The following is a 54109-nucleotide window of genomic DNA, read 5'->3' as shown; positions in this document are numbered from 1 at the left end:
ATTAAAAATATATTTACTAAATCAAATAAACAATTGTTAAAAAAATAAAAATATACAAAATAAATATTAAATGATGAAAATTTAACATATAAATATACAATAAATTTTGTTCAAACATACAATATATAAAAATATAAGTAATATTTTAAAAAAAAGTTTTCGGGTCAACCCGCGACTCAACCCGAACCCGTCTAACCCAACACTAACCCGAACCCACCCAACCCGAACCTGATTTTTTCGTGTTGGGTCGTGTCGAGTTAACAGGTCGTGTTGCATTTTGACACCCCTAATTTGTATAATAAAAAAGTTAATAATAAATAATAAGAAATAATTTTTTGATAAATAATAACAATGACGAGTCGTAAGAAGAATAATTAGTAAAATAAGAATGTATTAGTAACAAAATAATAAGAAATAATCAATGTATAATAAACAAAGTCATTGTAAGTAATAAGAAATTAATTATATAATAAATATTAACAAGAAAAAAAGATAATAACTAATGATATGAAATGAATTGGTAATAAAATAATAAGAAATAATAATAAAAAATAATAAGAATTAATTGAATATTTTTTAAATTTATTTATATTATTTTTATTATTATTTATTTATTTTTGTTTATTATATTTAGGTTAGGTAATTTTATACGCATAGTGAGGATATTTTGGTCATTTCAAGATAATACACAAAATTAACCCTCAATTTTAAAATCATACCAAACAATACATATTTTATCTCACATGTTATTTATCACTATCTCTCATTTTTTAATCACTCTAATTACTAATCTTTTAGTTATTCTATCAGTACCCAAAACTTCACATATTGTACCCAATTTGAGGCATATGTGAGGTTGAATCAACAATACCTCGATGCCCCTCCAAGTTTGTACTTAAAAATCCATAATTTGTACCCAATTTAAGACATATGATACCAAAAATGGATATATTATACCATAATATATTTTGTGCCAATAATCCTATTATTAGTGACATTTACTTGGAAGATACAAATGATAGTAAAAACTTGTTTTTCTCATTAAATATATGTGGTGTTGGATCAATACCACCACATTGTCCTAAGTTTTGTATTTAGATATCCATAACTTTTTATCTAGCTTAATCCATATCGTAAATAAAATTTGACACGGTATACCAAAATTTTCATATATTTTAAGAATCATATTGTTAATGACACTTGGTTAATATAAATAAATAGTAAGAACGTGTTTTCCTAAATCTTTTCTCATTTGTACCCCTCTAACTTCATACTTAAATGTTGAAACTTTTCAACAATTTCGCAATCTTAATTTTGATGTTAACAAAACTTGTTATTATGTTACTAATGATTTATCTTAGTGTGCCGAAGTTAGGATCAGTTACGAGTTGTCTAAATCACAAACTGAAGACCCAAATGATCGTATAAACTAAATCAGACAAGCTGATATGTCAAATGAGCAGTTTAGCTGATTGTCCAGCTGATAGGTAGTTTAGCAGGAGAAACTCAGAAGCCTGGCTAGTAGAAGGAGTGTCCAAATGATGAAGAGCCCAGCTGATCAGTTCAACTGAACAAGAGCGAAATCCGTTCAACTGACGAGTCGACTGATTTCGCTAGCCCAACTGAAGATCAGTTCAGCTGACTAGTTCGGAGCATCAGTTAGAATCTTTCAGTTGAAGAACAAGACAAACTCATTCAAGTTGATTCCAGCTATGCATAAAGGTACAAAGCAATTGTCCAGTCAAAGGACAATAATGAATGTTGCATCAGAGCATTAAAGACAAACGTTCCAGAAGGGCAGTCAAAAAGTCGAGACACAAAGTCCAAGGAACAAATTCAAGAAGCAACGGATAAAATTATTGAGTCTCACTGTACGATCAGTTTCCCGCCTATATAAAGAAAAGATCAGTGGAGACAAGGAAAAAAGAGAGAACCAGAGAGACTATGGTAAAAATAAAAGGGCACGCTTATTTGCCTATCTGCTTTCAAGAAGCATTCACCCTAGAGGGACACTTCATCACATTATCAGCTTAGATTAGAATCTCATTTCCCTCAGTATGTGAGAACACTTTTTTGGTGTATTCATTGTTCAGTTCTCACACACGAACACCACCACCACTCAAAATACAGTCTTGCACAAAGACATTAAACTTGTATATGCAGTCTTTGACACATAGACGTTAAAGAAGTGTTGGCTGGAAGGTGCTGCCTTCAGTCTAGACTAGGAGTTCAGTTAGGCAGTAGTGTAAGTCCCAAGCTGAGTGGGTTTGTACAAGTAGTTGTATAAATCAAAGTCTTCCAATGGATCCTACCAGAGGTGGTAGAAGGGGTGACATAGGAGCAGTTGAAGTCTCCGAACATCCATAAACATAACTTGTGTACTTAACTGATTAACTACTGTTTTCAAATTGGCTTGATCATTTAGAGCATCCGTCAGTTCAGTTCTTACTATAACTGAACTGATATATGTGACAATTAATCACTTACTTTTCAGTTATACAGTTTACATAAGTTAAAATGTTTTCAAATATAGACAACTTTCTTCACGAAGGATTACTTCGAGTTTCTTCCGGTTTGTTTTAAACCAAACTTGATTTAATTTATCGGTGTTAACATTATTAGAACACGAGCTATTGCAGCTCATTGGAGAATATTATGTTTGAAGTATCTTCGAAGGTGCTAGCACAAACGATCTTTCATTAAATATCCCTAATCTATACTCAATTTAAGGCAAATAGTATCTCAATTTCGATACATTATATTGCAATTTTCATGCTTTGGTGCACGTGGATCTATGGTTAATGACATTTGTCAAGTAGACACAAATAAATAATAGGAACGTTGTTAGAACATTTCATGTTTGCAATTTTGAATGTTCGCAATTTTTATTTTGATGTTAACAAAACTTGTTACTTTGTTTCTAATGAATTTACCCAAGTGCGCAGCCAAAACTGAAGCTATCGAGATGCAAAATGAAAGTGTCAACTGATTGCTTAAACTGAATCAGTCCAACTGAAATATCAAAAACCAGTTCAGTTGATAGGTATTTCAGCAGAAGACCTTCATAAGCCCGGTCAGCTGATGAAGAGTTCAACTGATGAAGAACCCAACTGATCAGTTCAACTGAATCAGTGAAATCAGTTCAGCTGACGAATCAACTGAATTTCACCACATCAGTTCGAGACCAGTTCAACTGACCAGTTAGGAGCCAATCAGCTTGCAGAACACGACAAGTTTATCTAAGTGGAATCCAGCTATGCACAAGGGGACAAAATCAAATGTCCGGTCAAAGGACAATAATGAACGTTGCAGCAGAGCGTAAAGTCGAGACGTTCCAGAATGGCTATCAGAAAGGACAAGACACAAATATCGAGGAATGGATTCAAACTACAACGGACTTATTTGATGAGTCTTGATGAACGATCACACGGTCTCTATAAATACAAGATCAAGACCATCAACAAAAGAGGGTGTGAAGATCAAAAAAAGGAGAGAAAAATAGGGCATGCCATCAGCTTAATAGCAAAACTCTCAGTGTGTGAGAATACTTTCATGTTATAATCAAAGATCAGTTCACACACACACACACCATCAATCACATACACACAGAGAATAGAGCGTACATTTGACTCACATACACACACACCCCATCACTCACATCTGAACTGATTTAGGCAATAAATCTTAAGATAGCAATTCAGTTACATGAAAGCTAACTGGATAAACATGATGTTTATTTAATCAAATACGCGTCCCTTGTATCATACATTTACGCACACCAGTAAGTGTAAGGGAAATTGCTACTACAATAGCAAACATTAAATAATATCAAATATCAGTTAGTTTATACATAATAGAACTGGACATACTAACAACTTGTCGCCTTGAATGCTTTGAATGCTGCATCGATCTTGAGTCTCTTTGCCAGAAGAGCTACTAATTTGACTTGAACTAGATCTCTTTGCTGGCTAACTGGTCGAGCTGACTCAAAACTGGACTCAACTGATGCTGAACCGCATTGATCATCTACTTTGATATGATATGACAATGGAGCGGCGGTATACTGCTGGTGATTAAGCTCCAATTTAATCATCCAACATCTCAACATAGATGGGCTTCGTTTATTGATCAGCTAAACTGGTAGACTGGCAGCTGAAATCTTGTCCACTGAATCAGTTTAGCTAATCTGCTGTCAGCTTGGACTCAATACCCTGCAAGTTGCTAAAACAACAAAATCCGCAGTTGAGAGAAGTGGCTACAATGTTAGTTGTAGAGCCAACAATCTTCCTCATTCCACGGTAAGCTCATATAAAATTTTTAAGAGGATTTTGAAATCCATTTTAAATATCATTTTGAATCAAATTTAAGGAAATCAGCTTTAAAATATCCTTCTTAGAACAACTAGCTCTAATACCAATTGAAGGATCGTATGAACACCTGCGAAGGTGCTTCAAACACTAAATTCTCCATGAGCTTCAATAGCTCGTGTTCTAAGAATATTTACAAAGATGAATTAAATAGATTTTGATTATAAATCAAGCAAAAAACACTCGAAGTAATCTTTCGTTAAGAAAAAAATGATATTTTATATCTTGTGCAACTGAATAACTGAAAATAAAGGGAATCAGTTCTGGCATATATCAGTTTAGTTATGGAGAAAACTGAACTGTCCATAACTGAACTAACGGATGCTCTAACTGATCAAATCAGTTTGAAAACAATAGTCAAACAGTTAAATACAAAATATATGTTTATGGATGTTTGGAGACTTCAACTCCTCCTACGTCACCCTTTCTATCTAATTGAGTAGGATATACTAGAAGACTTTGATCTATACAATGACTTGTACAAACCCACTCAGCTTAAGACTTACTCTACTGTCAAATTGAACTCCTAGTCTAGACTGAAGGTAGCACCTTCCAGCCAACACTTTTTTAATTTATGTTTGTCAAAGACTACATGCACAAGTTTATTGTCTTTGTGCAAGGCTCACTCAACTATTCAATAAGATCAACTCTCTGATATATGTGAGTGATTGCGTGTGCGTGTGCGTGTGTGAGAACTGAATAATGAATACCACATGAAGGTGTTCTCACACACTGAGAGAAATAAAGATTCTATACTAAACTGATAACACGTTGAAGTGTTCTCTCACAACTGGGCTGATTGCTTCTCTCTTTAAGCTGATAAGACTTTTAAGCGTGCCCTTTCTTCTTCACACACACTTGTTCTATTTGGTTGGTCTTCACTGATATACTATTTATAGGCGGGAAACTGATCGTACAGTGAGACTCAATAATTGAATCCGTTGCAGCTTGAATGCGTTCCTTGAGATTCATGTCTCGACTTTTCTGACAGCTATTCTGGAACATTTTGTTTTTAAGTATTGATGCAATGTCCATTATTGTACCTTGATCGTCCATTATTGTACCTTGATCATACAGTTGCTTTTGTATCCTTGTGCGTAGCAGGAATCAACTTGGATAAGCTTGTCTTGATCTGTAATTGATTGATTCTTAACTGATGCTCCTAACTGGTCATCTGAACTGATCTTCAGTTGGGTTGGTGAAATCAGTTGACTCGTTAGTTGAACTGATTTCACTCTTTCAGTTGAACTGGTCAGCTTGGCTCTTCATCAGTTGAGCACTTCATCAGCTGACCGGGCTTCTGAAGTTCTCCTGCTGAACCACCTATCAGCTAGACAATCAGTTGAACTATTCTTGATATATCAGTTGAGCTGATTCAGTTTGGGCAATCAGCTGACGCTTTCAGTTTGCGTCTCGATAGCTTCAGCTTTGGCTTGGTAATTAGTTTCATCTTCCCGTGCACTTTGATAAATCATTAGAAACAAAATAACAAGTTTTGTTAACATCAAAATCAAGATTGTGAACATGAAATGTTCCAACAATGCTGATTGTGAGGTGCTGCCTACAATCGTGAGTGCTGGGAGATCAGTTAGGCAGTAGCGTAAGTCTTAGACTGAGTGGGTTTGTACAAAAGTGTTGTATAAATCGAAGTTTTCTAGTGGATCCTACCCGAGGTGGTAGAAATGTTGCATAAATCAAAGTTTTTTGTTGTTCTGCTAACCGTTATTGTTCCAAATTGTTAATTATGAAATTGGATAAAAAGAAAAAAGCATCACATTATTCCCCAACAAAAGGATCAGTTGTACACAAACTCATTTTGATGCTTGTTGTTTCCTATTGCAACCCTACTTACTTGATGCTGAGAGCACAGACAAATTCCTGGCATAATGTCATATCTTTCATTCTGAGTGCTGCTTGTATATTGTTTCGGAATTAACTTTCACACCTTGTGGTAGTTAGATATTTTTAACCATTGCTTTATTTGCTTGTTCCTCTCTCAGAAGCTTTTTCAGTCGGAGTTGTAATGTTACTGATCACATGCTCTTTAGCCTGTCTAAGAGCTGGAGAGACTTATGAATTTTCAGTTTTATGAACAGCTCCAGATGTAGGTTCTGGGGATGTGTATGGAGTCTGGAGAATTGATGACACAGACCACAGCTTTTCAACCCAGTCTTTTAGAATCAAATATGCGAGGCAGGATATTATTTTGTCAACGATGGTTTCGTTTAACTTATCTCTCAATGTTGAGGTAATTTTTATCCTTTCTGCTAGTATTTTCATGCAGCTCATATGTTTATGTTGAGAATATGCCTGTTTCTGTATCAAACTTGTAAGACCTTTTGAGTGGACGATTAAAATTAAATAAGAATTAGTGCATTTAATAACAGATGGTAGTAGCAACTAGCAAATACACCCCTTGCAGGTGCATTTGACTTGGTTGGGTGTCGGGTAGAATATGTAAACCGACGAAGGTCTTTTCTGACATAGCTTTTTAAGAGATTGACTTGGGAAAGTAGAATATATTCCTGCTTTATTTTGTTTGAACACAAATATAAATTCAAGTTTTAGTGATTATGTGTATCTATCCTGCCAACTTAATGGATATTTGTATTGTCAGGGTCCATCCTCATCTGCTGTTATTATGAAGTTTGAACTTTTGTACTCGCTCATGTTGGAGAACAGGTAAACAGATAAAATTAGTGTTTCTAGTGTTGTCGGATGATAATGTTCTTCATATTGAACTCTGTTTATTGTTTTCCACTTTCTCTAATGGGTGATGGGTCAATATATCAAAAGTTCATAAATTCAGTAATTTTTTAAAACATTTGTAGGTACGATATTCATGCTTGTTTGGATTTATGCCCAGCTGCCATCCATGAATTTCGACTCCCTCCTAAAGCACTTTTGGGGTTGCATTCCTGTTGCCCAGTTCATTTTGATGCTTTTCATGCAGCATTAGTTGATGTAAGCGTGCATGGCTGCCTGCTGAAAAGTGGGGTCTACACTTCCTCGCTGAAGGTACCCATGTGTTGGATCTTGGTTTTCTCGTGCCCAAAACGCAACGAGAGTTTAAAATTTTTATTTTATTTTGACAATCAAAATATTTGTTTGAGCACTCTCATGGTTTTAATAAATAAACATACATAGGATGTTTAAAACTTTTACTTTAGTGAACAAATTTCACTTGGCTCCAACTACGCTGGTATAAGCGAGCATAGCTCTTGTTGTAAATCCCACGTACGTTCTTCGAGGCTCCTTTCTTTAATCTTCGAATTAGGTTCACGACTAGAAGATTTGTTCCTCTTCTAATTTTCACTAGAAAAATCAGAAGAGATTTTACGTTGGAGATCAAAATTTGAGAGGCGGCCCAAAATTCTTTTCAAAAGAGAGTGGCCGAAATTTTCATGCTTTGGGAGAGGGGATTTTCGGGATTCATCAAGGTGGTGGAGGCTAGGGTTATGACTTGCTCACTCTTATTTATAATTAAGCCAAGACCTAATACACATAATTAACATTAATGAGCTTGATTAATTAATTGGACTAGTCCAACTAGTTTTAATTAATTAATCAAAGTCCATTAAGAACTTTAATTATTTTGTAAGTTGGACTTGAACTCTCACAAGCCCATTAAACATACTTCCCACCAATTTTAATTTAATATTTAATAAACTCAACTTTTGAGCTTAATAAATTAAAACGATTATAAATTCAACATTTGAATTTATTATTTAAATTATAAATTCAACTTCTTGAATTTTATCACCTCCAAAATTTAATATTTAATAAACTCAACTTTTGAGTTTAATAAATTAAATTCTCAGATTTTATAAATTCAACTTCTTGAATTTATTCTCCCCAAATTTTATAAATTCAAATTCTTGAATTTACTATCTCATAAATTCAACTCCTTGAATTTATTTTCTCTAAATTTAATTATCATAAATTCAACTCCTTGAATTTACTATATCGTAATATAAATTTAACTCCTTGAAAATTTATTCTCTCAACGGGAACAAATGATCCAGTGCTTGTGTGACCCTCAATGGTTCAGGCATACAGCTAGCCGTGGGTTCACAATTCTTTGTGATTCAGGACATAATCCTTTATTCGGGCTTACCCTAATTTGCCCCATTCTACAACAATTGATCATGAAAATGTCAGAAATCATATTTCTGATAAAACCCATCGAACCATAGTAAGAGCGTTTAGTAGCATCGCCCCATGATTCCCTAGGTATCACTGATAGTGCCTGAAAAAACCAGTCGATTATGATTAACGTACAGTATGGTCCCTTCATCTCATATATTCCGATTGAATCTGTAATCATTGTTTCATCGAGAGTTGCATAATAATTCGATAACTATGTGATACATATGAATAATGGCATCGCATGTACTATTGGAGAACTCCTTCTCCAACGTGCATCTTATACTTTGACCAGAGATTCCATGCACTATTATTTCATCAGATCACATAGGATATCCACATCCGTAGGTGAGCGATGAATTCCCGACTACAATGCACTGGTTCCTACATGTGTCGCAACTGTACCCAATCTCGCCACCTGATGACTCTCCTGGAGCCGGTAAACGAGTCAAAGCACAGCCCTAGCATATAGAGCCTCAGTGTTATCCCGGGTCGTAAGGACCAATGGTGTACAATCATAACCACAGACTTATCCTCTCGATGAATGATAACCACTTGGAAAGTTCGATGGAGGATTGTTCGGTATAATCATTGATGACTACCCATCTGCATGTTTGGACATCTCTATGCCCTTACCAAGAAACGCGGTACACAACATCACAGATGCTAGTCTCGAGCTCAAGCGACCTTTATCCATGTTTTAGGCAGCTGAATCGACTAGGAACGAATTTAGATTATACAGTGCTTACAAACGAGTTTCAACATCGAATTACGATTCATTTGTGTTAAAGTATAATCAAGGTCTTTATCTATGTTGTCCACATGTGTATACAGATAAAGAAATAACAAACCATGAAATAATGAATTATATTAAAATAAAGATTGTTTATTACAACTGAGTCAATAAAATCTCTAGCCTACAGTTGGCTTACAGGGCATCTACTCTAACAATCTCCCACTTGCCCTAGAGCCAACTACCCATAAAATTTAATCACATTGCTTGGCGATGCTTTTCAAATAATGGTCCTAACAAGGACTTTGTAAGTGGATCAGCAACATTATCTGCAGAGGGGACTCTTTCGACTAATATGTCTCATCTTCCCACAATCTCCCGTATAATGTTGAACTTCCTCAGTACATGTTTCGATCACTGATGCGACCTTGGTTCCTTTGCTTGCGCAACGGCACCAGTGTTGTCGCAGTACACCGGGACTGGATCAACTCCATTAGGAATGACGCCCAACTCTCGGACAAAATTCCTCATCCAAACTGCCTCTTTTGCTGTAGCAGATGCAGCAATGTATTCAGCTTCAGTGGTGGAATCTGCAACGGTGTCTTGCTTGGAACTTTTCCAAGAGACAACCGCACCATTTAGCATGAATAAAAACTAGAGGTCAATTTCGAATCATCTACGTCACATTGGAAGCTAGAATCAGTGTAGCTTTCCAATTTCAATTCTCCACCCCCATAGACCATGAACAAATTCTTAGTCCTTCTCAAGTACTTAAGAATATCTTTCACGGCTTTCCAATGCCATGGACCAGGGTTCGCCTGATATCTGCTTGTAACACTCAGAGCTTAAGCAACATCAGGGCGTGTCGATATCATACCATACATGATACTACCAATGGCTGACGCCATATGGAATATGTGTCATCATCTCTATCTCATCATCAGTTTTGGGACACATAGCTTTAGATAGAGTAACACCATGACACATTGGTAATTATCCTCTCTTGGACTCTTCCATAGAGAATCGCTTCAGAATTGTATCGATATAAGTGGCTTGGGTGAGTCCTAGCATCCTTTTTGATATATCTCTATAGATTTGTATTCCCAATACATAGGATGCTTCACCCATGTCTTTCATGGAGAATTTACTTGCCAACCATACTTTAGTTGATTGCAGTAATCCTACATCATTCTCAATGAGTAGGATGTCATCAACCTAAAGTATTAGGAATGTCACTGCACTCCCACTAACTATCTTGTACACGCCTGGTTCATCAGGATTCTTAGAAAAACCAAACTCTTTGATAGTGCTATCAAATCTGCGGTTCCAACTCCTTGACGCCTGCTTGAGACCATATATTGATCTCTGAAGTTTGCATACCTTGTTCTCACGTCCTACTGATGTGTATCCCTCAGGTTGAGACATATAAATTTCTTATTTGATGTCTCCATTTAGGAATGCAGTCTTTACATCCATTTGCCATATCTCATAGTTATACCATGTTGCTATGGCTAATAGTATTCTAATGGACTTAAACATAGCAACCAGTGAAAAAGTTTCTTCATAGTCAATTCCTTGCCTTTGAGTATAACCTTTTGCAACCAGCCTTGTTTTGAAGGTCACTACCTTCCCATCCGTCCCAAGTTTTCTTTTGTAGATCCATTTGCATCCTATGAGAACGATTCTCTCGGGTGGATCTACTAATGTCCAGACTTGGTTTGAATACATAGAGTCCATTTCTGACTGCATGAGTTTAAGTCATTTGGTTGAATCAGCATCAGATATTGCTTCTTTGAAGTTCATTGGATCATATCCAACACAAGACTCATCATGGTCTTGTTCATGAAGAAGCATATATCTTGCAGGTGGTCTAATAACCCTATCATACCTTCTAGGAGCTTGTACTTCAACTACTGGTTGTTGGGGATTAGGTTCAACTACTATAGTTGAGGTAGTATCTTGAATTTCTTCAAGTTCTATCATCTTGTCTTTTCTACCTAATAGAAATTCATTTTTTCCAAAATGGTGGCATTTCTTGAAACAAACACTTTTGCTTCATTGGAATGATAGAAATAATATCCAACAGAATTCTTTGAATATCCTACAAAGTAGCACAAAATGAATCTACTATCCAATTTGTCTCCCACTGTTTGCTTCACGCAAGCAGGACATCCCCATATTCTCATGTAAGAATATTTGAGAGTTTTTCTCATCCATATCTCATATATTGTTTTATCCACTACTTTAGTATGGACATTATTCAACAACATTGTCGCAGTTTCAAGCGCAAAGCCCCAAAACAATGTATACAATTTAGTGAATCCCATCATAGATCGAACCATGTCCATCAAGGTTCGATTTCGACGTTCAGAAACACCATTCAATTGTGGTGTTGCTGGTGGAGTCCACTGTGAGAGAATCTCATTCTCTTTTAGATAATCCAAAGATTCAGCACTCAAATATTCTCCACCTCGATCAGATCGAAGTGTCTTAATACTCATTTCTAGCTGTTTTCTACCTCAGATCTGAATTCTTTGAACCTCCTTTCAAATACTTAAGATTTTTTTTTCATCAAATAAACATACTCATACCTCGAATAGTCATCAGTAAGGATAATGAAGTAGGATTGTCCATATTTTGTGCTAACACTTAGCGGGCCACAAACTTCTGTGTGGATCAAATCCATTAGACCATGCGCACGTTCCACGTTTTCATTGAATGGAGTCTTTGTCATTTTTCCTTTTAGATAGGACTTACAAGTAGGTAGAAAATTTATGTCTGACAAGTCAAACATGTCTTCTCTCACTAAGTTGTGCATTCTTCTTTGGGAAATGTGACATAATCTAGCGTGCCATATTTGTGCGGGATTTGGATCATCTAACTTTCTTTTGTTTGTTGTTGAAATCATATTTACTTGAACATTCATTTATCATTTCCAGAATATTTCTGGCGCATATAATTTCTTATGTCCGGAATTCTTGCAGTGAAATAAATATATTCTGACTTATCGGGCTTTGTTGGCCTTTTAAGTGTCCTTCAGAGTTTGCCTCTTATTGAGATTGTTTTTCTTGTGAGGGGCAGAACATTTCTTTCCCTTACCTTGTGGGCCATTTTTCGTCTGACGAGAGGCCCATTAGAAAAACAAAAATTTCTTGTTTTACGGTGATCTCATAAGTTATAAGCGTATTAACTAGCTCTTCAAAGCTATCATCTATCTTATTCAAATTGAAGTTCACCATAACCCCGTCAAATAAGGAAGAGAAAAACAACAAATTGATGTTATTTAGTAACTCGTTAGGAATCACATATTCCAGGCCCACCACATTCTCAATAAGCCCAGTCATACGTACACCACGCTCATGGGCCAAAGCCCCATGTTGCATACGTGTAGTCATGAGCTCCTTGAAAGTGGTGTGCATCATTGTATGAGTTTCATGAGCCATGCAACTCTTGCACGTGTATTCGAATGTCAGCAGCATTCAACATTTCCTCAAACTGTCCCTACAGTTCATTTGACGTAAAAGCGAGCATTTTACACTTTAGCTTGCATACTATGGTCCTACCATCTTCCATGCTTTGTCAGTTCAGTAGGACTGACATTAGTGTGTATGTCATTTTCTCCGAATTCAGAACAATTTCCCAACCAATCTTGAAAATTAGATTCGGTTGGCTTGTTAATAACAGAAATGCATTACGTGAGGAAATCGAAAATATACTGATATGGAAACAGAATAAGGGTTGCTGATTATTTTAAAATAATTCTAAGATATAAAATATGGATTTTATTTTATAAATCTCCCTCCCACTATTTTGACATTTCCACCACCCTATGATGAAAAAGGGAAATCGTATTTTCTTAGTGGGCACGTAGAGTCCAATTAGTAAATTATAATCCCGAATAATATCAGCCAATTATAATTTCTAAAAGGTAGAATCCAATTGCATCCCTATGCAACCTCCGCGTGTTTCGCCTCACGTTTAATAAGGACCCAATAATATGACGCCGTTTATTTTCATGTGTCAAACCGACCCATCAATATTGAATTGTAGTGGACGGTCGCCATGAGTTCCACAAATAATATGAGCCGAAGTCATGGGAGTTCCACTCAATTCACATCATATGTCCGGTGGAAGTCACAGGTTTCCGACGTCCAGGCCTCCCCAATAATATGAGCCAGACACTGTATGCGGGTAGCGATCAACATGCAACCACGGTTGATGGAAGGCAAGGAAAAATTAAACTCTTTTAATTTTTACTTTTCTGGTTTGATATAAATTTTGAATCATATTCAAAATGAAGGATTTTAATTTTAAAATTGTCTCATCATTTTAATTTAAAAATCGTGTGCCATGTTTGTATGTTTGCCGGATCATGAAACTATATTATTTAATAATATACATACATGCATACTACTATATATCGCATATATATCATAATATGACAATCAATAATAAATAAGGATGATCGATCGCCAACACTATTAGATCCATGTGAGCCAGACATGGATCCAGGTCCAAAACTTAGGTGAATGCAGGGATGAAAATGCAACTATTACAAGAGCTTCCAATATTTTACATGTCTTCATCTTGTGCATCGGGCCCACCATCTTCCAGTCTTGATCTCTCACTATTTCTAATAATTATATTTAAATAGCCATGGCACATAAAGGATACATCTCGTGGGGGTGGGAACGGGTCATAAACCGGGCTCACTTTAATAATATCAAATATTAACAAAATGAGTAAAACAGTAAAATATCCTAACATACACCTAACACATTGGTCAAGACTCTCGATCATCCTTCATGCATTTGATATCAAATATTAACATCAATTAATTAAACAAATTTAATTAACTGTTAAATCATGTATCTAATAATTTTATTTCTAAACACCACAATTATTAACGAATTTAATAAATTAAATAAACACTTTTATTTAATTTCTAATTAATTCAATAATAATTGATTTCTTGTAAAACTCACTTTTACCATAAATAATTAAAATCATATTCTAATTATTTATTTTACAAGAAAATTATTAATTTTCCAAAACTTAATTTTTTTTCAAAAGATAAATTGAACTAATTTTCATAAAATATCAATTTAATCCAAAGTTTTGAAAAAATCAGAAAATCGCACCTTAGGCCCAAACAATTCAAGCACATTATTCCGCACAGTGCCCGAGACCTTCCCGGGCAGCCGCCCGCACTGCCCGAACGTTTTGGGCAGACTCAGGAGCCCTGTGCGCAGCGCGGCGGCACGCCGTGTGCGCAGCGTGCAGACGTTCCGCACGCCGCGCGCTGTCCGGGCGCTCCTCACAGCGCGTGCAGGCGCGCACAGTGCACTACCTGGAACAGTTCCGGGCAGCCCCCCATATTTATTTTTCTAAAATAATAAATTTTTTTATGGTGCATCAATTTTATAAAAAATTTTCTTGTGTGGTTAGAAATAAATTATTCAATATGAATTAAAACCATACGATATAGAGAACCTGACTCTGATACCACTATTGGATCTTGGTTTTTTCGTGCCCAAAACGCAGCGGAAGTTTAAAATTTTTATTTTATTTTGACAATCAAAATATTTTTTTGAGCACTCGTATGATTTTAATAAATAAACATGCATAGGATGTTTAAAACTTTTACCTTAGTGAACAAATTTCACTTGGCTCCAACTACGCCGTTATAAGCGATTGTAGCTCTTGTTGTAAATCTTACGTACGTTCTTCGAGGCTCATTTCTTCAATCTTGGAATCAGGTCCATGACTAAAAGATTTGTTCCTCTTCTAATTTGCACTAGAAAAATTAGAAGAGATTTTACGTTGGAGATCAAAATTTGAGAGGCAGCTCAAACTTCTTTTCAAAGGAAAGTGGCCGAAATTTTCATGCTTTGGGAGAGGAGATTTTCGAGATTCATCAAGGTGGTGGAGGCTAGGGTTATGGCTTGCTCACTTTTATTTATACTTAAGCCAAGACCTAATAAACATAATTAACATTAATGGGCTTGATTAATTAATTAGACTAGTGCAACTAGTTTTAATTAATTAATCAAAGTCCATTAAGAACTTTAATTATTTAGTATGTTGGACTTGTACTCCTACAAACCCATTAAACATACTTCCCATCAATTTTAATTTAATATTTAATAAACTCAACTTTTGAGCTTAATAAATTAAAACGATTATAATTATAAATTAAACTCTTTGAATTTTATCACCTCCAAAATTTAATATTTAATAAACTCAACTTTTAAGTTTAATAAATTAAATTCTCAGATTTTATAAATTTAACTCATTGAATTTATTCTCTCCAAATTTTATAAATTCATAAATTCAACTTCTTGAATTTACTATCTCATAAATTCAACTCTTTGAATTTATTTTCTCAAAATTTATTTATCATAAATTAAACTCCTTGAATTTACTATATCATAATATAAATTCAACTCCTTGAATTTATTCTCTCAACGAGAACAAATGATCCAGCGCTTGTGTGACCCTCAATGGTTCAGGGATACAGCTAGCTGTGGGTTCACAACTCTTTGTGATCCAGGACATAATCCTTTATTCGGGCTTACCCTAATTTCCCTCATTCTATGTATCAACAATTGATCATGAAAATGTCAGAAATCATATTTCTGATAAAACCCATCGAACCATGGTAAGAGCGTTTAGTAGCATCGCCCCATGATTCCCTAGGTATCACTGATAGTGTCTGCAAGAACCAGTCGATTATGATTAACGTACAGTACGGTCCTTCATTTCATATATCCCGATCGAATCTGCAACCATTGGTTCATCGAGGGTTGCGTAATAATTCGATAACTATGTGATACATATGAATAGTGGCATCGCATGTACTATTGGAGAACTCCTTCTCCAACGTACATCTCATACTCTGGCCAGAGATTCCATGCACTATTATTTCATCATATCACATAGGATATCTACACCCGTAGGTGAGCAGTGAATTCCCGACTACAATGCACTGGATCCTACATGTGTCGCAACTGTACCCAATCTCGCCACCTGATGACTCTCCTGGAGTCGGTAAACGAGTCAAAGCACAGCCCTAGCATATAGAGCCTCAGTGTTGTCCCGAGTCGTAAGGACTAATGGTGTACAATCATAACCACAGACTTATCCTCTTGATGAATGATAACCACTTGGAAAGTCCGAGGAAGGGTTGTTCGGTATAATCATCGTACGACTACCCATTTGCATGTTTGGACATCTCTATGCCCCTTACCAAGAAACGCGGAACACAACATCACAGATGCTATTTTCAAACTCAAGCGACCTTTATCCATGTTTTAGGCGGCTGAATCGACTAGGAACGAATTTAGATTATACAGTGCTTACAAACTAGTTTCAACATCGAATTACGATTCATATGTATTAAAGTATAATTAAGGTCTTTATCTATGTTGTTCACATGAGTATACAGATAAAGAAATAACAAACCATGAAATAATGAATTATATTAAAATAAAGATTGTTTATTACAACTGAGTCAAAAAATCTCTAGCCAACAGTTTACAGGGCATCTACTCTAACACCAGGTTTGTTACAATTTCCATTTTTTGAGGTTAAATTTTGAATAATAGGGAGGTAGCGAAGAGAGAAACACATATAACACAAGATCCGCGTAACTCTACCAAGGAGGCTTGGATCCACGAGAAAGGTGCTCCATGTATTATGACTCTCAGTGATACCTCTTACTTCATAATGCAATCATCATACCTTTATATATCTGAGAAAACACGTTGGGGATAAATATGGTAGGAAATACTACGTAGATCACAATATGATCAACTCGGGTTAGTTTTGCTTATGATGATATCAATAATTATTGTGATACCAGTGATTATTGTTTTATCAACTGTTTATCATTATTTTTATTAATAATGTATTTCATTGAAATTGTTGTGTCTTTTCAGTTACCTTCGAGCAAACGAAGAAGATACTGTTGGAGAGAATAATAAGTCAAAGCAAGTACGTATCTTCTGGGCTATCTCTTTTGCTGGAAACTCTACTTGGCTCCCTCTCAAATTGGATAATTTATTACTGATTTTCTCTCTCTTTCTCTCTCATTTTTTCCTTTACGCATCAGGCTCCTTTTTCATTGTCCTCAATATTTCACTAATATGAAATAAGTACAACTGTTGATATCATTGTATAATTTTATCATGTGTTGCGTGTTAGAGTAGATGTCTTGCAAGTCAACTGTTGACTAGGGATTTTATTGACCCAGTTGTAAAGAACAATTTTTATTTTAATATAATTCATTATTTCATGGTTTGTTATTTCTTTATCTGTATACCCATGATTTCAAACATAGAGAAAGACCTTGATTATACTTTAATACAAATGAATCGTAATTCGATGTTGAAACTCATTTGTAAACACGGCATATTCTAAATTCGTTCCTAGTCGATTCAGCCGCCTAAAACATGGATAAAGGTCGCTTGAGCTCGAGACTAGCATCTGTGATGTTGTGTACTGTGTTTCTTGGTAAGGGCATAGAGATGTCAAAACATACAGATGGGTAGTCATATGATGATTATACCGAACAACCCTCCCTCGGACTTTCCAAGTGGTTATCATTCATCGAGAAGATAAGTCCGTGGTTATGATTGTACACCATTAGTCCTTATGACCCGGGACAACACTGAGGCTCTATATGCTAGGGCTGTGCTTTGACTCGTTTACCGGCTCCAGGAGAGTCATCAGGTGGCGAGATTGGGTACAGTTGCGACACATGTAGGATCCAGTGCATTGTAGTCGGGAATTCACCGCTCACCTACGGGTGTGGATATCCTATGTGATCTAATGTAATAATAGTGCATGGAATCTCTGGCCAGAGTATGAGATGTACGTTGAAGAAGGAGTTCTCCAATAGTACACGCGATGCCACTGTTATAGTTATCACATAGTTATCGAATTAATATGCAACCCTCGATGAACCAATGGTTGCAGATTCGATCGGGATATATGAGATGAAGGGACTCTACTGTACGTTAATCATAATCGACTGGTTCTTGCAGGCACTATTAGTGATACCTAGGGGATCATGGGGCGATGCTACTAGACGCTCTTACCATGATCCGATGGGTGCAATCAGAAATGAGTTCTGACATTCTTAATCAAGGTGTTGATGAAAAGAATGGGGCTAAATAGGGTAAGCCCGAATAAAGGATTATGTCCTGAATCACAAAGAGTTGTGAACCCACGGCTAGCTGTATCCCTGAACCATTGAGGGTCACACAAGTACTGGATTGTTTGTTCCCGTTGAGAGAATAAATTCAAGAAGTTGAATTTATATTATATAGTAAATTCAAGGAGTTGAATTTATGATAATTAAATTTTGAGAGAATAAATTCAAGTAGTTGAATTTATAAAATTTGAGAATATGATTTATTAAACTCAAATTTTGGGTTTATTAAATATTAAATTTTGGAAGTGATAAAAATTCAAGGAGTTTAATAAATCATATTCTCAAATTTTATAAATTCAACTACTTTGGGTTTATTAAATATTAAATTTTGGAAGTGATAAAAATTCAAGAAGTTGAATTTATAATTTAAATAATAAATTCAAATGTTGAATTTATAATGTATTTAATTTATTAAGCTCAAAAGTTGAGTTTATTAATTAATAAATTAAATAAGGTTGGTATGTTTAATGTGCTTGTAAGAGTACAAGTCCATCATAATAAATAATTAAAGTTTTAATAGGCTTTGATTAAATTAATTAAACTAGTTGGACTAGCCCAATTAATTAAATCAAGCCTATTAATGTTAATTATGTCATTAAGCTATTATTTAATTATAAATAACACATGTTTAGAAAAAAAAACCCTAGCCTCCACCACATGATTTACGTGACTCCCACTTTCAAAAGAAAAAAAATTGGCCTCTTTGGTTTTTCTTTCCAAGGTTGAGCCGCCTCTCGTTTTAGTCTCCAACGTAAAATCTCTTTTAAATTTTCTAGTGCAATTTGGAAGAGGAACATACCATCCAGTCGTGGACTTGATAGGAAGATTTCATCGAAGAAAGTTCGTAGGGAATCGACAAGAGCTAATCCGTTTATACCGGATTAGTTGGAGTCTAGTGATTTAATTCACAAAGGTATAATTTTTAAACATCCTATGCATGTTTAATTCCTGAAAACCATACGAGTGTCCAAAAGAATTATTTTGTTTTCAAAATAAAATAAAAATTTTAAACTTCCGCTGCGTTTGGGCACGTAGAAAACCGAGATCCAACATTGCGAGCATAAATCTGATGTGATTTTAGCATTAGGCATACAATTATCATACTGTGCTTATGGCTTCATTTATATGTCAATTCTATATATGGATGTTTCTGATTACTTGTGATCCAGGCAAGATTATCAATCTTCATTATCTAATTCTGTTGTATTTTTGTTTCACATTTAGATACAAAGTGTTTTTTGTAGCATTTTGGGTTGCCTTGGAAGCATCCTCAATTTCCACTACCTTGCATTTGTTGGTGTTGGTGAGTTGTTGATGTTTCAATTTTTTTAACAGGTTATGCTTGTTAAAGCATTATCAAGTGCCCGTGATATACTAACAGAAGAGTTTCTAAAGATCAGCAAGGTTATCAATAACAACCAATTGATATAAAACGTATTACTTCTAATGACTGGTTTGGTTTTATTTCAACATCAGATTCGACAATGGCCGGTGCTGAAGTTTTAGCAGTAGTTTCAAGTAAACATGGCAATGTATCTGAGGTCCTTTGTTAATTTTGCCTACTCATTTTGTTGCTTTAGTTTTCCTTTTGCTCCTATTAAAATTTTGTCTTATTCTGTTTCCTTCTGAAACCTTTTCGTGTATGGTGCTTTTATTCCTTGAACAGAAACCAAATGGTGAAGTTGATATTCAAACTTGACGTTTTTCTCCATTCGTTATCTGAAGATAAACTACTGCATATATTTGATTCCAGCGGCAATCAATTGTTCTACTTATGGAGTATATTTTTGAACTTTCACAGGTTTGTTTTTATCCTCTGATCTTTTTCTAATAACAAGGAGGCATCGTTTTGTTTCTATGCTATCCTCTAGTTGTTTTTTTGTCTTCTATATTTTGTCCTTATCATTGCTTTCCTCCATCTCACCCTTAGTTAGAGTGCTTATTGACGGATGTTGTAAGAGCTATTCTGAAGAATTTTCTTGAATTTTTAATTTATCTGATTCACCATGTGATTTTTTAGGGGTACTACTGATACTTATTTCTTTTTCAGGGCTAACATAAAGAAGATTCTTGAATTTCTTCGTAACCAGTGGACCATTGATCGGAAAGCTGAATGGTCAATCTGGATGATTTACACTAAGGTTGAGATGCCTCACCAGTATATAAGCAGTGTGGTAGATGAATCCTCTTACCATGTATTACGTGGTAAAACTGGCCGGAAGTTAACTAACGATGTAATTGCCTCAACACTTCTATTCGATTTTTAGTTCCTCTCTTTTTTCCAACTTGCTATTTAAACCAGTTTTTTGTGCAGCCTGCACATACTGCAGCTATGAGAGCGGAACTTCATAGGCGAAGTATTGCACAAATGAGGGTGAGTTCTAGACAGTGCCACATAATTGCCCTTTAGTTGTTGTTGGCGCAAAATTTTAAATAAGCCCAAATTGATTGAGCCCAAACACAAAAGAAAATAAATAAGCGTGAAGATAAAATAAGCCCAACAATTTGAATTTGTTTGACCAAATCAAGGAGCGCTTAAACAGCAGAAGAACGTGGGAAAAATCATGGGCAAGATTGTGGGATCATGGGGGAGTGGAGAAGAACCGCCATAGGCACTGGGAAGAAAAAGGACATCGGCAGAAAGAAAGACACAACAGAACACAACTCTCAACACACAGACAAATCTGCAAAATAGTCTCTGCAAAAATTCAATCTTCAAGCATTAGTTTTAAGCATTCCAGCATATTTCTAGCATTCTAAGACTTATCATTTTAGATTTCAGCAACTTTATTTGTTATATTTTTATGTCTTGTAAATTCCTACTGTTTATTGAAAATATAGACGATGTCAGGGGTTTATTCCTCAAATTCCAGTAGTGTTCTTCTTTTTTGGCGTTATATTAGTTTAGGAGATTAGAACCGACGATCGAATTTAGGATTCGCTTTCGTTTGATAGTTAGAAGTTAGATTTTTACTGTTTTTAACATAAATTGGTGCATTTTCGCACCTGGCACGCCCGTAAATTAAATATTGTGCAAACATATTTTTGGTACGGGACACCATTATGCCGCCAAGAAGGAAAGAAAACGTCAATCAAGTGGATGGGGAGTCTCTACCAAGCCAGGAAGAGACTCATGCTCCGCAGACAGAACAATCGGCTACTGAAAAGCCGACCGGGGAGTGGGATTTGCATCGAAGTCATGTTCCAGAGGCATATGCTCATATTTCAAATCATTTGGTTGAAAAGTTGACTGCTATGAAAATTGAAGAAATATCACAAGCACTGTCCAAAGCTGTATCTGATTGCTTAAAGACAATATTGGGTAAACCGAACCAATCAACCAACAAAGAGCAGAATGCAAGTGAAAAAGAAGGGAACCAGGGAAGCAATCAAGTCCATGAATTTGACCAGGGAGTAGGAAACTCAAGGGCTGGTGATCCTCGCCGCCCAGAGTTCGCACTCCCAAACCAACAGAAAGGAAAGTACACACCACCATATAAAAAAGAGGAAACTTTAGGTGGAAGAGTTCGGCCATATCCGCGTATAGATGGGGCAGGGAGTTCGAAACAACCTGTCAACCAAGTTTATGCGATTACTAATCTTTTGTATCAATCAGGAATGTATGATGATATACCACACTTGGGTTATCAGGGAGTTGATAGAAGTTTCCAAGGATGGAATTCTGGTTATAGTACAGGGGCTCAGACTCGGGGGGTAAACTATTATCACCATCCGTTCCCCAACAATAATGCAGCAATGATCGATTCTGATATGGTTAGAGAAACTGTGCAAGAAATGTATGGGCCGGACTTGAGACAAATTGGCCGCCCAGAGTTTCACAAGCCATACCCCAACCACATAGATGTCAACAATCCATTTCCCAGAGGTTACAAAGTACCAGATTTCAGCCTATTTTCTGGAGAAGATAGTCAATCTAGCCTCGAGCACATTTCTAGGTTCACTATAAGGTGTGTGGAGCTGGTGAACTCGGAAAACTTTAATAGTTTGAAGTTGAGATTGTTCCCAAATACCCTTACTGGCACGGCATTTTCGTGGTATGCCGCACTTCCCCGAAATTCAATCTTAAGTTGGCAAGATATGGAGAAGCAATTCCATACTCAGTTTTACCGAACTGAGCCTGAGGTGTGCATCGCTGATTTGTCAAAGATGTTTCAGAAAAAAGGAGAAACAGCTGATATGTTCTTTTGTAGGTTCAAGAAAACAAAGAACGAGTGCAAGGTGTTTCTGCTAGAGACTGAGTTTGTCAAAATAGCCCAAAAGGGGCTAGACTTTGAGCTGCAGAAGAAGTTTCAGGGTATGGAATTCAGAGATTTCTTTGAACTTGCAGCAAAGGTTGGGGAGTATGAGGAACTATTGACAGAGAAGTCATCTAAGGAGAAAACAACAATGAGCTCTTATTACCAGGAGGTGGAAGAGATTGCGCTGGCTGAAATTCGATCGAACGGCTCGTGCATAGTCCCTTTACTCAAGAGAAATTCCACAGAGTCGGAAAAGAAAAGCACCACCACAAATGTCGCATGCTTGGGTTTAAGAAAAATTGCATTTATGCATGATTTTTATACGTGATGAAAATGATAATGTTTTGAATGACGGAAATTAGTTGTGGCTATCGAAGTATATGTAAATGTTTAAGGCGTATATGTAAATGCTGATGATGAGGCCTAGGCACAGTGGATGGGTAATCCTGTCACTGATGTCCGACAGCCACCGGGTACCGCAGTTCTATGTATGATGGATCCATCGTAAATGATGATGTACAATAGTCACCTCTAATGAACTAAATTTACCAATGATAAATGATGAATGATAAATGATGAATGATGAACGATAAATGATAAACTATGAATGATGAATGATGATTAACGATGAGCTGTTTTAACACGTCATGATTTTACACGACACGTTTATGTTACGTTTTTAAAGTTCATGAAATGTATGTTGAGTATGATATTTTTCACTGCTGTGTGCTATGTATATGTATTTGCTATTAACGGTGCAGGTGTGTTGAGTCTTTAGACTCACTAGGCGTGTGTGATGCAGGTGAGCTTAGTGATGAGGGGACTGGAGGTGCCGAACTCTGAGTAGGCAGACCTGGTGCGATGACACGATCCGAGGACCACACGTTTTTCCACATTATGATTTATGAGATTGAAAGGAAATAAACATTTTTACACGTTGATGATTTTAAGATTTTTATTTATTTATGGTTATTTTAAACTGCACGATTTTACTGTCAAATATTTAAGATCATTTTTAAATATTATATTTTCTGTAGATCGCATGCATGTGAAACATTTAAATGCTATTTCGAAAATGTGAGCTTTTAAAAAAAAAATATCCCGTAGAATTTTAAAATGAGCGAGATGTTTCATTGAGACTTCATGTGATGTGGCCTTGGGGCCACTGATGTAAATATCCGTTGTTTATGGTTCAATAATGAGGCTGATCAAATGAAGTAGGCCAGTAGGCCACTTTCATCATTTTGGAGGTATCTTATTTCATTGGGGAGTCGGGTGAAGAAATAATCGCGAGCTGGGAGTTTTAAGCCAACCTTTGGTTTTGCTTGAAATTATTGAAGTGAGTTGGGTTCACTGGATTAAGAACAAATAGAAACTCCTTCCCAACCTCCAATACACAACATCACATATTACAAACCCATCTTCACTCCATATCCATCATCCAACAATCACAATACCAAACTAACAATCAACAAATATAAAGCGGAGCCACCGTATGCAAGAGCAGTAAGTAGACGTGTATGCGGGAAAGGGGTCCAACTGAAGTACAATGCATGCAAATGGCTGCTTGGGTAGGGGAAATGTGACCCAAGTGATGTGCAACACACAAAGAAAATATTAGAGTTACCTCTTGGCTGCCAATTCATGGTCATATGCACGTTCATTAAACAAGAGAGCCAGTGATCTAGCGAGGAGTTATGCCAACATATGACTTGAATCAGTTGTTTGTCAGTGGGGTGCCCAAAACCACCCAACTCCCCATAAGAAACAAAAGGAAATGGTGAACCAGGGAACCACGATAGTTGGTACGTCGGTCTAGCGAAGAATGACAACGACAAAATTTTAATGTATTCTGGTTTAGGCAAATTCACAAACACCATGAAGGCACAATGGTGATCAAAATAACTTATGGGTTGGCACGAACGGCGTAATGAAAAAAACAAGGGACGAAGGTGGAGCTAAGATGGTGACTTGCGTAGAAGATGCACTCGCGGAGTTCGAACCAGGGAGGCGCGATGAAGAAGAGCCTGTAGCCGTGATGTGGTTTGGGAAAAAGAAACAAGTGAAGAGGTTTTGTGGTCAGATTTTCAAACCCAGAAATTGAGTGAAGAAAATGAGGGTGCGGGATTATGCAAGATGGAGTAAAAGAAACAAAGAGGAAGGAAAGGCGAGCAAGCTCTAAGGGGCAGCTATCTTTCAGTGGCAGCAAAGAACAATAGACAAGGGAGGAAGAAAGGGAAGAAGAAAAGGTACTGGAGAATATGAGTTTGAATCCGTATGAGAAAATTCCAAGAGGCAGTGTGACTTAAAGTCCAATAGAGAATTGGGCTTGGGTGCTTGGCCTATCACTGCGAGCCCATTTCACAAGAAGAACAATTTTGGACCACACTATTACAAATGAGTGGATTAAAATAAGGCTTATATACAAGCATTTTGGCCCAATGGGCCAATGCTTGCAGGGGGCATTTGTTGGCGCTAAATTTTAAATAAGCCCAAATTGATTGAGCCCAAGCACAAAAGAAAATAAATAAGTGTGAAGATAAAATAAGCCCAACAATTTGAATTTGTTTGACCAAATCAAGGAGCGCTTAAACAGCATAAGAACGTGGGAAAATCATGGGCAAGATTGTGTGATGCGAATCCACGTACGAATAAAAGCAAACACGATTAAATATGAATCGCGCCCTCAATTTAATATCGGACAAGGAATTCGTGTTGTCCCGATCTTTTGAATCAAGTGTGTGTGTTGTGATTTTCACCTCTAAACTATGAGAAGTTTAGCAACAAATAATCACGAGATAAACAATTGAAAATTATAACGAACCTTCAAAGAACAAGTCTAAGACAATCCGCACAAGCACGATCGACAAGCGCCACAAAGTTAAAAACTTTGATAAGTTTGATTTTTGTTTACAAAGCTAAAGCCTTGAAAAAAGTTGAGAGAAAACTCAAAAAATTTTATAAAATATCAATGATAGTCTCCAAAAGTGTTTAATTTTTCGTCCATATATTGACTACAAATCAAAAGGTATGATAAATCTAGTTACCTAACTAATTAAAACTCTAAAATAGGAAAAGATAATGTTTCTCGGAACAAGGCGCGCTCGAGCGCGAGATTCAACCGCTCGGGCGCGGAGTCTTCTGGACAGGTCGCGCTCGGGCGGTAATATTTTACCGCTCGGGCGCCGCTGCTTCTGGAGTTCACGTCCTGGACAGTATGTTTGGCGCTCGGGCGGTAAGATTTGGCCGCTCGGGCGCCGTTGTATCTGGACTCCTCTTGATTTAGCACTTGAATAATGTTCCTTTGGCTCCCAAACTTATTTCCATGCATCTCGAACCCTTCAGCACTTTGCACCTCGCTTGTAAGTCCTTCTTCCTTGCTCATAAGCCCCTGCAACGCCTCTTTAAACTTCTTCAGTCGTCCCCTCGTGATTGGTCCCGCTGGTAACTCTAAGGGATCCCATGCTTTCCTTGGGACGTGCACATCCGTGTTCGCATCATCCTCCCCTTCTTGAAAAGGATTTGTCCTCAAATCCAGCTCGTCACCTACATCAAACAACGACAAGTCACTAACATTGAAAGTAGAACTCACGTTATACTCACCTGGTAGATCGAGTTTGTAGGCATTGTCATTGATCCTTTCAAGTACTTGAAATGGTCCATCACCCCTAGGTAATAGTTTAGAACGTCTCTTCTCGGGGAACCTTTCCTTCCTCAAGTGTAGCCACACCCAATCACCTTTCTCAAATATCACCTTCTTCTTTCCCTTGTTGGCTTGCTTGGTGTATCGTTCATTCTTCTTTTCAATATTAGCTTTGACCTTCTCATGCAAACTCCTAACAAATTCCGCCTTCTTTTTCCCATCCATGTTTAACCTTTCACTCACAGGTAAAGACATCAAATCTAACGGAGTCAAAGGGTTAAAACCATAAACAATTTCAAATGGCGAATAGTTCGTAGTAAAATGCACGCAACGATTATAAGCAAACTCAACAAATGGCAAACAATTTTCCCAATTCTTCAAGTTCTTTTTAAGAATAGCACGCAAAAGTGTTCCTAATGTCCTATTGACAACTTCAGTTTGCCCATCCGTTTGAGGATGACAAGTAGTAGAAAACAACAATTTTGTGCCAAGTTTAGCCCATAAAGTCTTCCAAAAGTAACTCAAGAATTTAACATCACGGTCAGAAACAATAGTCCTAGGCATGCCATGCAACCTAACGACTTCTCTAAAGAACAAATCCGCAATGTGAGACGCATCATCAGTTTTGTGACAAGCAATGAAATGTGCCATCTTAGAGAATCTATCAACAACAACAAATATTGAATCCCTCCCCTTCTTAGTCCTAGGCAACCCCAAAACAAAGTCCATAGAAATGTCAACCCAAGGCTCACTAGGAACAGGAAGTGGTGTATACAATCCATGTGGTTGTGTCCTAGACTTAGCTTGTCTACAAGTTATGCACTTATCACAAACACGCTCAACATCACGCTTCATGTGTGGCCAATAGAAATGTTCATGCAATGCACTTAAAGTTTTTGCCACACCAAAGTGTCCCATCAAACCACCCCCATGTGCCTCCCTAACAAGTAATTCACGAACGGATGATCTAGGGATGCACAACCTATCTTCTCTAAACAAGAAACCATTATGCAAATAGAATTTATCATGTGGACCATGCATACAAGTTTCAAACACATTCTTAAAATCGTCATCTAGCACATACAACTCCTTGACATGCTCAAACCCCAAAATTTTAGACTCCAAAGTAGAGAAAAGTACGTACCTTCGTGATAGTGCGTCGGCCACTACATTTTCCTTACCTTGTTTGTACTTGATTATGTAGGGGAATGTCTCTATGAATGCCACCCACTTGGCATGCCGCTTGTTCAGCTTTTGTTGCCCCTTAAGGTGCTTTAGAGACTCATGATCCGTATGAATCACAAACTCCTTAGGCCTTAAGTAGTGCTGCCACGTCTCTAGAGTCCTCACAAGTGCGTAGAACTCCTTATCATACGTGGGATAATTCAGGGCGGCTCCATTGAGTTTCTCGCTAAAGTACGCCACGGGCCGTCCCCCTTGCATCAAAACTCCGCCGATACCTACGCCTGAAGCATCACATTCAATTTCAAACGTATTAGCAAAGTCAGGCAAAACAAGTAAAGGAGCATTAATTAATTTTTGCTTAATAGTATTAAAAGACTTCTCTTGCTCCTCGCCCCAATGGAATGGAACGTTCTTCTTGATCACCGCTGTCATGGGTGCTGCCAATGTGCTAAAATCCTTTACAAACCTCCTATAGAAGCTTGCAAGTCCATGAAAACTTCGGACTTGACCAACAGTAGTAGGCGATGGCCAATCTCGAATAGCACTTACCTTGTCCTCATCCACTTGTATCCCCTGTGAGCTTACCACAAAACCAAGAAAGACAAGTTTGCTTGTACAAAAATCACATTTCTTTAGGTTAGCATATAGATTTTCAGCCCTTAGTGTGATTAGCACAAGTTTCAAGTGATCAACATGCTCATCCAAGTCTTTGCTATATACTAGGATATCATCAAAGTAAACAACAACAAATTTTCCTATGTATGCACGCAATACATGGTTCATTAACCTCGTAAAGGTGTTAGGAGCGTTAGTTAAGCCAAATGACATCACCATCCACTCATACAACCCGTACTTGGTTTTAAAAGCAGTTTTCCACTCATCACCTTCCCTCATCCTAATTTGGTGATAACCACTTTTCAAATCAATTTTGCTAAAGATACAAGCACCATACAACTCATCTAACATATCATCTAGTCTAGGTATGGGATGCCTATACTTAATGGTTATGTTATTGATTGCCCTACAATCCACACACATACGCCATGAGCCATCTTTCTTAGGAACTAATAAAACAGGTACATCACAAGGAGACATGGACTAACGCACAAAACCCCTATCTAACAACTCACTTACCTGCCGTTGAAGCTCCTTAGCCTCCTCCGGATTGCTCCTATAAGCCGGACGGTTTGGCAATGCACTCCCGGGCACGAAATCAATTTGGTGCTCAATCCCCCTCAATGGTGGTAGCCCTTGAGGTAGCTCCTCCGGAAATATATCATCAAATTCCTGCAAAAGTGAAACAACAATGCTCGGAAGGGACCCGGCTATATCACTTGTGTTAAAGAGGATCTCTTTATAAAGAATCAACACAAGTGGTTCACGTGTGTGCATCAATTGCTTCAACTCACTTTTTTGGGCCATGTATGTTTTCTTTTTGGCCTCTTTCCTCTCATTTTCTTTTCCCTCATTTTCTTTCCTCTCCTTTTTCTTTTGTATGGCTATCTCACTTTTTTTGTCACTCTTTTTTTCAGCCATTTCATTTTTATCTTCAAAGGCCATCTCACTTTTTAATTCACTCTTTTTTTCGGCCTCATCTCTCCTCTTTTTTTTCAATTGGTCCTCCAACACTTGCTTTGGGGACAAAGGAAGTAAAACAATGGACTCCTTTTTCAACACAAATGAGTACTTGTTCTTGAACCCATCATGTGTCACTCGCCTATCATATTGCCAAGGTCTACCCAACAAGATATGGCAAGCATGCATAGGTACCACATCACACAAGACCTCATCCACATACTTCCCAATAGAAAAAGGCACTAGCACTTGTTTTGTCACCTTCACTTCCGCACAATCATTCAACCATTGAAGCCTATATGGTTGAGGGTGCTTTAATGTAGGTAAACCCAATTTCTCTACCATCTCACAACTAGCCACATTAGTACAACTCCCCCCATCTATGATTAAATTGCAAACCTTTTGATTTACAAAACATCTAGTATGGAATAAGTTTTCCCTTTGGTTAGTCTCCTCCTCCTTGACTTGGGCACTCATGATACGCCTAGTCACTAGTGCTTCTCCAACAACCGCCTCATAACCCTCGTCAGGATCCTCTAATGCAGGCATCTCATCATCATCATCACCCTCACTATGAGATTCATACTCACCATAGTCATTCAAGATCATCACCCTCTTATTAGGACATTCACTAGAAATATGACCCAACCCTTGACACCTAAAACATTTAGTATCTCTAGATCGATTAGAAGGAGTTTCAGATTTACCTTGCACTCCTTGCTTAGGTGCCTCTTGTTTGGTCTCAAATTTGGGCTTGCTCACCACCTTATTCTCCTCACGCTTCACCACATTTGATCGCCATGAAGATGATGAACCTCCGGTTTGATTGGTGCGGCCAACTCCACGCCTTTTGAGTTGTTGCTCCACTTTTATGGCCATTTGCACCATTTCGTCTAGATCCAAGTAGTGCCGAAGCTCAACTTGATCTTGGATTTCCCTGTTCAAACCACAAAGAAAACGAGCCATCGTCGCCTCATTATCTTCCTCAATATTAGCCCTAATCATGACTACTTCCATCTCCTTATAGTAGTCCTCAACACTCTTCACCCCTTGCCTTAAAGTTTGTAGCCTCTTAAACATCTCCCTATAGTAGTGGTTGGGCACAAACCTTTTTCTCATCACTCTCTTCATCTCATCCCAAGTTTCTATGGGCCTCTCATTGTACCTCCTCCTAGTGGTCACTAATTGATCCCACCAAATGAGAGCATAGTCTAAAAATTCAACCACCGCCAACCTCACCTTCTTTTGTTCGGAATAGTGGTGACACTCAAACACAAACTCTACCCTCTTTTCCCACTCTAAATATGCCTCCGGATCAGATTTCTCATGGAACGAATGGATTTTCATCTTAATACTACCCATATTACCATCTTCCCTATTCCCATCAAATCTACCCCGAACGGCTTCTCTTCTACCTCTACCAATTCCTCTACCTCTTTCATTCCTACCCCAATTATCATTTTGGCTCTCCTCTTCTCCTCCAAAATCACACTCTTCCTCTTCTTCTTCTCTACCCATATTTTTAGGATTTGATTATTTTTTCACTCGTACTAACCTCAAGCCTATCCAGCCGCTCATGTAATGGTTCCATCTCCACCTTCAACATCCTACTAAAATGCCCATACCACGCCTCCATTTGAAACTTAGATACCCCCGGGTTCGAATTATCTCCTACCTCCTTCTCCATTTAATTTCAGATTTGTACCTGTAAGAAAACATTAGTAGAAAAAAAAAATATTCCTCACCCAAATTCTCACGATCACTCCAAAGAAATTCACTCGTCTCTCCCCTCGTATTTTGTTTGCTCACAACAAATACTCACTAGTCACTCCAAAGAAATAACACTCACAATCAAATGTTTCCACTCGAATTTGATGTTTCTCTTTAAAGGGTGCTCAAGCTTTGTATTCGTCTATCAAACAATCAAGTTCAAACTCGTGAACAAATGCGATCGACTCACGTGGACTGCGTAGACAAGCAAGTTGAAGATAGATATTTATTTATTTATTTATTTTTTTGACTGTGTGAGACACTTCTATATGACTCACAAAAAGGAATACAACAAAATATCAAAAAGAAATATTGGCAAATTTTTTGATTTTTGGTACCTTCTTTTTTTTTTTTGCCTGCTCTGAAAATTCCGAAAATTCAAAAAAAAAAAAATAAGACACGAAGTTTCGTGTATCACAGATTCACGAACGACAAAGAATAATAGAACAAATCAGATGTGAAAGCGGAACTAAAGAATAATTAGATCTGAAGGGTAAACTTACTTGAATTCAATGAGCCTAAGCTCTGATACCAAATGATGCGAAACCACGTACGAATAAAAGCAAACACGATTAAATATGAATCGCGCCCTCAATTTAATATCGAACAAGGAATTCGTGTTGTCCCGATCTTTTGAATCAAGTGTGTGTATTGTGATTTTCACCTCTAAACTATGAGAAGTTTAGCAACAAATAATCACGAGATAAACAATCGAAAATTATAACGAACCTTCAAAGAACAAGTCTAATACAATCCGCACAAGCACGATCGAAAAACGCCACAAAGTTAAAACCTTTGATAAGTTTGATTTTTGTTTACAAAGCTAAAGCCTTGAAAAAAGTTGAAAGAAAAATCAAAAACTTTTATAAAATATCAATGATAGTCTCCAAAAGTGGTTAATTTTTCGTCCATATATTGACTACAAATCAAAAGATATGATAAATCTAGTTACCTAACTAATTAAAACTCTAAAATAGGAAAAGATAATGTTTCTCGGAACAAGGCGCGCTCGAGCGCGAGATTCAGCCGCTCGGGCGCCGTTGTATCTGGACTCCTCTTGATTTAGCACTTGAATAACATTCCTTTGGCTTCCAAACTTATTTCCATGCATCTCGAACTCTTCAGCACTTTGCACCTCGCTTGTAAGTCCTTCTTCCTTGCTCATGAGCCCCTGCAACGCCTCTTTAAACTTTTTCAGTCGTCCCCTCGTGATTGGTCCCGTTGGTAACTCTAAGGGATCCCATGCTTTCCTTGGGACGTGCACATCCGTGTTCGCATCATTGTGGGATCATGGGGGAGTGGAGAAGAACCGCCATAGGCACTAGGAAGAAAAAAGACATCGGCAGAAAGAAAGACACAACAGAACACGACTCTCAACACACAGACAAATTTGCAAAATAGTCTCTGCAAAAATTCAATCTTCAAGCATTAGTTTTAAGCATTCCAGCATATTTCTAGCATTCTAAGACTTGTCATTTTAGATTTCAGAAACTTTATTTGTTATATTTTTATGTCTTGTAAATTCCTACTGTTTATTGAAAATATAGACGATGTCAGAGGTTTATTCCTCAAATTCTAGTAGTTTTCTTCTTTTTTGGAATTATATTAGTTTAGGAGATTAGAACCGACGATCGACTTTAGGATTCGCTTTCGTTTGATAGTTAGAAGCTAGATTTTTACTGTTTTTCACACAAATTGGTGCATTTTCACACCTGGCACGCCCGTAAATTAAATATTGTGCAAACAGTTGTCCTAAACTTGAGCTGGTACTGCTCCTCTGCAGATCAACAATCGGTCTATTCAAGACATGCATATATTTGGAGATCCATCATGCATCCCCATTGTCTTAGTCAAACGAGTTGTTAGTGCACCTTTACGTTTAACAAGTGGAAATTCTTATTTCATACAACTGGAACAAAAAGATTTGAATAGCTTGATTGGTGGGTTTGGGCCTGACCATACAAACAAGTTATCAGGTGCCACCAGCACTCGCCAAAATGGTCGGACTCTTAAGATTGTGATATTTGTCCATCGATTCCAGGCATGTTCTATTTTGCCTATAAGATATATATGTCTACATTGCCACGGCTTGTTATTTACTTTTTCGCTTGAAATTTGTTACTCTAGTGTGTTCACATGACTTTTATGAAGTTGTGATAGATACCTCATTCTTCTGAGAATTAACATCAAAAGACCAAAAGTACGAGAGATGTTAGTTTCCAAAAGCTGAGAATTATTGTTCCTTTGTTGGCTCCTTAAATCTCTCAGACTCTGTTTATTTGCTCGGAAATGGCATTTAAATTAGGAATTTGGTTGCTTAACAATGAATTTGTGTTTTCCATGATATCTTGGATTTAAGAGAAGGAACCTGTATAAACTAGGAATCATTTGGGATTAAGCACCCTAATTTTATTGAATATTTTTCTTCGTATATCAGGTTATTGTATGTGTGTATAGCAAGTAGCTCTTATGGACAAACATGTTAATATGTATCTATAGGTTAAATATTAGACTTGCTTATTATCAAGACAATTAGATTATGATTTTTTTTAATATCTTTCAATACATATTGTTGGGTTAGGCGTGCATGAGTGAGAGTAGTACTGAGATGGGTGACCTCCTGAGAAGTTCTCATGCGTCAAGCTGCTGACGTTGTGTCGTTTGATCTGGTTGGCTAAGTGGACCATAAAAAAGTGACATGAGATCTTAACGGGTAATATTGTCTCTGCTGAGAACAGGGCCAACGGCAGGGAAATGTTAAGACTGATCTCTAAGAATTATGAGACAACACCAGCAGATAGACACGCACCTTCCCGGACTCATGGGTCTAACAGCCCGACCCATTAACACCCAAGTAGGTGCACTCTGCGCGGCCACAAATATAAGGAAATAAAGTTGCGCCTTGGCTAATAACTATAGCTTTTGGTTTAGTGGTAAGCATTTGATCCTAACAATTGGTATCAGAGAAAGGTCATGGGTTCAAGTTTCCCAAGAAGCATATTTCTATACTTCTTGGAGGGGGGGAATGTTTGGTTAAGTGTGCATGAGTGAGAGTAGTACTGGGATGAGTGACCTCCTGAGAAGTTCTCATGCGTCAAACTGCTGACGTTGCGCCGTTTGATCTGGTTGGCTAAGTGGACCGTAAAAGAGTGACAACAGATCTTAACGATTAATATTGTCTCTGCTGGGGACAGGACCGATGGCAGGGAAAGGTTAAGACTGATATCTAAGAATTATAAGAAAGCACCAGCAGATAGAGACGCACTTCCTCGGACTCATGGGCCTAACAGCTCGACCCATTAACACCCAGGTAGGTGCACTTTGCGTTGTCACAAATATAAAAAAATAAAGTTGGACCTTGGCTAAAAGCTATAGTTTTTGGCCGGCCTAGTGGTAAGCGCTTGATCCTAACACATATATTTGTGTCATATTTATTTGTATACTTATCTTCAAAATAATGTCAATATTTTTATAATTATCTCGACTTTGATATGTGCTATTTATGTATTAAAGAATGTACATTATATGAAAATTTCCTATGATGCATTGCAATGGTGGATTTAGGAATCTAGTGTACTTGTGACAAACATATTGTTAGATTAGATGCTCTGTAAGTCAACTATTAGCTAAGGAATTTATTGATTCGGTTGTAATGAACAATCTTTATTTTAATATAATTCATTATTTCATGATTTGTTTATTTTTTATTTGTATACCCATGTGATTAACATAGATAAAAACTTTGATTATACTTGTAAGGTCCAGGAAATTTAAATTTACGTAACCTGAATGTATGCAATCTAAGGTTTTATTTAAATTATGTGGTTATTTATTTTATGCATATAATGCATAAATATTGCATGAATATGATTTATTTCATGATATTTTAAAAGTTCATGCATTAGGATTTTTAAGCTGTGTTTCGTGCTCGAACGAGGAACGGAGACCGAGAAAAATTAAGAAAAATATTTTTACTGAATGATTAATTTTAATTAATTAATAAAAAGTATTTTAAGTGTATTTTTCAAAAATGGGCTTTGTTGGGTATTTTTACCCGCCAGAGCATATTTTTAATCGGTACGCAAATTTTATCGAAACGTGAGACTTTTTGAGGGCTCGGGCAATATTTTCAAAAACTTGCCTAAACAAAATATTTTTCGTGAGTGTGTTTGGGCTTGATGAGCCTATTTTTTAGCTTAGTGAGCTCAAGACCCTTTTTAAAATATAATTAAGGGTCAATTAGCATTTTGTTTACTATTTAATTACTATAATAAACACACCCTAAACCTAATTAACTCTCATCAGCCGTCCCTCCCCTCTCATAGCAACCTCCACGTGAGAATAACCAGCAGCAAACTCTCAGCCATAGCCGTGTGCTTTCAAGAAGACCTTTCCCCGCTCCTCCAGCGCTTCCCCGATGCACTTTTCTTCAAGTTTTTGACCTTAAATCATCAAGGCACGCATGTTTCTTGCTTTACACATTATTCATGCCGATGTTATACGAAAATTTGTGTAAATGCATGTAAAACTTTCGATCGAAATCGTGTGTGCATTTCGTTGAAGGTTTATATGAAAATATTGCACCCTAATGTTTGTTACCCACGTTTTCTTGAATTACTGCAAGGGGGATGCTGTATTACGTCTTGTTAAGGGCTGGACATGTTGAGATCGAAGATGTCTAGGTGCTGGATTTGGGTTTGGAACGTGTCATGGTAGAAGCCGATCGCTAGTTCTTTTGTTGGCCGTTTTGTTTGGGAATCGGGTAAGGAGTGAAGCCGACGGTGCAAGGGCTGAACCCAGCCACGGACCAGACCCTGGTGGGTCTGAGCCTCAATCACCGTTGGAACCACAGGTGGAGTCGGCCGATCGCTTGTAAGGAGAAGAGTCTTGGGTGAGGTGATTTCGGATTATAGCGAATGTGTGCGATTTCCAGCGTGCATGGGGCTGAGTCCTTGGGTTGGTTCGGTCCAGTAGGGTCCTAGGGTGGTCTAGGAGAGGTTTTTTAGGAGCTGGTCCGCTCGGTCTTGAGCTAGGGATGAAATTATGGAGGGTTGTGCACCTAGTGTTTTCGAATGGGGCTATGCAGATTTCCAGCAGCTTGTGGTATGATTTAGGGAGTCATGGTGGGCTAGAATTTGAGGTTTAAGGGCTATTAGAGTGTGTTTTAGGTATGGTAAAAGTTTGGGAAAGTTTTGGTTAAGTTTCAGGTTGATTCGGGTTAAAACCAGGACCCCGGTCCAAGTTTTAAGACGAATTGATTAAGTTTTGAAACGGGCTCGATTTTACGTGTAAGAAATATTTTTAAATATGTTTTGGGATGTTTAAGGAGTTTGGTAAGCTTCGGATCGTAATTTTGAGGTTTAGGGGTAAAATGGTCATTTTGGGTTTCCAGGGACAAAATTGTCATTTTGAACCCGGGGTGAGATTTTGGTCCTGGCAGCGTTTTGAGCACATATTTATCATGCTTTTAAATGTTTATGTATCATGCATATGATTTTTATGAAATTTTGAAAAGTACGTTACATGCTTGATTTTAAGAAAAATTTACGTATGTGCAAGATTTTGATAAGTGATGAAAATTATGATGTTTTGAAGGATGAGAATTAGTTGTGACTAACGATGTATATGTAAATGTTAATGATGAGGCCTAGGCACAGTGGATGGGTAATACTGTCGCTGATGTCCTACAGTCGTCGGGTACCACAGTTTTATGTAGATGGATCGATAAAGCTGATACGAAGGTCACAACTAAGGAACTGAATTCAATTAAAGTTAATGTTTAAGAATATGATGATACGATGAGCTGTTTTGGCATGTTATGATTTCATATGACATGTTTACATTTACGCTTTTTAAGTTCATGAAAGGTAAGTTGATTACAGTGTATTTTTCACTGATGTCTGTTATGTTTATGTACTTGTTATTCCGGTATAAGTGTGTTGAGTCTTTAAACTCACTAGGTGTGAATGATGCAGGTGAGCATGTCGATGAGGGGGCTGGAGGTGTCGAATTCTGAGTAGGCAGGACAGGATGTGCGCGCACGACCCGAGGACCACATTTCTTCCGCACATTATGATTTTATGAGTTTTGAGATGACATGAACATTTTTATACGCTGGTTTTGATACGCGGATGATTATTATGATTTTTACTCGTTTATGTTTACGCATATTTTGTTGGATGGGTTTGGCCATTTTAAATTGCTATATTTACTATTATTTTTAGAACAGTATATTTTTCAGTAGGGTTGTATGCATGTAAAAATATTTAAATGTTCATTCCGAAAATGTGAGCTTTTTCAAAAAAATAAAAAATAAAAATTCAGCATTTTAAATTAATAGATGTTACAATACTTTAATAGATGTTACAATACTTTAATACAAATGAATTGTAATTCGATATTGAAACTCATTTGTAAACACTGTATAATCTAAATTCGTTTATAGTCGATTCAGCCGCCTAAAACATGGATAAAGGTCGCTTGAGCTCGAGATTAGCATATGTGATGTTGTGTACCGCGTTTCTTGGTAAGGGCATAGAGATGTCCAAACATGCAGATGGGTAGTCATATGATGATTATACCGAACAGCCCTCCCTAGGACTTTCCAAGTGGTTATCATTCATCGAGAGGATAAGTTCATGGTTATGATTGTACACCATTAGTCCTTACGACCCGAGACAACACTGATGCTCAATATACCAGGGCTATGCTTTGACTCGTTTACCGACTCCATGAGGGTTATCAGGTAGCGAGATTGGGTATAGTTGCGACACATGTAGGAGCCAGTGCATTATAGTTGGGAATTCATCGCTCACCTACGGGTGTGGATATCCTGTGTGATATGATGAAATAATAGTGCATGGAATCTCTGGCCAGAGAATGAGATGTACATTAGGGAATGAATTCTCCAATTGTACATGTGATGCCACTATTTATTCTCAAAGATGTGTCACACAGTTATCGAATTCTTATGCAACCCTCGTATGAACCAATGATTGCATATTCGATCAGGATATATGAGATAAAGGAACCGTACTGTACGTTAATCATAACTGATTGGTTCTTGCAGGCACTATCAGTGATACTTAGAGAATCATGGGACGATGCTACTAGACGCTCTTACTATGATTCGATGAGTTTAATCATAAATATGATTTCTGACATTCTCATGATCAATTGTTGATACAAAGAATGAGGCAAATTAGGATAAACCCGAATAAAAGATTATGTCATAAATCACAAAGAGTTGCGAACCCACGGCTAGCTGTATCCCTGAACTATTGAGAGTCACACAAGTACTGGATTATTTTGTCCCTGTTGAGATAATAAATTCAAGAAATTGAATTTATATAAAATATTGAGATAATAAATTCAAGGATAATTCAAAGAGTTGAATTTATGACTATTAAATTTTGGAGGTAATAAATTCAAAGAGTTGAATTTATAATTTAAATATTAAATTTAAATGTTGAATTTATAAAGGATTTAAATTAAATGTAATGAACATATGTATAATGGGCTTGTAGGAGTACAAGACCAACATACATATTATTAAGGTTCTTAATTGGAATTTAAAAGATTAATTAATTAATTAAAATAGTTGGACTACAATAATTAATTGATTAAGTCCGTTAAGTATAATTTAAATTAATGAGCCCTAAGCTTATATATATATGTATTAAGCTTAGGGTTAAACACAATAATTCACTCCCAATTTTCGAAACCCTAGCCTCCAAGCCAAGGGATTTTCCAAAAACAAATCCTCCCATTCTCCTTGTTTTCGACCACTTCATAACAATCTCCACGTAAAATCCTTATAAATTTCTAGTGCAATTTAGAAGAGGAACATTTGATCTAGTCGTGGACTTGATAGAAGGATTGAAGAAAATGAGCATTGAAGAAAGTTCATAGGGAATGCATCCAGAGCTATCTCCGTTAATCCCGGAATAGTTCGAGCCAAGTGAATCTTTCACCAAAAATAAAAGTTTTAAACATCCTATATATGTTTATTTTATTTAAACCATACGAGTGCTCAAACAATATCTTGAATGTCAAGATTTAAAAAATTTTAAAACTTCCGCTGCGTTTGAGCTTGAGAAAACCGAGATCCCAACACATATGTTCCTTGGGATTGGGGATTTTAGGTTCTATTTTCTAGAGTTCTATGATAGTGTTGGCTAATTTATCACTCGGATGCATATATTTATTGCAATGTCCTGGAAATTGGTACATGTTACATTGACTAATGACCATGAAGGTTACACTGTAAAAGATAGAAGTATCATGAAGTTAACTTCTTTAAATGTTGGTTTGAATTGTCATAATGTTACATGTCTTGACTTTTTAATAAGGGGAAATTATTCATGTTACCTCTTGCATTATAATTTTACGGTTTTCGAAAAGCATGGTAAGTATTAATTGGTTGAAAAGATTCATACTATTTTCAGGGACATCATCTGGACTTACGGCTCGTCAGAAATCAGTGGCTTCTAATAGATCCAAAGGCCGATCGAGTTTCTTATGTTAGAGGTTAATGAGGAGAAAACATCTGGAGATTCTAGAGAAATGGGACAAAGGCTTGCACAAGAAGTCATATCTTTTATAAAAAAAAAGATGGATAAGGTGTCTAGATCTGGAGTCTTAAGAACCATCAAGCTTAGTTTTGTTGGACATTCCATTGGAAACATCATATTGAGAACTGCGCTATCAGGTTTAACTGAGGCTCAAAAATTCAGCACCTCATTGTCGGCAAGTCATCCATAATTTGGCCGGTGCACATTTTAAATGAATGTTAAAGATTTGAAATGAAAGGATGCGTTCAGACGAAACGCGTTTTATACGCGGTTTCACACCTCGAAATTCTACTATAAATAGATGCCTCATTCCTTCATTTCAAATCATCCCTTCTTCGAGTTTTCTCTCATATTATAATATTCTATAATATTTGTGAGGTGTGTGTTCTCCTGTATTAAGAGAGTGTGTGTTCTCTTTGGAGACACAGTGAGTGAGTTGTACACCACAAAATATTATAGTGGAAATTCTTTTCATCTTGCCCGTGGTTTTTACCCTAATAATTTTTAGGGGTTTTCCACGTAAATCTCGGTGTCCAGTTTATTCTTTATTTTCGGGTTTATTATCTCAAATTCCGCACGTGGGACCAACACTCATAACTCTGCCTAATATTATTGCTAATTGCCATATTTACTCATGCAGAGAGCATTATGGAACCTTATTTGAGATACCTGCACACATATTTTTCTGTCTCTGGCCAACATCTAGGTTATCTTTATAGTTCGAACTCCTTATTTAATGGGGGTTTGTGGCTCTTCAAGAAGCTCAAGGGCAGACAGCGCATTCTGTTGGAATTTGTGCCTAAAAACAAATGATTTTAATTAATGTGAGAAATATTTCAATATTTTTTTTGCATGCATGTTATTTGATGCTTTATAAATATTTGAAATCCCAAGATTATTATTATGTGATTTTAAATTGCTCAATTTCAATTTGTTTAGAAAATCGTTTTCAATTTGTTTGGAAAATCGTAAAGAAAAATGTTATTTTTATTTAGCGATACCGTTATCTCATCTCAATCAATTAATTTTTAATTAATTGTCAAACAATATTTTGTCATAGAGATCACAAAAGGATATACATTCCAAATATTTAATTTTGAATTATTAATATCAATTATTTTCTCTTTGAAATATTTATTAGATAAGTATTTGAGAAACTATTTTTGAATTATGATGGAGATGAGATCTTCTCCATAAGGAATGTTATATATAATATAATAATAGATTGAGTATTGGAGGAGATCATGCCTCCTCCACTTCAATCACGTAAATCACTTCCCTAAGTAGAGGGAACTGATATTAAATTTAAACAAAAATTTATTTTTATATCATATATAGAAGATATGATTTTGGGATGAAAAATCTTAACAAATTGAGAGATAATGTACACAATAATATATTTTTTCTTGATTTTTCTCAATGGTTGAGATTTATAAATAGAGAAATATACCAGTGTACCGGGAAGAGTTAAAAAGAAAAAAAAAAAGAGCAATATAGAAACATACCAAAAGGTTTTTGGTGACGCTCACACGTCAGTTCGTTGGTTCGAGAGAGTAGGCGTGGAAGAATTACGGTGTCTTAACTCAAAGTATTACATCTTCATTCGACAAAGGTATATTCTATCTCTTGTTGATTATTTATTAAATTAATATAGGTATTGACCGTTCAACATTTTGGTGGAAAATGTTATTTTATACGATTCGATCTATGCCAAGCTTCCGCAAAATATAAATTTTTTTTAAAATTCGGTTTGAGAAACCAACACATTCATCAACTGACTTTTACCGACAATTCTGATCTCGAAAAAACCTTCTTTGTACAAACTCTGCAAGGTACTGGTTGAGCTCTTACCTTTCCTCTTTGATATTTGTTAGCCATTGTTCGATATATTGTCGTATCGTTTAAGTTTGGGTTAGTTCACGTCCTACTTAAGTAAGTTCGTTATTGGATGTTTGTGACGTATTTGAGAAAAGCTATCGAGACTTAAATAAACCGAACTTTTATATTGGCATTGGCAATCATTCCGAATTTTTTTTATTCCCGAACTACCTTTTTTCGTACAGTAAAGATGACAAAAATCTGGCTTGTTTCATGTTTGTAGGATGGTTATGTTCCATACCATTCAGCTAGGATAGAAATGTGCCCTGCATCTTCAGGAAACTACTCCAAAAAGGGAAAAATCTTCCTGGAGATGCTCAACGATTGCTCGGACCAAATACAAGCCCCATCTTCTGAGCACCGTGTCTTCATGCGTGGCGATGTCAACTTCGACATCTCTCTCCAAGGACGCAACTTGAATACAATGATTGGACGAGCTGCTCATATTGAGTTCCTGGAGACCGACATCTTTGCAAGGTTTATAGTGTGGTCGTTCCCAGATTTGTTCATTTGATCACACGGTTAATAATAAAACTTTAACGCCCCGGAAATTTGAAGGTTCACGCGAACCATATGTATTCAAGTTATTAAACTCCTTTTGTACTTCAATTAATTGTTTTAATTGCATTAATTAATTATGTTGTGCATATTGACATATTTAAAATATATTTTTCTACATTATTGAATTAAAATGTATTTTTAAATGATATTCGAGTTGCGATAGAGGAACGGAGACCGAGGGCTGAAAAATAGAAAATATTTTTATTAAATAATTGTTTTTAATTATTTAAAATATGAGCGATGTTTTTTCTTATTTTTGTAAAATAAGGGGTTTTGAGGTGATTTTATACATCGGGACGTAAATTTTATCGGTTTTGGTTTTTCAACAAAAATACGAACGTGTTGGCAGTCCGACTAATAAATTCACAAACTTTTCTGCTCAAAATAATTTTTAATATTTTAATTATACACTTAATGGACCTAAGCTACCATTATTATTTTAATTAGTATTTAAAGTGCATATTACCCCTTAAATTAATCATAAACTCACGCCTCCCCTACCCCAAATCCTTCCAACTCTTTCTTTCTAGCAAAGTCACGGCACACACCATGGTTTTACACGAGATTTAGAATCCTATTAACACACACAAAAATGCTGCATCATGATAGAAAACAAGCTGGAACCGTGGGCAAGAAATCAGAATTAAGGGCCGAGAGTTTCTTTGAGGTTGTGTGCATGTGGTGGTTCATGGACTCGGTTCTTTGCATGAGTTGGTGGGGCTCATCTAGGTCTCATCCAGGGGCAGTGGGGGGTCTCGGTCTAGGGTCAAGAAAGGTCCTAGCATCGCGCACAGCCTTGGAGGAGTCCCGTGGAGAAGGGACAGCAGCAGCCAAGGGGGCTTGCTGCTGGGGCTGGGTGGCTCAGGATAGGTCCATCAGGGTCCAAGGGTCATGGGCAGGGGCCGGGCTAGGGGCTGGAGCGGTTGGGTTGGCTACTGGCTTGAGAGAAAATGGAAGCCGTGAGAGAGCAAGGGAGTTACGCGCGCGACTTGTTCTGGTTCAGTGCTTCGTGCGTGGGTTCTTTGGGCTAGGCTGGTCTGGGCTGGGTCTGGGAATGGTCCAAGGAAGGTTAGGGTCAGGTGGGCTCGGCTGGAAGTGTCCTAGGTTGGCTAAGATTCCTTATGTGCTTAGGGGTCTCACACACACACACACAGGCAGAATTGGGTCAAGTTTCAGTAGGTTTTTGAGCAGGCCAGGGCTGGTTCTTTGGGCTGGGCTTGGTCAGGAGGGTGTCTAAGTAGGTTGTCTTGGGTTTGGCTCGAGGTGGCTCGACTATGGCTCGAGTAAATTGGGAGATTGCTCGGTTGGTTCGATAAGGGGTCATATTTCGAATTTAAAAACGGGTGTGGTTCATGGATCACAAGGGTAAAATAAATATTAATAAATGTTATGTTTAAAATTTGGGATCAAAATAATGAGTTTTTGATTTATCCGGGATTTAATCGCCGCACGAAACGTTAATTAAAGAACTAATGGAAACGCCAAGATTTAAGCTTAATAAAATTATGGAAAATTATATTTAAGCTCAAATAATTATTAAAAGTCTAAGTTTTTAATTTTTTGGAAATTTTATGTTAAGGTTTGGTTTAAATCGGGATTTAAAATGCATTAATACGTTATAGTTAAAGATTAATTTAAAAGTCCTCGATTTAAGCTAAATAAAAATATGAGAAAATTCATGTATACTTAAATAAATATTAGAGACATATTAGAGTCAATGAAAGCAAAAAAAAGTCAAAAACGTGAAATTTTACGTGTAAGGGTAAAACGATAATTTTACACCCAAAAATTAGTAAACGTCATGGCAGTGCCTGAATGCTGTTTTATGTGCTAATATGATTATTTTCAATGGTTATGGATGTTTATGGAATTTTTATGCTGAAATGATTATTTTAAATGTTTATGGAATTTTATATGTTTATGATTTAATATGTCAAAATGTTATTTTAAATGTTTTGATGTTAAAATGTCATTTTAAATGTTTATGGATTTTTAATATGTTCAAATGTTTATTTTAAATGATTATGAATTTTTATGATAAAACGATAACGTTAAAAGATATGTTGCATGCTTGTTTTTAAAAGGAAAAGTATACTAAATGCATGATTTTTTATAAAGTGATGAAAATATGAAAAATTGAAGGAGGTGAAGTAATTGTGACTATTGAGGATATGAGGATAAGAATGGGAATATCGTGAAGAAAAAGGTCCCAAAGAGAGCTTATTTATGGGAGACCCCAGAGAGAGCTTGACGATCGTATTTTCATTCGATGAGGATATTCCAGGGCCCAGTTGACCGGTGAGAGTGTTGCTGGTGTCCCCGCCACCCAGTACTGTGGTTTCATGTAGATGCATCCATCGACTTTTGAGGATAAAGAAAGTCACAATTAACGATTTGAATTCAATAAAAGGGGAAAATGTTTATGCTCATGATGAAAGGATATATGTTATGAAATGAGGAAAAAGAAAAGATTGATGTTCAAGTTATGCATGTTCATATGGATATGTTTATGAAAATGTTTATGAAAAGGTTATGAAAAGGTATTTTAAAGTATATATATGTATATTTTGAATTATGAAGATTAAGGAGAAAAAATAATAAAATAATCAAGTGTATTGCATCTCTTGAATTCCTATTTGTCCTACTTCAAATATTATTCCGTTGTGCCCTTCAAATTTGGTATCAGAGCTTTCAACCTCCAACGTGATTGTGTTCTTTCATCTTCAAATATCAAACGACAATAACAATCATAGCCTCCTTACACGGGTCCCGCAAAGTAGAAATTCTAAGTCACTTTGTTTTCTTTTGTTACAGTAGCAATACCGCCATATTGCAATGGCTGGAAATTTGCAAATCACGATGTTCAAATATTCTTCGACGGAAGTACCTATATTTGAAGGAGAACATTATGATTATTGGAGCACCGAAATGATGGATTTCTTCATCTCCGAAGATTTATGGGATATTCTTGTAAAATTTCATGTTCGCAATCTTGATTTTGATGTTAACAAAAATTGTTATTGTATTTCTAATATATTTACTCAAGTGTGAAGTTATTAAAACAAAAAACAAACTGAAACTAAATTCTGCACAAACTGAATTTCTGGAAATTTTTGGTATTTTGATGATATCTCTCAACTGAATGATTCAAATGACAATTCGTCAAATCTATTGATTAGAAAACTCAATTTGGAACAAGTCGTATTTCACGTCAGTTGGACAAATTCGGATATTATCAAGGTCTAACTGATCGCTGAATTACCGAACAGATTGCACGAAAACAGCAATTAGTTGGGGATGAACAGTTGAGGTATTTTGGTCATATCTCTCAGCTCGATTATTGGAATGAAACGATTCAGTATGCGTTAGAAAGATAAGACAATGATCTACAAATCATCTTCAGAAGTCAAAGTATGAATCGAAGCTTAAGATGCTGATAAATGACAATGAATCTACTGATTTTGCACAAACTAAAATCAGCTAGGCTGATTTTAGCACACCAACTGAACTGAACCAGCAACTGACCAACTGAACTGAACCAGCAGCTGACCAACTGAACTAAACTGAACTGAACTGAACCAGCTGTTGACCAACTGAACCAGTTGAACTGAACCAAACCAGCTGAACTGAACCAAATCAGTTGAGCTGAACCAGTTGACCACTCGGGAAAATGTCCAGCAAGACGAATTTGACCGTTGCAATTTCAGAAATAATACAAAAACTTTCCAAACGGTCATATTCTTGTGTCTAACGTATATATCATTGTTGGGACTTATAAATACAACATCTTGAAGATCAAACAAGAGCTTTAGAAGAGATTCAAAGCATGAGCAGTTAGCATGAAAAAATCAGCTAGTTGATAGCACAAGCCCTTGTGTGAGGATATATTTGAGATGTACACTGTAAATAAAAAATTCCTCACACACAATCACTCACACATATACAAGAGAGTTGAACTTCAAAGATTAGTTGAGTGAGTCTTGCACAAAGACAATAAACTTGTGTATGTAGTCTTTGCATATGAGACATTAAACAATATGCTGACTGTGAGGTTCTGCCTACAATCTTGAGTGCTAGGAGTTCAGTTAGGCAGTGTTGTAAGTCCTAAGCTGAGTGGGTTTGTACAAATAGTTGTATAAATCAAAGTCTTCTAGTGAATCCTTCCAAAGGAGAAGAAGGGGTAACGTAGGAGCATTTGAAGTCTCCGAACATCAATAAACAAATTCGTGTATATTTTTTTATTGCATTTACTTATTATTTCCACTGTTTTGAAGATTTGTTGTTGAAACATTTTATGTGTTCTCCAAATACCAAAATATTGCATACAAAGCGTTTGATAAAATGCTTCAACTAAAATATTTTTTCTCATTCAACTTGCATATTTTTTAAATGCTTTACAAAATATTTAATCGGTTTCTACGAAGAATTATTTCGAGTGTCTTCCGCTTGGTTTGAAAACCAAACTCGATTTAATTTAACGGTATTCAATATTTCAAGAACCGAGCTATTGTAGCTCAACGATTTTCTCCCAAACCGATCCTAACAAATGTCATTGAAAATGATTATCCAGAACCACCTACAGAAGATGGTGCAGATTGGAGTGAAGATCAACAAAAGAAATACAAACAAGATCAGAAGAAAGATGCTACTACACTTCGGTATTTAAAATCTATCTACCCTACAATATTCAACAAAAGATAAACAAAAGAATCATGAGAAGTCTTGCAACAAGAATTTCATGGAAATGATAAAGTTGTGTCTATCAAGCTTCAATCTCTATGGCGAGATTTCGATAATCTCTTGATGAAAGAAAACGAAAATATCATAGGTCTTTTCTCCAGAGTTGCAGAAATTGTGAATAATATTCATAGCCTTGAAGCTAATACTCAAGACAAACGAGTGGTCGAGAAAATCTTGCGAATTTTACCACCAAAGTTCGATCAAGTGTTGCAGCAATCGAAGAATCGAAGGATCTTTCCAGTTTGTCGATGTTTGAATTAATGAGCTCTCTTCAACCACATGAAGAAAGAATTAATAGATCATAAAAACAACATTTGGAGCAGGCATTTCAATCCAAAGTTTGATTTTCTGATAAGAAGCCGAATAAATTTGGGACTTCAAAGAATTCATGGCAAAATAAAAATCAAAGTGGCAAAGGAAAGTGGGAGAGAAATGATCGAGCAAAAGATGAACAAATAAGTGGGGAGCAAAAAAGTTCTCATGATGGCTCTTATTGCATCATATGCAAGAAGGATAATCATAATTCGAAAGATGGTCGCTTCAAGTGTACAAGATGCCGGATTCCTAATCATTCTCAAAGATATTTTTGGAATCAAAAGAAACAAGGAAAAGAGCATGCCAACATTTCAAAGGAAGAAAAAGAAGATATCATGTTCTACACTTTTATGAGTGCTGAAACTGAAGATCAAGATGTTTGGTATATTGATAGTTGTTGTAATAACCACATGACGAGTAAGCTTGACAGCTTTGTGGAACTTGACAGAAATTTTGCTTCTGAGGTAAAGCTTAGAGATGGCAAGATACAAAAGGAGGAAGGGAAAGGCACCATCGAGGTTCATTCCAAGAAATGTAACAAAAAACACATCTCAGATGTTTTTTATGTGCCAAATCTAGCTCAGAATCTGCTAAGTGTTGGTCAACTTATTCAAAAGGGTTATTTGGTTCATTTTGGTGACAATGCATGCATGATTATTGATAACAAGCAAAATTTGACAGTTGCTAAGATTGACATGGTTAGCAACAAAGTTTTTCGACTCATCATGCCTTTTGATAAGAGTTTTGCACTTAATCATGAAACATGTCATGATTCTTATTTGTGGCATTTGAGATATGGTCACTTGAGTAATAAAGGACTACATTTGCTAAAGTTAAAAAATATGGTTGTTGGAATTCCGAGTGTTGAGAAAGACAATGAAATCTGTGAAGGGTGTATATATGGGAAATTGCACAAATTTCCATTTCCCAAATCTTCTTGGCGTGCAAGAGCTCCATTAGAATTGGTTCATGCAGATATTTTCTCAGTTTTTATTCATGTTAAGGCTTTTGTGGAACGTCAAAGTGGTTATTTGATAAAGACTCTAAGGACAGATTGTGGTGGAGAATTTATATACAATGCATTTATGAATCACTGTAAGGAGAATGGAATTCAAATGCAACTCACAGTGAAATACACTCCACAGCATAATGGTGTCGCAGAGGGGAAAAATCGAACAATTGCTGAAATGGCTCAAAGCGTGCTTGAACAAAAAGGTTTGCCAAAAAAATTATGGGCAGAGGCTGTTAATACAGCAGTGTATATTCTTAACCGTTCACCCACGAAGGCGGTTTTGAATAAAACACCAATTGAGGCATGGAGTAAGAGAAAACCACAAGTTGATCACTTGAAAATTTTTGGGTGCATTTCTTATGCACTAAATCAGTACCCTAGCAAGATAAGTTTGATAATAAAGGTGAAAAAATGATTTTCATTGGCTATAGTGATGAATCAAAAGGTTATCGATTGTGGAATCTGATAAAGTGTCAGCTTGTTGTGTCAAGAGATGTTGTGTTTGATGAGATGGCTGCATGGCAATGGAACGAAGATGTTTCTCAAAGTCCACTAATTCACGACTTCTTAGAACCACCATTTTTTCATAATCATGAGTCACATCCAAGAACTTCTCAGCAAAGTCACAACCTACTACAGTGGAGTCAGATTCTAAAATCTCGGATCAAAATTCTCCAATAAGGAAGGTACGATACTTGCAGGAAATTTATGATTCTTGCAATATTGCGTTATTTTCTAGTGAACCGCAGCTCTATGATGAAGCAAAAAAAACTGATGTTTGGATTCAAGCAATGAAAGAAAAGATTGCAATTATTGAGAAAAATAGAACTTGGGATTTAGTGGATTTGCCCAAAGGAAAAGATGTGATTGGTTTTAAGTGGATTTACAAAACCAAATATGGTGAAGATGGGTCAATAAGAAAGAACAAGGCTCGTCTCATAGCAAAGGGTTATGCTCAACAGCATGGAGTGGATTTCAATTAAACTTTTGCTCATGTGGTTCGAATGGAGACAATAAGATCAGATCTTGCAATTGCAGCTCAATTAGAGCTCAATGTGTTTCAGTTAGATGTTAAATCAGCTTTCTTGAATGGGGAACTTGAAGAGGAAGTTTATGTTATCCAGCCACAGGGTTTCATATTGAAGGAAAAGAAGATAAGATTTACATACTACGAAAGGCCTTGTACGGTTTGAAGCAAGCCCCTAGAGTTTGGAATTGCAAAATTGATGGGTATTTTCTCAAGAACGGTTTTGAAAGAAGAAAGAATGAACCAGCTCTATATGTGAAAAATGATGGGATTAATTTCATGGTGGTATGTTTATATGTTGATGATTTGATTTACTTTGGAACTAATATGATTTTTTTGAAGGAATTCAAGGAGCAAATAATGGCATATTTCGAAATGACTGACCTTGGAATGATGAAGTATTTCCTTGGTATTCAAATAAGACAAGCTAATGGAGAGATTTTTCTCTCACAAGAAAAGTATGCAGATGATTTGTTAAAAAAATTCCGCATGGCAAATTGCAAGCATGTTAGCACTCCAATGATGCCGAGTGAGAAGTTGCAGCTCAATGATGGGTCTGAAAAAGTGGATCCAAAAATCTATCGAAGTTTAGTTGGATCGCTTATTTATGCTACTCATACGAGGCCTGATATTTCATTTGCAGTTGGTGTTGTTTCAAGATTTATGCATGATCATTCCAAAGTTCATTTTACTGCAGCTAAAAGAATCCCGAGGTATTTGCAAGGAACAAAGAAGCTTGGACTGCATTATGTCAAAGATCAAGACAACAAATTGGTTGGGTTTACTGATAGAGATTGGGTAGGATGTCAAGATGACAGGAAGAGCACTTCTGGATACATATTCTATCTTGGCTCAATAAGTGATTGCTTGGAGCTCAAAGAAGCAAAAGATAGTTGCTCTATCATCAGCTGTAGCTGAGTATATTGCAACAACAGAAGCATCATGTGAAGCAACTTGGTTAAAGAGAATTCTTGGTGACTTGCAGCAAGTTGAAAGTCAGCCAACAAAAATTTATTGTGATAACATGTCAGTTGTGGCAATGACAAAGAACCCAGTGTTTCATGCTCGTTCAAAGCATATTGAACTTCGACATCACTTTGTTCGAGAAATGGTAAGCAAAGAGCATATTCAAATGGAGTTCATTAACACATATGATCAAATTGCAGATTTCCTAACCAAAGCAGTTATCGTGGAGAAATTCGAGAAGTTCAAGCAGCAATTGAAAATTAAAAATTAAGGGGAGTGTTAAGATAATTTGTAATTTCTAGAGTCATTTTCTAGAATAGTTACTAGTACTTTGAAAGTCATCTAGGAAGTTTGAATATCTAGTCGAAGAGTGGAGTTAATAAACCTTGAAAAATGTGTGACTTGGTTTATAAATATGCTTATGAAATCTACATATTATCTGTCAAAAAATAATAAAATAATCAAGTGTATTGCATCACTTGAATTCCTATTTGTCCTACTTCAAATATTATTCCGTTGTGCCCTTCAGACTCCCGGTGCGTAAGTTACATAAAGCGCATATGCTGGCTGTGGATGACGTGCAAGTACGGGGCAACATCATCCTCCCATGTAAATTATATGCTGCTAGCTGGTTGAGGTATACAGTCTTCCATTTATATAATTGGCAGTGAAACCCAGAAATTGTAATTTTATATTTAAGCATAGTATATAATCACTTAACTGGGATAAAATTTCTATGATTAGTATTTTATGAAGAAGGAAATTAATGTAAACCTTCTTCGCAACTCTTGGGATGATCTATATAAAACATTGTTTTGGAGATACTTTATGGAGGAATATAGTTTTCCCATTCGATTTTGTGCTCATTCAATTGTTAATTTGAAAGAAAATTTATTGAATGTAATGGATCACTCATCCTAATCTTTTTAAATACTAAAATATTTTGTTGTTTTTAACTTTAATATATATTTATTAAGTAAAAGGATTAATCAATATTTCATAAATTTAGACAAAATAACTTACATTTATAGTAAACTATTACATAAAAGCTAAACAATTAAGTGCATTTTAAAAATTAAACTCTAATATCCTAATAACATTAGACTCTAGAACATAATTTAATAGCTTTGCTACACTGTTATATTGGGGTTTGATATCAACATCATTGAATCTGTGCATTCGAAGGAAAAAAAGTCATATAATAAAGTGGTAAAATTCACATTGAATTTTAAATGTATTTTCGTAGTTTTTAAAAAAATTAGATCAGAAATTTCATGTTAATTATAATAATTTCATCTTAATATTTTTATATAATTAATTAAGTTATCAAATAATGAAGATATTTGAAATATATTTTAATTTGTGTAACTAATATGTAAACAATATAAGATATGAATTTAAGACTTCATCGACTGAAATCAATAAATTCCAAATCCATATCTCCAAATCAACCCTAATATAATAGAAAATACCAAATAATAAGTAATAACTGATATATCCGTGAGAAGAAATTATTACTAATAGACTAACGTTATGTTTTTTTATAAAATTTCAAGAACAAAGTTGTATAATAGTTATATTTTAAATATATATTTTATTTTAATTTTTTAAAATATTTATTTGTCATTATATATATATCTACTTTTTTAAAATATTTATTTGTCATTATATATATATCTACTTATTATAAAACGCGATCCCGCTCAAGTTGGTCAGTTTTCTACCGGTATCAGGTAAAGTCTTTTACAGGTGCCTTGGCTTTTGTCTTTCCCCCCCTCCTTTCTCTAGCTCTTCGGTACCGCCTCTACTGTGTTACTTCTCTACTTCTACAAATCGGTGGGCTTCTTACGACTCTTGGGTATGCTCTCTTCTCCTCTTGCTAAATAGATGAGCTGCTACCCACCGCAACAAAAAAAAAACAGCAACCTATGGAACCGGTTTCCTTCTTTCCTTTTCTCCGTTCTTAGCGTCTTCTTCGCTTGTTTATTATTTCTTGAGTTCAGAATCAATGCCTCCTCAAACATCCCGGCACCGTCTTCCGAATCAGATGCTGATAAATCGATGGGTAAGTTCGAGGAGGTCGACACGAAAACGAGCGACGTTAATGTCAGCGCTGCGGTTACGGATATCCAGAAGAAGATGAAGCGCATTGAACGCTTTGGAATGTCTGTCAAGTTCACTGAAGAGGAGAAGCGAAATACTCGAGCGGATAGGTTTACATTTCTGTCTTCGCTTTCCCGTGAATTTCTTTTTTCCCAGTGTGTTTAGTATTTGACGATTGTGCCAGGATTAAGCTTTAGGTTTGTTACTGAGAGCTTCAAGATGCAAATCTGTCGACGTTTCTTGACTTTTGTGTAAGGTCCAAAATTTAGACAACGTAATCCAACCGCATGCAAATCTAGGAAATTTGAAAATGAGTAAGTAATTGATTTTAATTGCTAATTAATTATGTGACATACTTGTGCATATGCTAAATGAGATTTTTATTGTCATCATGCATAAAATTGTATTTTTAGGAATATTCAAGTGACGATCGAGGAACGGGGTCCGAAGGCTGAAAAACGTAAAATGTTTTTATTAAATAATTATTTTTAATTATTTAAAATATGGTTGATGCTTTTAGAATTTTTGAAAATATGGGGTTTTGAGGTGATTTAATAAGCCAGGACGTAAATTTTATCGGTGTTGGCTTTTCAACTAAAATACGAGCTTTTAAGCAGTCCGGCTATTTAATTCACGAACTTATTTTATCAAAACTTTGTTATTATTTTATTTAAATTCTAATTTAACTAATGGGCCTAATTAGATGGCTTAATAGGCCTAATAAGCCTTGTAGGTGTTTAACTAATATTTAAAGTGTAAAATAAATCACAAACCCTAGCCTACTTGAAAGAAAAGAATCGGCCACTCACCTTTTTAAAACTGAAAAACTCTCCCAACACCCCAAAACACACACAACCTCACGGCACTTCACACAATTTGGAGAGGGTTTCGAAAGGGCAAGCAAGATCAAGCCATCGTCGCGTCCCGTTCTTCGTCGTCAACGTATATTCGAGCGTAATCTACGCAAAGGCACACCCTAATCTCCTTTTCTCATCCATCATATCATATTATTGTTTTAAATATTGAATGCATGAAGATCACAAGGAAACCCTTTGGAATTTTCTGTTTTTAGCACATATATGTTGTAAACTCATGACTTTGTATTCCATAACTCGTTCTATGCATGTAAGGGGCTGCCATGACGTTAGGTTATGATCTAGAGTTGCTTTTACATGAGTTTAAAAAGGACCCAAACACTCCAAGCCGCTGCACCGTAAGCATCACACGAGAATAATCGATTTTTGTGCTGTCATGGGGTCATGGGTTCGGTTTCTGTGGTCCAGGGGTTGGGGCATGGTTGGCTCATTCCAAGGGCTAGCAAAGGTCTTGAGTGGGTCAGGGAGGGAGTCCTAGCCAGGCTAGGACACACGGTAAAGGCTGGAGAAGAGTCCTTGCAAGCAAGGACTCTACCCGAGAAGCAGCTGCAGCAGTTGCTGCCTTCGCACGGCTGCTGTGGTTCAAGGGCTCCATGCGTGGGGCACGGGCTAGGTTAGGAAGAGTCCTTAGGGTCCTAAGCAAGTGTTCTTGAGTTGGGTTTGGGTGGTAGGGCGTTGGCTGTGTCCACACGATCACACAACATAGAGTCCATGCATCACACAACTCTCGGCCAGAATAGGTGTTACTTGGGCTGCTTCGTTTTTCGGTTTTGGGTGGATATCTTGACAAACTTAGAGTCCAGTAGGGTACTTTGGCATGTTGGGCAAGTTTTGGTTCGACATGGCTCGGGAGTAACTCGTGAAAATTAAGAGATGGCTCGGGGTCGAAGTTTAGGTGTTAAAATGAGTTTTAAAACAAAGAAAATTTGGAAAACGACTCACGGGGGTCGAGTCGTGATCCATAAGGGCTAAAATAATATAAAAAGACTAAATTTAGAATTTAGGAATTTTATATTAAAGTTTGGTATTTTTCGGGATTAAAACACCGTTAAAATAATTAAGAAAAGATAATTGAAAAAGTCTAAGTTTTAAGCAAAATAAAATTACGAAAAAATTCATATAAGCTTAAATAATTATTTGGGACATATTAGAGTCATGAAATCA

The 54109-nt window shown here is 36.5% G+C and overlaps 1 protein-coding gene across 8 annotated transcripts; it reads left to right on the top strand.

Moving 5' to 3' along the window:
• The first annotated feature begins 6362 nt into the window (after window positions 1-6362).
• On the top strand, window positions 6363-40246 carry LOC140990945 (uncharacterized). 8 transcript variants are annotated; one of them, XM_073460834.1, is made up of 10 exons: window positions 6363-6609; window positions 6985-7049; window positions 7199-7393; window positions 17187-17241; window positions 19799-20004; window positions 20130-20264; window positions 20514-20697; window positions 20778-20837; window positions 39343-39605; window positions 40109-40246. In XM_073460834.1, the coding sequence occupies exons 1-5, from the start codon at window positions 6583-6585 to the stop codon at window positions 19892-19894; spliced, it is 438 nt and encodes a 145-aa protein (XP_073316935.1). In that variant the 5' UTR covers window positions 6363-6582; the 3' UTR covers window positions 19895-20004; window positions 20130-20264; window positions 20514-20697; window positions 20778-20837; window positions 39343-39605; window positions 40109-40246. The 8 variants fall into 8 exon arrangements, with proteins under 8 accessions (XP_073316935.1, XP_073316933.1, XP_073316929.1 ...); XM_073460833.1 differs by having other exon boundaries at window positions 6393-6615; XM_073460832.1 differs by lacking the exons at window positions 39343-39605; window positions 40109-40246 and adding an exon at window positions 32679-33434 and having other exon boundaries at window positions 6392-6609; window positions 7321-7393.
• Window positions 40247-54109: the final 13863 nt, after the last annotated feature.

The sequence above is a fragment of the Primulina huaijiensis genome, chromosome 13 (genome assembly GCF_012295235.1).
Source record: "Primulina huaijiensis isolate GDHJ02 chromosome 13, ASM1229523v2, whole genome shotgun sequence".
NCBI classification, from domain to species: domain Eukaryota; kingdom Viridiplantae; phylum Streptophyta; class Magnoliopsida; order Lamiales; family Gesneriaceae; genus Primulina; species Primulina huaijiensis.
The sequence above is the reverse complement of the archived record's forward strand: the minus strand, read 5'-3'. Positions and strand labels throughout refer to the sequence as shown.

What these genes read in the sequence shown, in the direction of transcription:
- LOC140990945 (XM_073460832.1), top strand. An exon ending in GCCGGAAGTTAACTAACGAT is followed by an intron (nt 20,698 to 20,777) that starts GTAATTGCCTCA and finishes TTTTTTGTGCAG; the next exon opens with CCTGCACATACTGCAGCTAT. An exon ending in GAAGTATTGCACAAATGAGG is followed by an intron (nt 20,838 to 32,678) that starts GTGAGTTCTAGA and finishes GCTCCTCTGCAG; the next exon opens with ATCAACAATCGGTCTATTCA.